This window comes from Melopsittacus undulatus, chromosome Z (assembly GCF_012275295.1).
Source record: "Melopsittacus undulatus isolate bMelUnd1 chromosome Z, bMelUnd1.mat.Z, whole genome shotgun sequence".
In the NCBI taxonomy this organism is placed as follows: domain Eukaryota; kingdom Metazoa; phylum Chordata; class Aves; order Psittaciformes; family Psittaculidae; genus Melopsittacus; species Melopsittacus undulatus.
Window position 1 is genome coordinate 28,745,514 of NC_047557.1, and position 72,089 is coordinate 28,817,602.

Consider the following 72,089-nt stretch of genomic DNA (forward strand, 5'->3'; position numbering starts at 1 on the left):
TGATTATGAAGTCTCCTCTCACCTTAGGTCAAGGAAGTCCAGAATCTGGTCTGAGAAACTAGCAGTGAAGAGTCTGGAAAGGCATGATGACCCCATTGTATTATCGCTTACTACACTCACAGGCTGTATCTTATATCACCTAATGTATAAATCACATTTTCCTACAGTTCTAAAAGTGATGTGTGGTGTTAGCATAAGTGCTTTACAGGCTTACGCGTGACTCTTGCTTGTCAAAGAGTCGCCAGTGCCAGTCCAGCTACCTCTCCTATATAATGCTACAAAAGTAGCATTTGATTTTTGTTCTGCTACGATTGGCAACCCTAATAAGCAGTTCTCACAAAAAAAAACAAACAAACAAAAAAAAAAAAAAAAAACAAATTAAAAATTCAACATATCAATTTGAGACAAGCACAGACTGCAGGGCACTGCATTTGACATCTGTCTCAGGATCCTTAAGAAAATAGCCAGAAATGCACATGTACATGGTGTCTAGTTACAATTGTTGTTCATGATGGTGGCAGTAATAGTCATGTAAACAATGGTTGCTGTGAGATAGGCAAATTCTTTCTGAAAGTTTGGCCCTGGAAAAAAGGTTGTGAAGTCAACTTATGTCCTTTCTTAGCTGAGACTGTAGCCAAGTATTAGCTAATATTAGTTATTATTTAACTCAATATGAATATTTTGAGACCATGGATTAAAAAAACATTTTTAAAATCTTGACTTCAGCTTTCCTTTGTGACATTAGAGGCTATTGAAATACATCTCAATCACTTCCCAAATTTTATAATCTGTCATGAACATGTTTCTGGAATTGTATAAGACAGTATACCCACAGCAGTGGGAGGATGAAAAGTGTGTTCACCAGTGTACTTTGTTTTGGACAAGAGCTCTTCCACAAAAAAACCTGCAGAAAACTCTTTCAAGAAGTATGTATATAGTTGGCTAATTAGACTAGTTTGGTTATCCCAAAACATGCTGTCCTCTAAGGGTTATTGATAAGGGAAATGAGGACGCAAACTGGTTGAGATCAGAATACGATTCTGAGGATCCTAAGGAAAAAGAAGAAGAGGGGCAACCTGTAATTTGGAGGCAACATATTTTGGACTCCTTCATTGCAAACAAAACCATTTTATAACATCTAATACTGAATTTAGTAACTTTGGTCAAAAGTCATCTTTAAAGCATATCTCACACAGAAGATTGGGTCTGTAAAAATCTCTCTTAGTGAAGGGAATTCAAACTGCAATCACTCACATCACAGCCACATCAGGTGTGTTCCTAGCCTGCAAAAGATTCCTCCGGGTGTGAAGCACAACCTTTTCATCAGCAGAGCAGTTAGAAGTCTATTCCCTTATCCGTGCCTCCAGGATCTCCAGATAACTCAGCATAAAAGGAAGATCCTGTGGTATTGCTTGATTCAGTCCTTGTGCCTGAGAACTCATCTTTTCCTGCTCTGCTGTTCCCTGAAGCTTCTCCTTAGCTCCTGGGCTGGCTACAGCTGACTTCACTGAGCAGAGATTCTGACTCAAACACAGTCTTCAAATGTACAGGGGAAAGGAGTACTCCTAGCCATGAAACATTTGCATGAAACATTTGCCCTTGCAGAAAGGAGCAATAGATTATCGTGAAAGAGTAGCTTGAGCCAAAGAATGCCAAAATCACTAACCATCTAGGATGAAGAGCTCTGCAGCAGTATGTTTAAAAACTGCCACGTGTATACGTTTAGCATTTTGCATGTAGTGAACCATTTGGTGTGCATTAGTGAAAGAGGTATCTGATATCTCAGTCCATGGGTATTTGATCTAGAGTATACCCTGCTTAGCATGACCTGGACATATCTTTCTGTTAAAAAGACCAAAAAAAATTATTGCAAGCATTTCATAATTTATCCAAAACAGGACAGAGGCCTGTTGAGCTTATGTAAAAACAGAACAAAACAAGCTTATTTTGAGAGACATCATGTTTTCTAGATCTTAAACTTCTTTATATAAGAAAGAGGAGCATAATAAAAATTACCCCAATATTAAACACATATACCAAGGTACCTGGAAACAATATTCAGAATCTTATTGCTACAACTAATTACAGTGAAAGATGTAAACTTTCTTATTTCTTTTCATTATCACCATGCAGCCTAGTCATCCATCTGCAGAACCTAATATGTCAAAGGTTTGGAAGTTTGGTATTGTGCAGTACCAGAAACTATATCAATGACAAAAGGAAATAGTGGAATTCCTTCATCCCTGAAAAGGATGTTGTGTAATCCTATTTTATACAGTAGAATCAGCTAGAAATGGAAGCTACAGATACAGCAGGAATTTAAGGAGCTTATTATTAAGAAAAAGAAAGAAGGAATAGCCATTAAATAGAGAATGGACTCGGAAAAGAAGAGACACCAGAGAAGTGCTAGCAGGAAACTCATATCACTGCCAATTCAATCAAGAGAGAAGGTGCTGGAAAAGGAAAAGGAGAGCAACAGCACACCCTGATAACTTAGGAAGTTCATGTATGTTTTTGACTGATTTACTTTTGTCTGGTCTCATTTGCCTATGCAGAGCAGAGAATAAAGGATGTTGTAAATATAGGCTTATGATACTGATAAAGACTTATTTTTCTCACCCTCCCAAATAATGGTGGGCTTCACAATCAGTATAAGCCAAAGCAATGTAGAGTGCTCACTAATGTTGCAGAACAAACATCCCATAAAAAAAGAGAAAACTTCATTTTCACAACGCGGCCATGTAACTGCTAATGTCAGCACAAAAGAGGTGGAAGGAATGTGTGGTTTGGGAGTTAAGACTATTGTGAACTTGCATACTGCTTACAGAGAGAGCCGTTGTACTGTCCCTCCAGGAATACTGTGTAAACAGAGAAATACATGACTAGCTTTTGAGAAGCTGCAATTTATTGTTTGCCAAATGCCACTTTGTTCTAATGTAATCTTCTTCCTTGATTCCCCTAGAATACATGAAAGTGGTGTAAATCATAAGAAAAGGAGATGGAGTATATTTATGTATAAATCATTATTGGTTACATAAATACCCTTATTAGTAGGACAGGACTTGGAGGAAATTTGTGCTACAGCATTTGAGCATTTTGTCAGTAAGGTGCTCTGCTCTGTTCTTTTCACCTGTATGAGTAAGAAGGTATAAGCATTTGAACAACACATCAGAAGGAGAGAATTTACCTATAAAAGTATTTTATTTAGTGAATAATCTACCTAAAAGCTGATTTTGATGCTCCTGCTGTGGCAATGTTAGAGTTTATTAAATTGATCATATAATCAGTACAGAGGCGTGCAAAATCTAAGTTTAAATGTTCAAATGCTGTGGCAAAGGTGATGGATTGGTTAGATGCAAAAATTTGCTATTTCAGATACTGCTTAAACTATTTTTACTAGGAAGTTGCGAAAGTATCAGAAAGCTTCAACAAACAAGACTTAGGATGGAGAAGTTATAAAACTGACTTCAGCATTTTGGTTAACTGCAGATTTTTTACATAGAAATCAGAAGCAGAACCTGCAGTGGAAGTTCTTATAGCTTAGTTAAAATACATAGATGTGTATATATTTTTACATATGTATAAATATATATGAAAATACATATGTACTAACTGCTCATATCATGTAATATAACTGATATATAAGGTGGTGTGTTTCCCCAAGTTTTGTCACATCTAGGTGACAAAACATCCTGGGATCACCATAGCTGGAGCAACACCACAACTTAATAATTTTGGAGATATGTCTCAGAATTCCTAAAGGAGGATAAGCTGCTTCTTGGCCAGCTCTGCTGTCTGAAAGTCACATATGAAGGTGACTTGGCTATACATATGTACTGCTTAACCTTAGACATAGTTATGAATAGCTCCATTTGTGGTTAAAGCTCTTAAATTGGACATCTTTGCTTAGTGTGCAATCTCTGCAGGTCTGGCTTGAGATGCAGACTGTGTGCCACCCTTAAAAATTTGGAAAACTTACCTTACTGAATCTCAGCATATCAAGGCAGTGTGATGATACTTACACCTGGATTTGAAGATGGTTACATACTGTGGCAGAAAGCATCTGTTTGGCCATGCTCTTTGGCAAATCTTTCTGTCCTTTTGCTTTTACAGCCTCAGGGGAAACAACCGCTAGCAACTGTTCTCGGTACAGTGTGAACTTCCAAAGCAAATAAAAATTGTAGAAAAAAAAACTTCTGAAACTGCATCTTATAATTCAGTTTTCTATGAAATATATATATATAGATTTAAAAAAAAATCATGCAACTTCAAAATATTTTAAACATATCTAGAAGCTGACATTTTTTTTTTTCTCAGTCTTTGTGAAGAAATATCTCATGATTAAAAAACTGAAACAGTACCTTCATGCTTCATACAAAGTAGCTTTGGTAGTTTAATTTGGATAATTGTTTTGGATTTTTTTAAATAATTTAAAGCTTCTATGTTATTTACATTCCAGCTACTAAGTCATTGTGAAAGATAGCTCACAAGAGCAAGTCTTGCTAGGTAGAAACAAACCAGCTGTTTTCTTCTTTTCTTGTCTACAAAGGATTTTCAAAAATTATTTTTGGCAACAGGAATAATGTTATCACTGAAAGGAAAATTAATCTTGTAATAAAAACAACTCCTCACTCATTCTACCTATAAAATCTTTTATTCTTACAATGAAGTCTTCTCAAGGAGCTAATTAGAAAGTTCTTTAATTGATGAGCATATGACCATGAGGGCATTTTCAATTTTTCACAGCATCCCAGATGACACAGTTACAGAAAGGCATAACTGAAAAGAGAGAGAGTCTAATTGAAACAATTAATTGAAACAACATCCAGTTAATTTCAATTATAAGACTCCTAACTGCTCCCTCATCCCTTGTTGTGTGGCCTGCTGCACTGGGGTGATATTCCTACAGACTTCTCAGCAAAAGCTACATGACGATCCCATCTGCTACTGATTATTCCTGTATTTACTATTTATATTATCATAATGCACATCAGCTTTACTCCTGCATTATTCCAGTAAGATGCTCTATAAAAGCAGAACAAGAAGATTCATAACTGTAGACACGTGCATGGCTTTGTATGCTTAAATTACCCATTCAGACAGGAAAAAGTTAAGTCACTCACTTGAATGCTTTGGGATTTAAATGTCTCTAGCACAGATCTCCTCAAGAAATATCAAAGAACACTTCTATGCAAAAAGTCTGTTTACAGCTAAATACCCAGCTCTGATACTCACCAGACTCTGGGAAAAAGCTGCAAAATATGCTTTTTGCAGGCAAAGTTCTAGTGCTCCAAATTGGAAACTAACAAATGTTGAGATACAAAACCTTACCACCTGCTCATCATATAGCAGAAGGTTGTTTGCTGTCATTTTTGCAAGAAGCAACTGCACATCACTGTTTGTGACACTCTTCAAATGTTGGTTGTCTGTGTACTCACACCCCATAGGCAATCTCAAAGTGATTGCACTCCTTTGCTCCACCAGCTTCTGCTAGCCATAGTGATGATTAAAGTTATGATCTTGTCAGATGCATGGCAAAGCATTTCTGAGGTTAGGATTTCATGCTGCATCTTTTGGTCAATGCAGTAGCTTTCGTACACAGTGTACTGATGCCATATTCACCTGCAGAAATAATCCAAGTTCTAGCTTGAAAGAGCATATGACTCTTGCATCTACATACAGCTGGTTTTGGTCTCGAAAATTTAACTGTGGTATAGTTTCTTATGGGAGGAAATGTTTGAATTTTTTATATTAGCATTCATTTCCTATGCTGTGGCTCCTAAGTCTGCTACAGGGATCTTAAGTAAACAGCCTATTCAGCAAGCCTGTGCTGAGTTTGGGACATGACTAATTATAATTTTACATGGCTGAGTGAACCAGGACAGGACTGTTCAAGAAAAGGCTGTCTGGAGAGTTGCATTCATTCATATCATCTTCCAATACTTTACCTTGCTTTCTCATGCATTTTCCTTCCTGGAACAAATCAGAGAAACTGTTCTCACCCCACATTTATTTTTCCTTCTGTGTGGTTCCTAATAGCCTTCTCATGTGGACTTTAACAATTCTCTACTTCTAATCCTTTGCAGGAAATACAGTCTGAAGCTGATTTTCATATTGACGTAATCTCATCTTCTAGTAGTGGAATGATCAGCTCTCCTGATTCTTGACTGTGTTGACAGCTCCTAGGCCTTCAAGTCACTGTGAAGACATGATCTGAGGAAGAGAAAAACGAAAAGTCTAAATAATGATACTAACTTAAATGTATGTCAAATCCTTAATATTTTCTTCTGCAAACCATAGATCACCGTATCTTGGAAAAGTAGTGTTTCTTTGTAAATGCATTCTACATATATAGGCTCCACACTGAGATAATTTTCATCCTGTACTGATTATCTGGATGAACAAAAGCTACACTAATGTCCAAGGACCAACATGAGAGGGATGAGCTGAACTTCGTATAACTATGTTAAATATACGCATTGAGATTGTTCAGGTTGGTCCCATCTTAAAATACAGTCTTGTAGGACAGTTATGGTGAGTTGACCTGGCCAAATCCCACCCAGTTGCTCTCTCACTCGCCCTCCTCAACAGAAGAGAGGGTGAAAGTAGATGGAAAAGACCCTGGGTTGGAATAAAGGCCGTTTAATAAGAAAAGCAATACCTGTGCAGGTAAGCAGAGAAAGAAGAGGAATCTACTCTCTATTTCCTGTCAGTAGGCAAATGTCCAGTCACTTCCTGGGAAGCAGGACCTGAGGACCCAGAATGATTTTTGGTAAGACAGATGTCATAATGAGGAATGTCCCTGCATCCTCCTCTTTTCCCTCAGCTTTTATTGCTAATCATGATGTTATATGGTATGGTACATCTCTCTGGTCACTCTGGGTCAGCTGTCCTGGCTGGGTCCCCTCCCAACCTCTTGCCCACCCCCAGCCTACAGGTCTTAGGGGCGGAGGGGTCATTTTCAGAGAAAGTCTGGACACTGCAAGACTGCTCAGCAATAGCCAAAACACTGGACTGATACCACTGATGTGTTATCAGGCTTGCCTAGCCACAAATGCAAAGCACAGCCCTGCACTGGCTGCTAGGAACTCCATCCCAGCCAGACCTAGTACAATGGTACACCAAGTTATAGGCTACTGAAGTGACAACACACACGGATAATGGTGCTAGATCAACAGAAATTATATGACTGCTATATTCTAGATCCTACAGTACAACAGAGAAGGCCCTCACTTGATGACAAATGGGATCCTCGGAAGCTTCTTTGTGGCTTTTGATGGGAACCTGGACCAGGAAGGTAAACACTTTTCCTCCTTCTGAAACACATAGGATATTGGAGATAAATTGTCATCACTTTGCATATAGCAGAGGAGTCAGCCCAGCCCTGGACTCTGTGAGAGCAGGTGGTTCTTCACTGACACAGTGCACAGCATGACAACAAAAAACTCTGCAGGCAAAAGGACTAGGGCTACATTGCAGTAAACTGCAAAATTCCAGAGATGTGAAATACGGGATACAGGAGATGGAAGCATTTCAGACTTTAATTATTCTAAACCATCATATAACCGGCCACACGCTGCCAAGCAGGTAGTACATTGCATCTTTAAATGCAAAGGAAAGTTTCCAATCCATTGTTTTCAGTATTACTTTTTCACGTTTTTCCTAGACAACCGTATTTCTGTGGTTAGGAAAATCAACTGGAATATCCCAAACAACTGGCCTATAGATGAACTTTGCTAAATACCCACAGCTTCTGAGCCATTAAAAATCACTGATAAATTGACTGCAGCAAAGGAAACACAAGAGAATTGCAAACTTCAACACTAAATGAGAAAATATCTTATATTCTCATGTTTATAAGTGGTTACAAGGGCTAGGGAAAGTGTAGCTGCTCCTTTAGCCTATTGGTTCCTCTGTTGAATACAGCCTAATCCAGGAGCTGGGTGAAAGATTTCACACACTGATAAGAAATCTTCAAGTGACATTAGGTATAACTGAAATAGACCCCCCTTACTTGTCAGGAGGTGTTTCTCTTCATATCTAGGTATGAACAACAGCACTCAAGAGAGGCTTATTTACAGCTGACTTATTTTTCTCCTACCAATGTGTTTAAGTCAGTCATGTCTCTGCAATTCAGAAAAGATAAAAGAAAATTTAAAACTTCAAATTGTTCTCACAAGCAGCAAGATAAGGATAATAAAATCTCATTTATTAGTATAAATGGATCAATCACTCATTGAAGGAATTTGCTCTGTGATGTACTCCTGTTGCACAACTGGGTAGATGCAGACAACAAGCAGCAATCTTTCAAAATTAAAATATTGATGATAACTGCTAATGATGACTGGGATCAGTAATCTGATCTGGAATGCCAAGCCATATGGCCTTATACTTCCAAGGCAAGATAACCTTTTAGGCCTTATTCTTCCAAGGCAAGATAACCTTTTAGCACCACTCACATCTTTATGTTTAAAATATTATATCCTAGGTACTACTTCAGTTGTAATGATTTTGCTGTGAGGCCTTTCTGCAATCTAAAATTTACTTTAGTAATACAGAGTCCTCTTCTACTAAGCTGCCACAGCAGTCATGTCTGTATGTGATCAGCAGAACTGTGTAGATCTTTCATGTCAAATAATCTTATCCATAGTTCAATATTCATAGTTAGTGGAGAATATGTAATTGTTTCAGCACTTAATCCATTTTATTTTGTTTGTAACCTGTATGCACAGGAAACAGGACCTGTGCTTCTAATTGCAACACAAAATATTTATTGATGATTCATTGATCCAGATGCAATAACACAAAGTCAGACAAGTAAGCAGCAGAATTGGACTCTGTGAAGAACTGGTCATTGAATTTTGCTTTATAGAAGATGCCTCTGACACAGTGTGGCACATGGAAAATGCTGGAAGGCTGGCTCAGTGCCTGGTAGACGATGCCTGGATTTAATGGGTGTCAGCCTAACATCTGCCTCTTCATTTATTCAATATCTTAGTTACCATGGTCAGCCACCAGTCTTGTTCCTTCTCTACTTATGCAGGCATAGGCATCTTTCCATGGCCCTCCCACACTGAGCTGCCAACGTAAAGGACCTTGATAACGTAAAAGCTGTAAACATTACTTGACAGGATTTTAATGCATCTTTTGCCACTTTTACTATGCTGCAGTGATAGAAGGTAACCTTGTCAGTGAGGGTTGGTTACTATGCAACTTCTATGCTTGTGGATAAGACATAAATAATAAAAGCCAAAAAAAGTTGCCCACAGAGACAAGCCAATATCCAGAACACAAGGCTAATCATGCCTTTTTATTGAAACGTATTACAAATATGAACACTATTAGATCAAGAATCACTGCAGGAACTCAAATCTATGTGGAAAAAGAACAGTACGAAAGCTGATGGAGAATCTGGGGCATTGAGCTGGCACTGCCATCCATTAAATTTCATTATTTTTTCCAGTTTCTATGCAGACCTATGACCCACTTCTGTTCCCACTGAAATCCAAGACAGATTTAATAGGTGCTCTATTTTTTTTTTCATTTTAATAGGCACTCTATTTATAGAAAAATGTGTAACTTAAAACTATGCGAATTCTAGTCTTGCTTCACCTTCTGCTCCTCAAGGGATACATACTGAAGAACTAAATGCTATTCCACAGTAGTGGAATACTACTGTTGCTGTAAAAATAACCATAAATTGTGCCTAAAATGCTTGTCATAACATATTTAGCTGGTTATACTACACTGGAGAACAGACTTTTTTCCTAGCTACTAGGACATCATAATCACAGTTCATTATTAAGGCTCTGCCTTGTTTTAGCAGATCATCCCTCAAAACAAAACCAAATTATTTGATACTTCCTCATCTTAGACTTCTGTCAATCAGTATACATCAAAGTTTAAGGCTATCAGAATAGACACTGATGAGGCATGAAAGCTGGAACCTCTGGAGCTGCTTCCCTTAAATCAGTCTTCCATCCTCTTCTGTAATGTCGTATCTTAGAAGCTGATTCTCTGATACATTCAAGTTTGGGTTTTTTTAAGGAGATTTGAGAAAAAAACTTTCCTGCCAATACATCTGGGTCATTTCCATACAAAAGATTTAACTCTGTGATACCATGTTACTGGAGGTTTGGTTTCTATGATGGACATAATACAGCTTTCTGTATTTCAGCACAGGAAAAACATGGGGGAAAAAAAAACCCAACACATCTGCTTCATAAAATTAAATACATATAGATACATGTGTTACATAGATATTTTAAATAACACACACACATATATATAAATACAGATATTGTCAAGATAAATTGTGGTGGTACGTAAGCTAAGATTTCAATTACTCCTACTTGTGGCAAATTGATGCCTGGATCCACTGTTAGCCACACTGGGACTCAGAAGCACTGCCCACAACACCTGAGCTACAACATGCCTCAGGAGGGGCTTAATAACTTGGTATTGAGCCATACCGGCATACTCAAAGGATGATGAATGTGTGGATGATAGTAGAGCCAGCATAGTGAAAATCAGTGCTGCACTGGAAGGAGTTGTCTCGCTCCCTTCTCCCTGCATGCAGCCACATGCCCTTCCATGGTGGTACCTACTCATGTGGCCATGCAGCAGGCTGGATCCAGGCAGCTGCTCAGCTAGCAATAGTGACAACTGGGTTTTAGCCAAGTTGATCCACCAGTCCATGTGGCTATGAAAACTCATACTTGCAATGGGAAGCCATGGGCATGAGTAGCCAAGCACAGTGGCAGGCACAGTGCCATCCCTTTGGAACAGTCTGCACTGCAGCTGATTAAGCAGACAGAGAGCTGCAAGTGAGTAAAACTGTGCTGCAGGTCAGGAGTGCTCTCAAGCCCTACATCGGGACAAAGCTGACATAGCAGTACCTTAACTATGCATTAACATGCTTTTAGTAAAGCCTTCAATGCTCCCTTGCAAGGCCTTAAAAACTATTTCAACTACCCAGCTCACAAGTAAATTTACAAGCTTGCTTAACAGATGCTATTTTGTTTAAAAGAACTCCAGAGCATGCTATTGCCTTTTCTTAACCTCAGTGTTACAACGGATGCTTATCCAGTCCTGGGACTCTGGTAAGCTCTTATGGGATGCACATAAATGAGCTACGACAAGCAGATATGAACTCCCTTTGCCTGCAGACCAACATAATGGGCCTCCAGCCAGCTCCAAACTGAAAACCCTTGTGACCTTGTTAGGGTGACACAGTGCCCGAGCTAATAAGCTGTGCTCAGAGGCAGAGCGATCTGGGCTCGGCTTCACAAATATGCTTTTGAACTGGAGCTGGCTCGTGTCCAGGCAGCTGAACACAGAGGCACAGGGAATTTGTGCATGACTGCAATCAACCATGTAGTCATATTCACAGTATCATCAGACTGAAGGCTATAGCTTCTCTCCAGAAGGTCTGAATGCCTGCAAAGCTTCTATTCTAGGTTTCAAAGTGCATGCACTGTATTTCACTTAATCTTCCCTTCTGAGACAATGGAAACCTTTTGCATTATGCAAACTATCCAGTCATCTTCTGGTGTTGTCTCTAATAAATCCTAGGATCAATTTGACTTTCCATTGCTGTCAGGAACCACACATTTCCACACAGTTTGAGGAATACTCCTGTAATTACTTGGGTTTTGAAAGGCATACAAGACACCACTATGTGTCTTCCAGCTTTGTAACTGGCACGTCTTACAAAGCTAAATTTGGCCATTTTTTTTGTTCAAGACACCTATGTATTACAGAAATCCTCTTTGGTTAAGCTTGTCTTTCATCCTGGGTTCAGGTGTAACAGTTGTTTTTATCCTTCCCATGACACTTCTTAAGATGTCAATAAACCTATAAATATTTTGACCACGTAACAAATTTAATGGATGGTTTATTTCACATCACTTCATTCATAGTTCATCACAAATAAGGGTTAATGTGTTTTTTAATCTGGCCATTATTGGGTTTGCCCAGTTCTTACTGTGTACATCAGCCAGATTGTTTGCCACACCACCAATGACTCCACTCTTTCACTCTTTTCTCCTCTCTCTCTCCCCCCTCTAAGTCTATCTACAAAGCTGGATGCCCTAACACTCTGTGTCTCTGAAAATACATAAGGTTATGCTAACAGAAAGCAAAAGAAGTGTAGAAAAAGCAAACTGAAAAGCAAGATCATAGTCTACACATAGAAATTATAGACTATACAAAGTGCAGAGCAGAAAATGAGATCTGTTGTTAGATGTTAGAGAGTACTTGCAGTAATAAAGAAAAATCTAAAAATCAGCACAGTACAGGAAGGAAGAATCAGGCCCACTATTTTGTAAGTTGGGTAGAAATCAAAATGTGGTGTTTAAAGTGGGGTATAGGCACACCATGTACATTAGGCAACTATTCTGACAACTTAGGTGTGTCTGGCAAATACTGCACCTAGATAAATGTTGAATTTTCCTTTAAGAAGTGAGCATGTACAACTAACACATGTATTATCTCAAAAAGAAATTCAAAGACTTGTCTAAGTAATGAAATAAATCTGGGCCTTACTATGTGACATCTGCCTAATGTTAAAAGAAGCCAGCTTTAATACATGATGCTAGGACCTGTTGAATGTCATACATACTTGGTCACAAGCAGTTGTTTCTTTCTTTTTGAAATTGCCTATATTATTTATTATTTCATATCTTGCAGACTTCTCAATAATCATAATAGTTTATTTTAAATGGAATTAGGAAGCATGATTCATTAACTGGAATTTGTAAAAGCAAAACTCTATTAAAAGGTACCAGCATTGATGTGTCTTTAAAAAGCCAGACAAAAACCTACTGGCACAGAAAAAAAATGCGTTTAAGTATATCAAGTAGTAAAATGAAATTAGAAACTTTCAAATTATTCAGTTAAACATCTGAAGTTAATGGCTGAATGCAGTTTGCCTGCAGTAAATGAAACAGCTCAGTTACAGAAAATCCAATAGCAAAAAGAATCAATATTTTTCCCCTCTGGCAATGGAAGCAACTACCAGCTGCCACACTATATGTGTAACTGAGATTAGTATCAAGGACCAGTATTCAGATTTTCATCAGAATGAGCAAGGTGTGTTTTTTAAACTGCTTGTGTGACTCAGGAATTTAAGTGCCTGTAGTGAGAGTTAAACAAGCAACCTAAACTTGATCCTTTAAACTACCCCTGGGTACCTTTACCCTAATTCACTTAAATATGCTTGTGGGAGATGTCTTCCACAGAAACAGAGTGAAATCTGAGAACACCAAAGAGCCCAATATATAAATGAAGGAATTCCCACAACCTCCAAAGAGGGGAAGAGCTGGGCCTAAATGTACACATAAACCAGCTTTATTGTTCTTGCAAGATTTGCAGTTTCGCTGCATCTGATGGTAAGAAATTTATACGAATATAACTTTGGTTATACCAATGTGGCACACTGTATTACCAAAAAACAGCTTGTGGCCATGATTTAATATACATTACAGCTAATCTGGTTCATATGTGAATGTTCTCCAGCTCTTTATAGAGTTGTAGCTGTATCACTCAAAGAGAAAGAGTCTTAACTGATGATGTCTAAACTCCTTGTTCTGTGGCAGGTTTAATCTCTTGTGCCTTGAGATCCCTCCACCTATAAAGCTGAGGTAACAGAATATCCCATCTCCCATCCCTGCTGTGGTGGGAAATCCATTACAGATTGTGAGCTGTTTAACTTGTGATATAGCTGTTACACCACTATTCATAACCTAGGCCATTAGGAGTCAATTAAGGCTCTTTTGTGTCTTCAGTGTTTCAAGAAACAAGAGTGGGGAACTATTTGTTAATTAACAAGCTATTTCCAACATCATACATTTTAAAACTTTTAAACATTTAAATAACAATCTAAAAAACACTGAAACAAAAATTCCTTAAAAATAGTATCTCAGATCACTATTTCTGCACTATAAAAAACACACTCAGTGAACCTACTGTGCTGGATGTTACTATGTAGGTATTTTTTAAAATTCAAATCAAATTAAAATGTCAGGTCACAGTGGAGCTACTGTTCTCCTACCATGTACATTCCTGTGCAGTTCTGTTGATGATAACAATTCGAATCAAGGAATTTAGGTGGAAAGAAAATGCTATACCTTTATGTCAAGTCATCTAATGAACATGAGTGTAAAGAAATGATACTCTTAAAAGAGCAAGAGCTCAGAAAAATATTTCATTCATACATGAACATGGAAGACAACAATCTCAAGCATCTTTATGGTGAGGCAAACTCTGTAAAAACCCAGTCTGGCTTTCCAAATTGGAGGTGTGAGGCTTACCAATGGAAAAGACAACAGGGAAAACTTTTATGCAGAAGTGAATTTGGCCATGAATGCAGTATTACCACTTTGCCCCTGCACACACAGTTTGGAATGCTCATGTTTCAGTGACGGAAATCTTGCCTTCCAACATGAACTTGCCAGAGCTACTACCTGGAAAAGGTGGGACTAAGAAGGAAGAGAGATGTTCATATACTGTGCCAGCTGTGACCCAGTGTAGTGGGCAATTATAGTGCAAAACTCTATCTGCAATCACATGGATCAGCCACTATGAAATAATAATATAGAGCTTGCAGAGGTCCCAAGTGCTGGGGCAGCTGTCATTTGACTTTTATTACTCTGTAATCTACAAGTGCAGAAGTATCATTTCCTGAAAAACTGCCTTGGAGACAGGGCACAAGCCTAAGAGGGATCTGGCTCATTCCCCAGCAGCAGGGTCAGAGGCTGGAATGGGGCAACCATGGAGACAGGGCACACGGGGAAAGGGAGCAAGCTGCTGGCTGCTGTCCCACTCTCTGCCTTCTGCCCTCTGCTTAGCAGAGGATTGGTTTCATCACCCATCTGCACCTTGCCTTTTAAGTGCAAGGAGTCCAGCCAGCAGTGAGTACACTGATCATTTTATCCATAGGACCCACATTCTTTGACTTCTAGTGTGATGTTTTTGTCTAGTGACATTTGGATCAATTCAAAAGCTGAATTTGTGCATAATCTTAGGGCTGCTTCTGCCTCACAGAACAGCTGAAGTTTTCACCTCTACTAAGTGTCCTTGAAATTTCTTCATACATCAGATAAACAAGCTCTAAGTGTCTGGCTTGTTTAACCAAGAGTAAAACTATGTAATTTAAATTTGGAAATATACACTCACTGCCTCTTGTTCTTGTCCAAATCATAATACAAATGTGGCATCCTTGGCATACTGTTAACTTTCTCCCAGTAAAACCTAATGCATTTTAAATACCAGAATGAAAATTGTAGATAACAAACTGAAAAGTCAACAATGTCTTGCTGTTGCAGAAAAAGGCCTGGAGTCTTCATTGTTGGGTGGCTTTAAAAATACATTAGACAAATATCTGTCAAGAGCTACTACATAGGAATATCTGAGCCTTTCCTAGTGCCTCTGGAGGGGCCTTTCTTGCCCAGTATTTCTGCAGGTCTGCCTTAAACTACTTGACCTCCAGCTGCGCATTGCCAATGCCAGCCTACAAAGGCAAATGCTAATGTCAGTCCTCGCTCACCCCTAAGTCCGCTAAGAGTCTCACTGGAACCTATTAAAAAAAAATAGGTGAAGACTTTCTGATTTTATTTACTACTATCATCAGTATTAATAATAATATTTAACAGTGATGAAAACAGCTAGAGAATAGTAACAATAAGAGTTAACTGTCACAGTGGAAAGAGACTCTGCACATTGACAGCACCATACTTTAGGTTTCTAAGGAGCAGCTACACTGCACCTTTACAAATATTTCTTTTCTGAAGCTTTCTTTTTGCTTGGAATGATCCATCTCCAGATTATACAACACACACAGAATGTTATATACTTCCCCTACAGAAGAAGATACATACTTACCCACATATGTCTGCAACACAGACAGAATGTTTCAATTAATGGAAGTTATAAATGCTTTTCGATAAAGTAATGGACTGAAATATTAATAAACTCAAATTAAGAGTGAAACTAATTAGCAAAGTGGCCATATAAGTACTTCCACAGCTGCTAACACAAAGCTAAATAACAAAATACCCTTGACCAAAATTAAAGCCTGGGAAGAAAGTCTGTTGCTTCATTTATATCCATACTAAAAGCAGAACCACAGCAGTTAGCTTTATCCAGGCAGCTGCCAGGTGTGTCTTTGGCAAGATACTACTCTGAGAATTGTTACTGCTCAGTTACACAGGAGTGGAAAGCAAAAGCCAAGCGTATTTACTGAACCAGAGGCCTGCAGTTAGGCATATAACACTCTATAACTTTCAGACCCAGCAGCAAGATGCTTCTACTTTAGGCCAAAATACAGATTCTGTACCCTGATGTTAAGCATAGATATATAAAACATTGTTTTTACTGAAGAATTCAGATTAAAATTGAACTAATGGGAAATGCACATTAGAAACTACACAAAAGACACTCATATAGATATTTCCTTAGAAAGGCTGAAGCTCAGATTCAGGCAAAGATTAGGTATGAACTCAGTTAGAAAGTGCCATTGCAGCTAGATAAATTCCAGAAAAAATTCACTACTCTTCTCTTGACTGTCCAGGATGAGGGGTTGGTCTCTCAAACACAAAGATGCTCCAGTTTGAGCATCTGGGAGGTGTCTGGTAAGATTTGGGTGCTTACAGTTTTTCAGCCCCAAGGCTTTCTCCCCCCAAATGCACAGCTTCTGGGGATCACTCATCCAAAAACAGCCTCTTGAGACAACAACTGCATTCAGAATTGGAAACAAATAAAGCAGTGCTGGGGACTCCTTGGCGCAGTGAGGCATCAAGTGGGTAAACAACCAGGACAGCTTAAGATGGCAATTGCCTTCCTGCTGAACCAGTCCTGTAGCCATCCCTCAGGCTCATCTGCATGAGTTCTTTCACAGAACTGTCTCAAAGCTTGAATTATTGATACTCCTGGAGCACAGCACATCAGTACGTACCAGAGAACTCTCTCCCTGCAAAATACACAAGAAACACAGCAGATCCCACTGCCACTAACTGTCTGATGACAAAGGACTGAACGTTGCTCTGACCTTAACTCTACAGATGGGCTTTCCAGCTCCAGCTGTAGGGCAGCATGCAGCACTAAAACCAGTCACATTCTCATTTTATAGCTTTTCCCTGGGGCTGCTTTTTGTACCCTTACCATACGCTTGCTAACTCTCAGGTTAAAAGCAAGAAGTCTCCTTGCTTGTTACTCATTCAGAGCACTGCAACAACCATGACAAACAAGAGTAATATCAAGTCTTCTGGTGGCACTCATGGACAGCATGTAGACAAGCGCATGCCCTGTGAGACTCTGGGAACTCACGTGCTGAAGCATGTATTTCCTGGTTTTGTTCCCATCACAGAAATGACTGTCTAGCAAAAACACCAAAGATAAAATAGGGGTGGTTGTTCTTGGTTATTTGCATTAAGAGAATTTAGAAACCTCCTAATATGAGAGAACAAAGAATACCGTCATTTTTCCACTTTGTGTGTGTGCTTTTCCCTGGAATTTTGTAACACCACAAGGGCTTCTGCCATATCCAAACCAAATACAAGTAGGCTATGACCCTCTTTTTTAATTTTTTTTTTCTGAATAACCCAAATAAAACCCAGATAAACCTCATAGCTGTATACACTTGCTGCAATTAGTCAGAAAATCATGGTGTCACCAACATAGCAACAGAGTGAAACACAGAGGAAGCAGAAACAGAATAGGGGCATACTGAACCTTTTTTACATGCTGGCTTCAACCACTGCCTATAGCTGAAGTATCAGAACAAAACACATCTTTTACTTCATCTCTTTCTTATCTGAAGGGGTTCTTTGGCAACCTGCTACCAGCATTGATGATGTTTACACAAACATAAACAGTGTACTTGAACAGGGCGATAGAGATAATAATGAGAATCTAGTAGCAAAGGGCTGAGTAAACAGCAGTCAAGAGAGAGACGGGCTATGCTTGGAAGACTGGAGCAGAAAATATACATAATTCCAATGGAAAATGCAAGAAGATTGACTCATTTCACTGAAGCCACTGGAACTCACAATCCTAGCTGCAAAGACAAATTTCAGTATGATACCCCATTGGAACAATGTGACTGTCAGACACAGAAGGATGTGGGTTTTTAGAAAGATGATGTAGAGAAACAGACTGACTGCTGTAAACTCTTGAAATGAGTAGCAGCTGGAGAAGCTCATCTACGTCACTTAATCTGTCCAGCTTCACTTCGCAGGAATGCCCACAGCCTTGATTGCCCATCTGTGTTGATGTAGCTCTACCCTCTCACTCACCATCCAATTATTCTCACTGTAAGAAACACCTTCTTAATGACCTGAGATTTTCCTGTTTCAGCTTCAGGCCACTGCATCATGTCTTTCCTTCTTCTGAGAATGTGGACAATTCCCTTCTTTCGTTTATACTATTATCACTGTAATTATTTATAGTCTGCAACTGTAAATCTCTTGAGTCCTCCATTTAATACAGTTCTTTCAGTGTCTTTTTCTGCAGTATGTCTTACTTTTTCACCATCCACTACTGGCTTTGTATTTTCTCTAATTTTAAAATAATTCTTGTATTATGGGGATTTAATAGCATTCATAATTCAAAATGTATTGGTACTAGATGATCTAAAGGTCCTTTCCAACCTAAATCATTCCATGATTCTTTGATTCTGTTTTCACAGTATTTGCCACTAAATTACTTGAGCACTTGCCAGTCACTAATAAGTATATGCCCTGGATCTGACACAGAAAAAGAGACAATGAGGCACAGAAAAACTAAGATCCATACAAACATTTGAAAACAAACCCAATCCATAAGTTGAATGTAAATCACCTGAGCTGCTGTTCAATATCTTCACAACAATAATCTTGACAAAAAACAGACAAGGTAGCTGCAGTTGAAAAGCTTAAGGAATCACTCCTTATATGCAAATAAGATTAATTTTCTTGTATCAAGAGATGCTGTGCTCTATGGGCACTGAAATGATTAATGCTAACTACAGAGATTGTGATAAAATGGATCTCCAAGGAATAACACAGACATGATAGAATAGCAATCGTGACAAAAACACAGCTTTGAAAGGGTACTTGTCTATACTTTAAACCATTCAGATAAAATAAAATAATGGTTATAACATTGTAGTAGTTTTGCATATTAATGGTGTGATAGACTTAAAGAAAAAAGAGATCAAAATCAGTCTGGAAATGGAGGGCTCTAATAAGATAGAAATGGAATTGTCCACTCAATCCCAATTTCTCTGTGGGCCACCAAATACAGTGACAGACAGGCACAGCTCTACAGTGTTACAAGGGAGAAAGATAGTGTTGTATTAAAAACTTGAACTTCCCACACACATAATAAATCCTACTGATAGATGTTGGTTCTGGCTACATCCACACATGAGTGATGGGCATATCTTCACCAACTAGACAATGAACCCATACTGCTGCAGTTGACTTTAAAGTTTGCGGTCCATTAATTTCTCCACGTGATCTGAATGATCATGGGCCAACTCACTTTAAATCAAATGAAATGATACACAGAACTAAGTTCTCTGATGCAAAAGGTCATTAAAAAAATAAAATCAGAGAACTACAGTTTAAGAGTTTGGAATGCCTTAAAATGTTCATTCAATATATTAATAAAGAAAAAAGAAAGTGCATTGCATATGACACAAAGATTAAAGATCTCCTAAGTATAACTGTGTAACTAAATTAACCCTTGATTTACTTTTCAACAGAAACAATGACTATACAGTCATGGTATAGTCATATATATATGACTATATAGTCATGGTAGGTTAAAGGAAAAATGAATACAGAGCAAGAACTATCAAAATTAAATAGAAGCAAAACCCCAAAGGTGTTGCAATGAAGTAGACAGTCTTTATGCTAGAACACATGTTAAAGTAGAACAGTAGAACACATGTTAAAGTAGAACAGATCAACATTGTCTTGTATTTGAGCAGAAAAGAAGTTTCTCAAACTGCCCAGCCAGTCAGACCTATAGTTCAACTTCAGTAATGTACAAAATTTTAGGACAAACATGGGCAAGAAGACACTATGAACTTCAATATGCTTGGAAAATGGGAGAAAACACAATTTGGATTTACTAGAATTAGACTGTGCCCAGCTAACTTGAGTCTCTCTTTCCATAAGCCACGTGAGTTTTTCACAAACTATTCTGATTAAGTCTACATGGGACTTAGTGAAGTATCTGAATCCAGCACAGGAAACTACTATAAGAAGTAAACAGTGGCAATTTGCACAAAAGTTGTCAGATGAGTAACAGATACCTTAAAGGAAACATGAGAGTAATGCCAAAAAGAAAGTATTCAGACAAAGGAGGTTACTAAAACTCCATCTGTGAACAGCCATGGGACCAATCTTAGATAATATCATCAGCAACGATCTAGCCACAGAAATTAGGAAGGTATTAACAAAACTAAGGACATGAATTTGAACAGGACACTTAATAGACAACTGACATTGAACTAAATAATAGAAATTGCCTAAATGTCTGTGAATGGCTATGCAGAAATGTCCATCTCTCCCCTTTGATTACACAGGTAATCTTGCACCTCAGGTTAAATACTTAGGGTAGGTGGTACTTACAACAGAGACTATGGCACCATCCAATGTAGCTAGAAAAAGGGCACAGAGTGTGACAGTCAAGGTATTTCTAGCAAGGAAATTATTAGTATCAGTTTAATATCAGCATAGGAGGCTGGTATGAAACGTCTTTGCACCTTGGAGTACCACTTACTTTTCTGTTGAGTCAAGCCCAGGAAAGCTGGATTCAGACTGGGAGAGGAGCTGATGATCCCAAGCACCATGGTCAGAGGGATGGTCTGTCACGAGTGAAGTGCCCAAAAGAGTTTGGCTAGCTTAGCTTGTAAAAAAGGGTTCTGAGAGAGAAAAAGGAATAATGTCAGGCACAGCTGCTGGAATTGAAAGTCAGTCTCAGAAGAAACAGAAACAAAATTAATAGAAATACATCCTGTGTGGAATTTAGAAGACAACTAGGTATCCCAGGAGCAAGACATCAGGGTACTCTTGATAAGGTTTACAGTAGATGTCATTAAAGAGAAAGAAAAAAATAATCAAGAAACTCTTCACATACAACCCTCTAAAGGGTTGCAACATGATGTATGATCAGTCTATGGTTTACTTTTGACTTAATTTTCTACAACATGAGACTAGACTAGATTGAGCCTTCCCTTCCAGTCTTCTGTTCATTATTGTAAAAAGACACTTTTTGTTTTGAAAACACTTGTTTCAAGGAAATAATTTACCTTATGAGAATAAAACATATCTGTACCTATCCTACCCAGGTATGTTCTAAGATAGCCCAAGCCTAAGAAAGCTGATTTTCAATCAGCAGAATGAAAGTTAGTCTGTATATTGCTATAGACAAACATATTTATGTTATATGCTTGAAACAGATACAGAAACTATATTTCATGGCATCAATTCATTTAATTTCACAGAAGCAATTTCCTTGCAAGCAAAATCTAACAATGTTTCAGCATGCAAAACAATATTATATGGCTTCTAAATGCAGACATCAGTACTGATCAATTTCAATGTAATTTAAAATTTAAAGGAAGTGTTGTTATACTGCATTTCTTCAGTCTACATGTCTACCACTTCTTGCTAAACACCACCTGCACTAGAGAAGAGCTTGACCATTTGCCTGTCAAATATTCTACCTCCTCCCAAATGACAGTATCAAAAAAAAAAAAAAAAGACTGTGAAACTCAAACATATGGGGAAGAGGAAGGGCTAGTTAATGAAAGTGACAAGAGTTTACAACACCCTTATGGAAGATAAATGAAATCTGCATTTTAAATACGTCTAGGCAATGCAGAGTGTGACAACAGATCATTTTTGCAGCAACTATGGAGCACAAAAAATACAACCTGCTTTTACTCCAACTAATCAATGAGCCGAGGGTGGTTCTATCACCATGTCCTTAGTTCATTCTTTTTTTTTGACCATCAAGCACCACAGCCTCTGTGGTAAGAACAGGAAGAACTCCCTCAGCATGGCTGTCTGTTACTTATCCCTCTACAGAGGTACACTGTTCTGCCACGTTTTTCACCTTTTTTTGCAAATCAAAAACATATTCAGAAATGACTGTATTCAAGCTAATATACTGTATTCTGTTTCCCTATTATCCTCCAAAACTGAACATTCCCAAAACGTTTCAGATCATCATTCCATTCACCATCTAAATGGAAAGTAATATTTATTTTCACACATCTGCAGTGACACCCTCATTATTTCAGTATCTGATTAAAAATTTCTCTGCTAGCATGCAGAAACATGGCCCACTCTGGGCTTTCAATTTTTTTCGTTTCCTACCCTCTTACCTGTGCTCTGCAGGCACAACACCATAATCCCTGCTTAATTAATCATATTTCTTATTTTTAACACACACACGTGCACACACACACACACACACACTCCTTTGCAAAGAAGAAAACAAATATCCTCCTCCATCACCTGATATACAGAGGCTTTGGAACACAAATTTCAGATTTCCCAATATGCATGTGTACTTCCACAAAGGTGAACATACACACTGTTAGTTATGAGTGCACATAAAAAAAAAAAAAGGTAAACAAACTTCAAATTTATATTTTTCCACTGGAAAACTTTACAGACATGTACTTTTGCAGGAACATGAATAGATGTTTTTAATAACAGATGCCAGTCTCACAAGAAAACTTCATCAGAATATATGCCAGCCTATGTAAACTGAAAATAAATCCTGCAGTATCAGTAAGATCAATTTGTATTTGGTTTATTACTAAGCATATAGAATTGATGTCACATAGGGTATGATATTCTAAAGAGTATCACATTTCTAAAGATAAATATAAAAAAGTGGTAGTCACACAGCTGCAAAATGGGCAAGGCTGTATTTTGAAGCCACATACTGTCCCACATCTGACAGAAAGAAATGAAACCTCTTTTGCCACCACAACTGAAGTTTTATCATGTATAGGCTGAGGGAGTTGGGGCTGTTCAGCCTGGAGAAGAGAAGGCTGAGTGGAGACCTCATAGCAGCCTTCCAGTATCTGAAGGGGGCCTACAGGGATGCTGGGGATGGATTATTCTTTAGGGACTGTAGTGATAGGACAAGGGGTAATGGGTTAAAACTTAAACAGGGAAAGTTTAGATTGGATATAAGGAAGAAATTCTTTACTGTTAGGGTGGTGAGGCACTGGAATGGGTTTCCCAAGGAAGTCGTGAATGCTCCATCCCTGGCAATGCTCAAGGCCAGGCTGGACAGAGCCTTGGGTGACATGGTTTACTGTGAGGCATTCCTGCCCATTGCGGGGGCGTTGGAACTTGATGATCTTAAGGTCCTTTCCAACCCTAACTGTTCTATGGTTCTATTACTTGGAAAAACAAACAAACAAACAAACAAACAAACAAACAAACAAAAATGCCAGCATAGTGCAAATTTGGGCTCTAATGCATAACTTACAACTCTGAAATTTGCAAATTTATGCAGTGAATACACAGTGCAAGACCACTAATGAAACATGGATTTGGGTTTTGAAAACAAATACTTCTGTGTTCTGATCCTAACATGCTTTTAACTCTTGTGATGTCTTCAAATACTGCGACACTAACTGAAATGCATTCATGATCGTATCACACATGCTAGATCCTCACAAACACAGTGATTATATAATGTCATTATAGACACTATAGTAAGTGACTATACAAAATAAAATTACTAATTTGTACTACAGAGGAAATCCTGTCATCACAGAAACCAGGAACAAATTCCAATTGGTGCTGGCAGGTGAAGAATTATATCCAGTGATTTTTCCATTGTGAAGAATAAGTATTTTCTACCCTCCTTTGGAGATGAACTAGCCATGTTTCTTGTACAACTAACAGTAAAAAAATATAGTAAAAATTAGGTTTAAAACCACCAGCAAGGTATCAGTTCTCTCTGCCTCATTTTTACAACTGAGATGATAATGATGCTTGGAAGGGTAAGGGGGATATTTCTGTGAGTCTTAATTTACTGTTTGTTGGGTATCCTGAGAACAACATAGGAAAGGGACTTTATTAGAGCAAATTTGTTTGTTTCTCTGTTTTCCCCTAATGCTGCAAACAAAACACGAAACTCATAAGCAAGTAGCACTTTTAGCAACAGTATAAACCTTCATATAGTTTGCAGAGAAGCTTTGCAAAAAAAAGAAGATAGATTTGTCCCTCAGACATAGCCATAAAAACATATGGATCAGAAGGATTTATGCACATACCAATTTTAAATTATCCCAAAGGATGCATTCTGTCTCTCTCATGCTCTGTACAACTCCTCTGAAGTCAGAAATACAAATCCTGCCTCTGTACTTACAAAATACAGCCACAAATACACCTCCTTTGATTACTGCCAATTCAGGCATGCAATGACTTTATGAGCAGCTAATGTCTTTGTTGGGAGCACATACTGAAAAAAATATTTTTGCAAGTAATCCTAAGTCAGGATGTTATATCATGATATGTAGCTGCTGCTTTTTCTACCCATGAAGGTTTCCTTTTCTTTATTAGATAACGTTGTACATTGTAGGTGTATCCTCACTTCATGTCCCTCACTAGAGAGAGGGACATTTGCTGGAGGCAAAAGTCCCATTAATTTAAGACCTGAAGGTGAATTAGTAATCCCAGTGCTTCAGAAACTCATTTAGAAATGAGGCTACAGGGTCTTCCAGGTGAAAAGAGAAACAAACACAAATCACACTGAACCATATTATGAGTACTTCAGAAAGTCCTTTATATTCTTTATTGTCTCTTGTATGTTGACCTTACACTCTATAACCAATAACATAAATTAATAATCTCACACGATGCAAACCCGTAAGTCCAAATCAGGTGAACTGATGTTAGAAAGTCTCAGGGGCCCAAATATCCACAATTCCCCAAAGGAAAGGTAATAATAATGCCATTTCTTATTACTTTGGTCATTTAAGTCAAAGGCAATGCTTAACTGGTTCACTTAGCTTTTTGGCAATTTTTTCCATCTTTTTTTGAGGGAACACCAATAGACATTCAAGAATATTCATCAGTTATGAGTCAGAAAATAGGAAGGAGACCTGAAGACTTCTCCAAGAACAATTACCAGTAACAAAACTATTATGCATAATGTTTACTATATATACCACTTGACATTTTACATTTCTTTGCTCACAGAGAGGTTGTTTGATAGAATATCCCCACAAAAATGGCATGTCCTCTTATCACAAATGAGAAATCTACCACAAAACTTCAAATCCAGTGAAACTCTACTGAACCCAAGTGCCCAGTACAATACAAGAAGCCACTGTTGTAAGTATGGTTTAGGAATGTTTTTCTCTGTTGCTTCCCTCAGACAGCCTGGTTAGAAATTACTCCTGCATAATGCCTAAGTGGTTTTGGAAACATTAGCCCTGTACTCTGCATGTCATAAAGTACACATTTAATAACATTAATGCAAATAATAACAGAAGATGGACACTGGTTGAGAGCAGTAGAGGAACAGAGCACCCTTCGAGATTTTCTTTAATGCAGGAACTTGTTTAACTGAGATGGCAATGCCATCTTTCTCTTTACATTCCCTCTCTGTGCTCCCTGAGGTTGGCCACTTGTTCATCCATCTTTTGTCTGCAGCCTCCTGATTTCCTGACAGCTGAAGAAGTTCCACTCAGAACAAACATGTCAAAAGCCAAAGGAGACAGAGTGTCACACATGGAAACAAATCAAATGTTAATGCATTTCCCAGACTGATGACAAAAGGACTTACAAAGGTCAGTTCACATTCCCTACAAAATTCAACACTGTTCCTAAACCTTAGACTTTCCCAAGCTTTATCCCAGCAGCTTTATCCCAGGTGCTTTTGCTCCTACTTCATCACTAGCATAGCAGGACAGCTATTCCCCTAAGCATGCATGTTGACAACAGAAACCTACAATTTTATTCCAGTTCTCTTGCATAGATCTATTCTGCCTTGTATCCTTGCATTTATGAACAAAGTGATGCTACAATTTATTACACAAGCTGCAGATCCCCATAGACACCTTTCCATTCCCACAGGAAACAAGCCTTTGGAAGACTGTGGCTGCCGTATGGACACAAAACATGAGTGCAGATGGTGCTCAGCTCCCCTAGATCCCACAGACCTCCTTGAGAGGCTGGCAGGGTACTTGCACTTTTCTTGAACAGAGCTCCTTTTCTGTCTGAGTTCCTTTACTGGAGATTCCAATAGTCTGTGGATGATCAGACTCATGCACTTACTTACTCATGCCTTTTAACTTGGCTGAAAAGACAAAAATTATTTTACAGCAAGTTCTGCTTTGGAATCCAAATCCTTAGGTGTTCAAAGAACTAGGTATATCCAAGATAGAAAGTTTATTCCCCATCGCAAAGCCAGGTGCATATGCTCATGGAGCAGCAATAATGTGGGGGGGAAAAAGACTGCTTCTCCTTCCTCCAGTAAATCTGTATCTTCCACAGACAAAACAGGAAGACCATCAACTACCAGCATACACTAAGTTATGATCAGCCTTATATCTCTGCATGACTGGAGCCTTCCTGTATATTGTTACACTCAGTGTATGGCTTATAAAATATTTCTGTAATGAGAACAGGACATTTGTGAAAATGCTGTTCATCCCAAAGCACAGCAGACCATGCAACAGTGAGCACCAGACTGAAGGCAACATGTTGTGCTGAAGATCTTCAAGAATAAGCCATCTTCCTGAGGACACCTGTAAAGCCCTTTGTACACAATAGATCTTTCTTGCTTGAAGCAGCATGTGCTTGAAGGAACCTAATGCCACATACTAGGCAGGCTGGGAAAGCAGTCTTTTTCCTGCTGCCTCGAGGCCCTAAGGTAGATGTACCATACCAGAAATATCATTCCCAGATGTATTTCAGTTACCTGAAATAAAATTTTTACTATTTCAACAACTCTGATACTTTTTCATTTCATTCAATTGTCCATTTGAATGACCTGAACATTCATTCAATATGTGAACTGCAAGAGATAATCCACTCCAAAGTTATTCATGCAGTGGTATGACTTGTCTTCTGTGGAGTCATGACACAGCTGGATGTGATTCAAAAAACAGCTTCAATCTGCAAATAATGCATAAAGAAACATGTTATAGCATTTAGGAAACACAGTCTCAAACATACTTGCTTCATTGCAGGAATTACTGAAAACAAAATATTAGGCTAGTAATTCAAGGCTTCATTTCCAATAAAAAGAAACAGCAACGAGCTTTTTCAACATTTTTGGATGGAGCAGCTTGCTAGGGTTTACATCTCTTTTATGATACTAACAGCACAGCACATACAATTACCATAAAATAGCAAGTCTATGAAAACAAATAAAAAAAAAAAGAAAAAAAAGCAGATCACTAAACCTTAATTGTAAATGCTAAACGTGCTACGAACAAAACCAAATTTGCATTTGATCAGCCCTTTTTTTCTTTCTTTATTTCAACAAGGCATAATTGGATGTTCAAAATGCTACAAAAGTGGAACAAAACTACCAATTCTCTTCCTTAGAATAAAAGGTTAAGCTTGCAATTACACAGCTTCAGCGTATCATTTTGTACAATTACTAATTAGCTACCATCGCTGATCGGAGAATACAGAAGTCGTGAATTTCTTCCTGAAGAGCTGCGCCTACTTCATTTTAAGTGAAGTTCTGATACGGAGGGAAGAAAAGCCCCACGGGCACGCCGGCATCTGAGCGTGGGGCGGCGGGCGGGGAGGCACCAAATGGAAAAAACGCTTCTTTGGACAAAACCATCCCGCAACGCGGATGTCGGCACGTCTTGCTGTGCCGCCCAGCACAGGGGTCCGCAACGCCTCCTCCCCGCGGCGGGGCGCGGACGGACACGTTTTGAGGAAGCAGGCGAAACAAAGCGGCTGCACCCCCCACCCCGCACCCCCTGCGCCGCCGCCAAAGTTCCCTCCCGCTGGGGCTGCCGTACACCACCGCGCCGGGTGCCAGGGCTGTCAGCGGGGTCGCACCGCCCTCCGCCCCGCGGAAGAAAGGCTGGGAGCCGGGAACACGGCACCGCACGGCACCGCACCGCCCCCACCGCCCCGCATCTCCCCTCACCGCACCGCCTCAGCGCCACTCACCGCGCCGAGCCGAACCGTGCCAAGCCGGTGTGCGGACGCGCCGCGGCGGCCGCAGGTGCCGTGCAGGAAGAAGCGGGGGCGGGCTGCGCTGGCGAGCCAACCGGGGCCCGGCGCGGCGCCGTGAGTCACCAGCAGCCGCGTAGGGCGGCTGGGCAGTTGGTATAAGAGCGCCGCGGGGACACCCTCCCGCCGTACATGTTTCCAGCTCCCTCCTCTCCTCGCCTCTCCGACCGCGGCGCTTGCCCGCCCGCCCTCCCCGCCTCTCCGCCCTTTCTCCGTCCCGGCGCGGCGATGCGGTTAGACCGGCAGCACGGCGACCTGAGCGAGGGAGCAGGCAGCCCCGGTCGCTGCGCGAGACGGCGGCCGGTCTCGTGCTGCTGGTCGCTGTACCTGCTGCTTGCCCTCAGCTGCCTGCGCGCCACCGCCGACGGTGAGTGCGGGGCCGGGGGGGGTGGTGGTGTTGGTGCTGGGGGCCCACCGCTGAGGCTGCTGCTGCCGACACCCACAGAAGCAATGTCTTCTCCTCTTCTCCCACCGCCCTTTCCTTTATTTATGTATAATCCTTTTTCCTCTGTCTCTCTGGCCGCTCGCCCGCTGTCCGGGGGGGGGTGGGGGGGGGGGGGATGTGGTCTGGACGGAGAGGCCTTCGGGGGTCTTTGCTGCCTGTGTTTGCCCCACACCCCTCTTGTCGGGTCTGGCGGCGCATGGGGCCGATGAGGGTGGGCCCGAGCCCCGGTGAACACCTCTCCTGGGAGCCAGCCGGGTGCCGCGGGAGGGTTTGATTTCCTTCGTGATGCCTGGTGCTGACGGGAGGGTCTGCGTGCCTGCGGCTCACTGCGGGGCGGGGAGTGGAGGGTTGGGGCTTTGTCATGGAGGGAGGAAGCGGCGCCCTTGAAAAGCCTGAAGCGTTAAAGGTGCTGTCAAACTACTGTGCAACTTTGGCTTTGTGGCATATAGCAGCATTGGCATGGCTCTGGTTCGGGGCCAACGGTAACCACCGCAGGGGATCTCCACCTGGTGGCAAGGTTGGGTCTTGTCAGCGTTGGGTCCCTTGCGTGCCGGGCTCTCTCGCTGGGCGCTAGCAGCGCTGCTCGTGGCGAGCTTCAGGGTTGCCTCCTAGTGCAAGAGCAGCTACCCTAATGGCACATTAAGCCAATTGAATAGTTAATTAAAAATACGTTTCTCTTGAGTGGAAGCAATAGTTGACTGACTTCTTTCATCCTTCAGGAACTGAGGTCCAGACTACTCTTGAGGTGGGAGGTGGGCAATTAATGTGTCTGTTGTAAGACTTTTAGTCTCCTGACTAATGCACTAAAGTAGGCCTTGGTATCAGATCTTTACTATGTTGGTGAAGTATGCTTAAAGGTGGTTGGACCTTGTAGTCCTAATTGTGCACAGGAGTCTGACACAGGGTCTGTCAGGTAGAGCCCAGCCAGGGCACTGTTGTGTCCAATTCCTCAGACAAGGAGGAGAGGAAATATCTGCCTAGTCACTCCTCAGTTCCCAGTCCTGTAGATTGCTGCTATATTCGCTCTACAACAGACATGATTAAACAGCTACAGTATGAAGGACCAAGCTGGCAATCACTGAAACCGCTTGTGCACTGTAGTACGGAATTGTAGCAAGAGATACACAGCGGAGGGCAGCTTTAGGCCACCAAGACAGAGATTCTTCCCCTATTTGAGTTAGTTGCCCCACCAACGCTCTCCTGCTTGTAGTTGCAGTGACTCTCCCAGGGTCTGGGGGAGTCTAAGCTAGTTCCTCTCAAGGTTTCCCAATCGCTGTTGCAAGTTTTTCTGGGACTTGGTGTCAGATGACAGCACACAAGTGTCACATGTTTGCGACTGCCCAGACAAGTAATCTGACAATTTGCTTAAGGGGCCAAGACAGTGAGAGGAGAGGTATGGAGAAAGCTAGTTTAACTTGGGTAGTCATTGCAACTCTGTTCCTTCACCCTATGCACATTGCTGCTTATGAGCCTACTTCTAGCAAGTACCTACCTGGGGAACAGTAAAAAATGTGTGTTAGCAATCAGAGGCTGTGAAGTTACTGGTTCTCTAAATCTTTTGCCTAAGCCTTATCCCAAGAAGGAGAAAGGTGTGAAGGTGCTTCTTGTGTATGTGTAGCAAGTGAAGAGAAGCCTTGAATTAGTGGCTAATTGATGCTGATCTAAAAACCATTAAGTGTCTGGTGACTGAAGCCACAGTTGAGCTCTGTTGCCACAAACAGCAGCAGATTGGGCTTGTAGTGTCATGACTAAGCGGTTACCTGGTTTTGCAGGACTGTGCTTGGTGTAAGACATGGCACCACAGTCACTGGCTGGAGCTAATCCTCAAATGGAGCTCACTCCAAGCGGCCCTTAGAGTTTGACAGGCATCTTCAGGAGTAGCAACTGATGCTGACTTTTAGTTTGTGCACCTGTGTGAGTGTTATGTGCTGTCAGTTCCTGTAGTTTGTGAGCTTACAAAAATGGTTGCTCTGACATTTTTGCTTGGTACCAGCTGCAAAAGCAATGTAACCTTTTTGGAATGGATTGTTCTAAGCTTGTAATTTTGAAGTTAAAGCTGTTACTCCAAGCTGAATTACTGTTTCATTTAGCAACATGTGTAGCTTAGCTGCCCTGTAGCATTTGGTCAAAGTGGTGTTATGCTTGGAAGTCACAAAGTACTAAGCAGTCTTAGCAAACCTTTTCGGGTTATTCTAGTTTGAAATAGTGTAACTAAGGACTGTGGAGTTATTTTGGGATCTTCTGGGTGGCAGGCTTAGTCTAGTATCTCTAGTATGCTATTTTGGGAAAGGTTGACTGTTCTCATTCTGAAAGCCTGGACTGGGAATGTCTCAAAACTAGTAGGAGTCAGTTGTTGTATATTTTAGGTGGTAGTAGAGTAATAACTGGAATAATGTGTGATCAGATCTTGCAAGCAGAAGGCTTCTTCTGTTAGAGGTTACTGAACAGAAAGGTGGTGTGAGGTTATGTTAGGTTTAGAGCAAGATGATAGCTGTGGCTTCTGCACCCTCTCTAAGCTGTCTGGGGTGTGCCTTTTAGAGTAAGACAACCTTCTTGTTTGACAGCTCTTCACTAAATAATAGTAGCTTTACAAAACATGCTATTAGAAGGTGCATGCAGGTGTGACTTCCATCCTGAGAAGGAAATGAAGGATGGAAATGCAGCATATAAGAGCTCATGTTCAGGTTTTTTGGCACTCTTTGAACACTGTTCCCGTGAAACAAGTTATTATGGCTTTACTCTGACGAGTTAGAACTTACTCAACCAGTAAGACTGCTAAAACATTATCAGAGCTCAGTAAGGTGCTGTTTCAAATCCTTTATTTCTAGCATGAGTTTACATGAGATACTCAGCAGGTAAAATTGTCCATGTTGTCCTTGTTTATAGTCTGTCCACAGTTTGCAATTGCCCAGTGCCCAATGGCTGGTCTGTGTAATGTGAAATGGTTGAATGCTGCCTGCCACTTGGTAGCTCTCTTGTATTTTGTCTGCCATACACAAAAGATATAAAATAACAAGTAATGTTCTGAAAAATTGATGCCCTTTGTAAGCCCTGGAATGTCAAGACAAAGCACCTCCACTAAATGATGCAATAAACCAAGGAGGAGCAGGAGTCTTGCATCATGCTGTACACATGTGCAGCCAGTACTCGTGCATGTGCTTACAGACTTGCTTGAATGCATTACATGGAACAGCTCTGGCTTAGCTGATGGAGAAGCAGACTGTTGTTAGTGACAGTTATAACAGAGCTTCAATATGAAGTAGGCTACTTTGAGGGATGGGGTCATAGAGTTTTAGAGCTGAAGGTAGCCTGGAAAATGCACTCTAAGCATCATGCAGAAAGCAGTACCTTACTCAAGCGTACTAAGAAATAAAAACTGTTACCAGTTATGAATCAACAGATTTGATTACAGAAGGAAGCTGTAAATTATCTGGCTCTCTTAGCATTCCCTTTTTGTGTATACAAAGGAATGTCTGTGGGTGCCCTTGTTTGAGGAGTAACTTGAATCATGAAAACTTATTTAACTACAGAGCAAATATCTAAGCTATATTTACAGACATTTTGGGGATTCTGCTGTAATGCAATAACAGCAGAGTACCAAAATGCTAATCTAGTTTGACATTAGTGAAGTTTAAACCCAGTTTGGTTACAACTTGAAAAGTTCTGAGAATGCAGTGCTAAGCACTAGACAGCATAAGTAGTGTACACATATCTCTTTCCCTTGCAACCTCCCTTAACCCTGCCTTGAAAAGGCAAACTCAGTAAGAAGAACAGTGAGACTTCTTTACTGTTGTTTGGCAGGTGGACACAGTGCTTAAGCTCTTCACTTGCACTGTGAAGGAAAGCTACTGGCTTTACTTTCATGACTGATTAAGGTGACTACAAAGATCTGGAACTCTGATCTGGTTTCATGTTGATATTCTGAAGCTTATTAAGCTGGGTGGCTTCCCAGTCAGCAGTGGGGGAAAGTAAGAAAGTATTTCTAAACAGGGTTGGGTCTTACCTTTCTTTTTTTCATTGAAGGTGCAAGAGCAAAATGTGAGGAATCCCAATTTCCATGTAGTAATGGACGCTGTATTCCTTTACTCTGGAAATGTGATGGTGATGAAGACTGTTTAGATGGCAGTGATGAAAGTGCCTGTGGTAAGTAATCAAAATAATACCTCTGTAGTAGTACTTGCTAGTTAGTGAGGGCTACAGCAAATAGCTGAAGAGATGCTTATCCTGTCCAGCATTTCTTGCAGTCAGAATGCGGAGTAGAGGCCAGATTCCCTAGCAGAAGTGGGGGACTATCTTGATGCCTTGTATCCATATGAGGCAGTTGAATTTTCCTGAGTGTTATGAAAGTCTCCTGAAATTGGTGACTAAGACAAAACCTCATGACCAGAAGTTCATTTCCAAAGATGGTCAAGAACAGGATGCAAGCCTGTTCTCAGTTCTTCCTTGAAGACATATTAGAAAATATTTGCCATTAGCCCATAGCTCTTGGCTGTTCCATGGTTAAATGCGCTGATCATAGCTCTTGGCTATTCCATAGTTAAATGCCTGGATTTATTTGTGAAACTGATTCTGCTGAGTCTCCTATAAACACGAAACCTAGCTTTGGCAGCCAGCTCTCTCTCTAAGCAGACATAGAGGCCAAGATAGATGACTAGAAGTACTTAGAGGTGAGGCAAAACAGACTCCATATGCAACACTGGTGTGTTTGAACTGCTGGTCTCCTCAAGCAGACCTAAACTGTTACTTTAGGGTTACATAGTACCAGGCTTCTGTAATGACAATCAAATGCCATGATAATAAACTCAGGGTTTGAATATCAGTATCAATAGACCTTGCATTCAGTCCAGTGTGTTTAAGGCAGCAGCTAGCAGCATAGTATCCCCCTTAACAATAGTAGTTCTTCAGTGCCTTATGGGAAGAGAAATATTTCTCTGTGAACAGCATGACTCTCTAGGAGGTGTTAAACAGTGCTGTCACTAGACAGGTGGAGGGCAACACCAGGCATCTGAGAACTAAGCATATTGCATCACTTTCCTAGGGCAAGGCAGCTTACCCCTATCTGCAACAAACAAACTAAGCTCTGGTCTTAAAATAGTTGGCTGTCTTCTCTCTTGCAGTGAAGAAGACGTGTGCTGAAACTGATTTTGTGTGCGCCAGTGGACAGTGTGTGCCTAACAGATGGCAATGTGATGGGGATCCGGACTGTGAGGATGGGTCTGATGAGAGTGCTGAACTGTGCCGTAAGTGAACCTGGCTTGTGGATGCAGGCAAGCCTGCAGGAAATAGCATTTTGACTTCATCTGCTTGCAGCCTGGCTCCTTTCCTAAAGAAAGAATGAACTTGTACTCAAGAATACCTTTCCAAGTGATAGCTTGGCTTGGCTCTTTTGAGGTCTTTACAAGGCTTTTTACTACTTAAAAAGATACAGAACTGAGTGGGGACTCTGCACTTGTACCTGGTAACAGATAGCAAGTGCAAGATTTTACTTACAGTCAGAAGCAGCAAGCACAACACGCAGGCCTGACCATTACTGTGCCATGTTTACCAAGTGATCACTGTCCTCCAAGACAACTACTCTGTAAATTAACCAGAGCTGTGTAGTAACTGAGTGACTGACCACATCTTGGGAGTGTGGGAAGCAGAAGTGCAGAGGCGTGACTGTGTAGTCTTGTAGTTAGCAATCCCAGTCTGAAGTGTGGTAACTAGTCAATGAATATAGATCTGTTAAGCTTCACTTCTCTGTATCAGTAGTATCCTTGCTGAAGAATACTTCAGGCCCAAGTCTTACTGCATTTTGGTGTTACTCCTGTCTACTACTATGTATCATAGCTCAAGTTTCTATAGTGTAACTGGTGTGCAGTCAGAAAACAATCATTACAAAGATACCCTTAAAATACCAATCTATTAGGAACTGGAAGAATCTCTTTTACTGAACGCTACAAACTGACATAATCTCTCCCATGGTGGAGCCATCAACTTAGGCAGATGTTGGTATCTAATTAACTGCAACTTTGTCCAGGGCTGAAGCCTTTCAGGACAACTGCGGAAACCCAAGATCAGTAGCTCTTAAATTGAACTTAAATTTTTTTTGATAGATATGAGAACATGCCGGGTAAATGAAATCAGCTGTGGTCCTCAGTCAACCCAGTGTATCCCAGTGTCCTGGAAATGTGATGGTGAAAAAGACTGTGACAGTGGTGAAGATGAAGAGAATTGTGGTAAGGGAAGAAACAGTGGCTGCATAACTCTATTTGAAATTGACTTGTCTAGAAAGAAGCTAGCTGGGCAGTATACCTGGGAAGATAAATTTCTCATGGTATCAATATTTCCTAAAACCTACATTGGCTTTGTATTCCAGCCTGTATAGCAAAATGGACTTTTCTAACACTCCTCTATCCTGTGAAATTGAGAACTACAGCAGTATAAGCTGTTCAACATCTATCTTTGGTTTCTAGCTGTTTTGGTTTTGTTTGTTTTTCATAGGAATAGGCTAAATCATATGTCAGCCAAACTATCAGAACTTTTTCTATGCAGAATTTCTCAACAGGTAACTCTAGTTGCTGCTTACATTAACAGATGGTCTCCTAAGAGTGTAGCAAAGACTTGTAGCCAAGGGCACAGTAGATCTACTTTACAGCCCTATCCTGGAGTATTCTGTGCACTTGTGTGAAAGTGCAAACTAGGGAAGCTGGGTTTCAGGTTTTTAGGGGACAGCTTCAGGCTGGTATTCAAATGAAGCTGACACTGCCAGTGTTGGAGTGCTGCATTCCCCACTTGCTTTAATGAACTTGCTGACACTGCCAGTGTTGGAGTGCTGCATTCCCCACTTGTTTTAATGAACTTGCATACATATGAGTTGTCTGAAGTGTCCTGAGACAAATCCACTGCAACCAAAGGCACAGGGCTGGCTTCCATCAGAACCACCTTACCTGGATATGCTAGAAAAACGTAGATATTCAGATTTTTGCTACGTGACTGGAGTTGCTGCCTTACTTAGCAAGCACATACATTAATCTGCCAAATCTATAGACAGCATTTCTAATGGAGCTATTAAAATTATCAGTCTAGGCATACTGAACTGCTAGCCCCACTGCCATTAAACTAGCATAATTTCTACTAGTGTTAAGTTGTGTGGGTGTGCTTAAACCACTGGATAAATTGGTTCAAGATCTTAATTTGTTATCCCCAATGGTCCAGGCAAAAGGGCCACTGCTGTCCTGGGGACCAGCACTAAACACTTCAATTTCAAACTACAGTACATGCTGACCATCTAGCTAGTTTAGTCTTAGCCTAGAGTTAGCAGTTCTCTTATCTTCTGTCTCTGTTTCACAGGGTTTGAGCCTATTTTCTGAAGGGCTCACAGTCTGAAGCAGAACAGCCTAGCTGTTTCAGAAGGGAGTTATTTTCACTCAGTAGCTCAAAAATGATGCCTTTCACTCATCCAAAGGCAACGAGGACAGTTTGTGTGGGGCCCAAGTGTCCTATGGCTAGTTGGTTAGGCTCTCTTAGAGCCTTACACAGAATGCTGAACTTCTGTGTGGTAACAGCTGATAAAGAACCTGCAAAGCAAAACACTTACAAATGTCTGCCTTCCTGTGATAATCTGCTAGTCTCTTATTTCTGTTATTGCAGGCAATGTGACTTGTAGTCCAGCAGAGTTCACATGCAGCAGTGGGCGATGTATTTCCAAGAGCTTTGTCTGCAATGGTCAAGATGACTGCAACGATGGCACTGATGAGCTGGAGTGTGCACCTCCCACCTGTGGAGTTCATGAGTTCCAGTGCAAAAGCTCCACTTGCATCCCCATCAGCTGGGTGTGTGATGATGATGCTGACTGTTCTGACCACTCAGATGAATCTCTAGAGCAATGTGGCCGCCAGCCTGCACCTCCTGTGAAGTGTTCTGACAGTGAGGTGCAATGCAGCTCAGGTGAATGTATCCACAAGAAGTGGCGCTGTGATGGAGATCCTGACTGCAAGGATGGAAGTGATGAAATCAACTGCCGTAAGTTAACTTGGCCTTTCTGTAGGGGGTGTTGCTTAGCTCCTGTTTTGCTTTCTTTCCTTCTGCAAGCCTCAGGAGTTTAAGTATGTAATGACTGTGTCCTTCAGCTTCTCGGACTTGCAGACCAGACCAGTTCAGATGTGAAGATGGTAACTGCATCCATGGGAGCAGGCAGTGCAATGGTGTGAGAGACTGTCTGGATGGCACTGATGAAGCAAGTTGTAGTAATGGTAAGTGTGGGACTAAGAAGGAATAAAATCTTTGCAGAATATCTCTTGAAGCTGGTAGTTGCCTTCACAATCTTAATAATCTTAGTTATTCAGTGCTCTGGACCTGGCAAATTCAAGTGCAGAAGTGGAGAATGCATAGATGTGAATAAAGTCTGTAACCAGCAGAGAGACTGCAAGGACTGGAGTGATGAGCCTCTCCAGGAGTGCAGTAAGTGAATGAATTCATTATGTAATGCTTATCTCTAGACCTACTTGGATACAGCTTCTGAGCTGTCAGATGTGAGTTTGGAATGCCCATCTACACTTCCTTGGTGTCAAACATGCAACCAACAGCAACCTAGTCTATAGGCTAGTAACAAACTGCTAAACTGCCTATTGAAATTATTTCTGTATGGCCAGAAGGCATTTGAAGGCATTAGGAACTCTGAAACTTCCAGGAGCCTCAGTCTTTGTCTCCTGCTGCCAACTTGTAACACACGTAGCGTGCTGGTAGCTGAGCACATATGAATTTGAGGAGGGTCTCTTACATGTGACTTCAGATATCCAGATATTCAGATATGCCACATCCATCATATGTGGCAGGCAGTGCTAGAAAATGAGTGGGTATCTGGTAAAGTACTCCATGACTAAGACTTTGAGCCTAAATATGTGTGCTGTCTCACAAGTGCCAATTCTTCTCTTGTAGACATAAATGAATGTCTTGTGAACAATGGTGGATGCTCTCATATCTGCAGAGATCTTGTTATTGGCTATGAATGTGACTGTCCTGCTGGGTTTGAGCTGATAGACAAGAGAACCTGTGGAGGCAAGTATCAATTAGATTAACATGGATCATACTATTAGTAATGGAGATGAGAATAAATTAAATGCTTGTCTTTACAGATATTGATGAATGCCAGAACCCTGGTATCTGTAGTCAAATCTGTATCAACCTGAAAGGGGGTTACAAATGTGAATGTAGTCGAGGCTATCAGATGGATCTTGCTACGGGGGTGTGCAAGGCAGTGGGTGAGTATTAGCATAAGACCTATATCCCCACTTTAAAATGAGGTAGTAAGATAGGTACTGCTTGTGCTATTGTGGTTTTGACACTAGTTGTGCTGTTATCAGTATAACTTACACAGATCTGAACACTCCTAGTACCTTAATGATGGTGTGATACAATACTTAAAGCAACCTGATGTAAACTGCTTGTTTCTGCTCCCTGCGCAGAGGACCACTACCTATTAAGAAGGGAGAAAAGATTACGGTTGTTGAGGGTAGAAAGGATGAGGTATGGTATAGCCAAGACTTCTGTCATCACCCATTAGCAAGTGTGAAATGGTAAATCCTAAATATGACTCTTTAAACTTTTCATAAAAGAACAGTATGTGACTGAATATCTAGAAATGCAGATAACACACTGTTTTTACAGGGAAGGAACCATGTCTAATTTTCACCAACCGCCGAGATATCAGGAAGATTGGCCTTGAGAGGAAAGAATACATTCAGCTAGTAGAGCAGCTAAGAAACACCATAGCCCTAGATGCTGATATTGCTGAGCAAAAGCTTTACTGGGCTGACTTTGGCCAAAAAGCAATCTTCAGGTAAATGAACTCAGCTTCTGAACTCTAATATGCTCCCCTAAACCATCCCACATTTTTCCAAAGAGATACTTCTCTAGGCTTTGGTGATGAGAACTATTTCCTGATGTCCTAAAGACAAAGTACAGTACATGCAGGCTCCCACAACTGGCAATGTGTATGCTTGTTGCATTTTAGTAAGTGCTTCTACAGTTCTGCAAAAGACACCGTGGACTGTCACAAATCATCTTCTGTATGTGTATATACATATATATATATACTATATATGTTCTATATACTGCCTGCAGTATTTGCTGAGGCATACCATGCGTGGAGGAAGGGGTTGAAAACAAGTAATTCTTGTCTTCCAGGGCTTCTATGGATACCCGTGATAAAGTTGGAACACACGTCAGGATCCTGGACAACATACACAGCCCCGCAGGAATTGCTGTTGACTGGGTTTATAAGAACATCTACTGGTCTGACTCAGCATCAAAGACCATCTCAGTGGCTAGCCTAGATGGCACAAAAAGAAAGGTTTTGTTTCTTTCTGAGCTGAGAGAGCCAGCTTCTATTGCTGTAGATCCTCTCTCTGGGTGAGTATTTGTCCTGGTTCTCTTAAGAAAATGGACCTACCAGCTACTCCATGTCCTGATAACTGACTTAGGTAGCCTTTGTTAGTTATTGGTCATAATTAAGAGTTATACTACACAGTACTATAGTGCATCATACAACATAAATTCTGCTTCACAGCTTTATGTACTGGTCAGACTGGGGTGAGCCAGCAAAAATTGAAAAAGCAGGAATGAATGGATTTGACAGACAGCAGCTTGTGACAACAGAAATCCAATGGCCTAATGGAATTGCTCTAGGTATGTTGAACTTGTCTGTGTGCCAGAGATATTTTGGAGCTTTAGCAATTTGTTCATTACAAAAGCCAAGGTCATCCTTCAGAGAACTATTTTCAGCTTCTGAGAATGAGAAGCTCCTGCATGCCTGGAGAAACTGCAACAGGCATGGATAGCACTTCTCAGATACTGAAATGGTTACTTTTCTTGCACTGCTCTATATCATAGTTAAGGCACAGACCATGTAGGCAGCACTACAGCAATATGGTAAGAAACTAGGGGAATACTGCAACTGCTCTTGAATCTGTGGGTATTGCAACTTTTGCAGGAGACTTTGGAGATGTTCTCCATGTAGATAGTAAATATGTTTGTTTTTTGCCTCCTAGACCTTGTAAAAAGCCGCTTATACTGGCTTGATTCTAAACTGCATACACTGTCAAGTGTGGACTTGAATGGTCAGGACCGTAGAATTGTGCTAAAGTCTCATATGTTCCTTCCTCATCCTCTTGCTCTAACAATATTTGAGGTAAGAATGATTTCCTGCAGTAATTGTCAGAGATCCTCTTCTTGCTAGTACATGACTACCATTTATGCTGCTGATAGCAACATGGAGGTAATGGGATGCAATGACTTTATCTTCTAGGACCGTGTGTACTGGATTGATGGAGAGAATGAGGCAGTCTATGGTGCTAACAAATTTACTGGAACTGAACTGGTTACCCTAGTGAACAACCTCAATGACGCACAGGACATCATTGTGTATCATGAACTTGTTCAGCCTTCAGGTAACACTAATGGGGTTTATAATTAAGTATACACAGCCCTGCCCTGATTGGGTGATGGCAAAAGGTATTCCTTCCCTGTATAGTTGTCTACTTCACTTAGAGTGCACGGAGCTTCTTAAAATAAGCAGCCCCACTGGTGCTGAGAGAAGGTCTAATTGTAATGCCTCTTTCTTAGGCAGAGCAGGTACAAATCTGTAACCTGCTGAGACAAGTAACTCTACTAGAGCTATTGAGCAAACAGTTATGGTATACATCTCAAATACAAAGGCTGACTCTTGTCAACTTTTGTACCAACAGGCAAGAACTGGTGTGAAGAGAACATGGCTAATGGAGGCTGTAGCTACCTGTGCCTGCCTGCTCCTCAGATAAATGAACACTCTCCAAAGTACACTTGTGCATGTCCTGTTGGATACTTCTTGCAGGAGGATGGTCTGAGATGTGGAGGTATGGTAACACGACTGAAGTATTTCCCAGGATAGATGGGGAAGAAGTAAGGGTACTGAAGCTGCTGGAGGCAAATATGGTAGCATAGGCTGTGACAGCTTTGCTTGGGTTAATCTGATATAATTAATCTTGGAGGGGTGGTCTTCTAGCATGCATTAAACTGGCCCTCAGAGTCTGCAGGTGCTGTTCAAAGTTCATGCTTGGCTTCTGTATCATCATCATTTGCAACAAGACTTATACCTCCTTGCCTTTCTGGAGACAGCAAGCACATGCACAAAGCATACTAAGCCCTTTTTTTATAAAACAAGAGGTATAAACTAATATGGTTCTACAGTGTATAAACAGTGTTGAAAAGCTGATAGTTGAATCTTGCTAGCCAGGGACCTCCTTTTGTGGTCCAAACATGCTGCTGCTGCTACCCTCAGCACTGACTATATGGCAGGCTTGTTTGTCCAGTGGAGTGGATCTAGAAACTCCAAAGTACTAATATTGCATGTTGATTCTGACTGCCACAGTTGGGGCACTGAATGTAAGGATGCTGTTCATTGTTGGCTGCTCTAAAGGGTTGCTATAGAAATTGAAGACTACCTAACCAATAAACTTGTAGAATTAAAATGCCACTTGGAAAACCTGAAGTAAGAGATGGGGTGGTTTACTGTTGTCATGACTCTAAATACCTACATTCATGCTTGATTAACTGTCTAGCCTTGTTCTTGGAATTAATTTTGATCAGAAACCTTCAGCTGAGCGTGTGCTAATGAAAAAACTAATGTCAGTGTTTCCAATAAAGCTAATAAGCTGCATGATCACTCTGCATTTGCTAAACATTCACTACCATGGCTCTCATAGCTAAGCCATTGCAGGACTTCAGGATTAACTGGGTTCTTGATCTATAATTAGTTTCAGGTACTGGAACAACTGTGGCTTACACTGATGCTAAAGATACCAGCACAACAGAAAAATCTCCAACTGTTGGACTAGTTCCTGGAGGTACTGGTCCCAATAACTCAGACTGCTAAACATTTAGAGAAAATAAATGAAAACTGACCCACTAGCCTACTTCAAGCTTTCTCCTTTGCATGCAAATAGAGAACACAGGCCAGGTGTGTGTAGTACAAGTACAGCAGCTGGAGCTGTAACAGAGCTAGTTCACTTATGACAACGTGGAACCTATAGGTTCCATGTAATTCCAGGAGTGCTCAGAAAAGGCAAGAAATACAGCTTCCTACTAATACAGGATGAAGCCTGCTAGGCTGTTTTTTGCAGTGTTACTGAGAAGCTAAAATATAGCAGCTTCTGGGCTTGGGGATTGCTTGCATTTGACAGGCTGTCAGCCTGTCAATAATCAAGCTTACTACTTCAAATTCTCATGCAGGTTTCAACATCAGTAGTACAACATCTGAAGTAAATGCAGCTGGAGGAACATCAGCAGTTTGGACTGTTCTTCCTGTTGGTGAGTACAGAATTCACTAGCTTTTGGGACTCATTGTGGTGGGACAAGCCATTCTGTCAGGACCTTGATTTGACTGTACTCCATATTTGCTATCTGTTTCTCTCTCTAAAGTATTGCTGGTAATGGCTGCAGTGGCTGCTTACTTTATGTGGCGTCACTGGCAGCACAAGAACATGAAAAGCATGAATTTTGATAATCCTGTCTACCTGAAAACTACAGAAGAGGACCTTACAATTGATGTTGGAAGACACAGCGCTTCAGTAGGACACACCTACCCTGCAGTAAGTAGACCTATTGACATATCTGAGGCTCCAGGTTAATCCTCAGACTAGACAAAAAGACTGCAAAATGATACCTGACTTGAGTTTAGAAGTCTCTGCTCTTGAAGGCTGCTTGCTGCAGTGGAGAACTAGTAGGGTTCCAGCAAGAAAGCTGGAGAGGAACTTTTTGAAAGATCATGTAGTGATAGGACAAGAGGTAATGGCTTTAAACTGAAAGAGGGTAGATTGGATACATGGAAAAAAATCTTTACTGTGATGCAGTGGGTGAGGCACTGGCACAGGTTGTCCAGAGAAGCTATAGCTGCCCAATCTCTGGAAGTGTTCAAGGCCAGGTTGGATGGCACTTCGAGCAACTTGCTCTAGTGGAAGATGCCGTTGCCCATGGCAGGGGCTTTTATTGGAAGATCTTTAAGATTCTTTCCAACCCAAACCATTCTATGATCTGAACTTGTCCTTTTAATCAGGTTTAAAGTTGCAGTAGGCAACTACTGTCTTATACCTGAGATGCAGTAATTAGTGCTGAATGTGGTCACTAGCCTGCAGAACTGGCCCATTTCAAACTGCAGTGTAGTAGTGATATGCATTATTTTGTATCTGTTATTAGTAGCTAACTTGTACTTATTTTATACAGATATCTGTTGTAAGCACAGATGATGACATGGCATGAGCACTGGATCAGCAATTACTTCTGGTTTACTTGTGTTTTACACTCTTTGGGGATAGTAACCAGGTTTGTGGCTGAAAGACTTCCTCCATTCTTGGAAGAAAGAAGATACTTTATGGAACACTTATGTAAATAACTTTTATACAGCTTGACCACGAACTCTGTAAATACCTGTCCACAACAATTCAGCTTTTGGTGGTTACTGTTTAATCAGTAACCCTTGGATTGGTCAGTCAGTAACACCACTGACCAAATATAGAGCACTTTCCATAGAAAGCCATATTCCAGCCACAACTTGTAACACCTGTACATATGTGTATAGGCCACTTGTAAATACTATTCTTGGAAAATCACTATCAAGCACTTTGAAGTATTTCAAATGTAAATTATTGTACACTGTGTTTTCCAATAATTTGGGCAATGGCAATAGGAAAAAACGGGTTATTATGATTGCCAAAAATTTGTAAACATAAGTAATTTTGTATGTATGTTTGGAACAATCTTGTCTCTTACCTCTTAGAGAGATACAAGTATTAATGCTCTTTAAGAAACCACCATAATTTTACATGTGGAGAAGGGGAAAAAAATAAAAAAAGAAAGCAGTTAAAGTATTGGTCTCCGTTATTACATTAGCACATGAAGTTAAATAGAGTATCTCTTGAGTTGGAAGCTTTAGTGTGCTACACCACTACTTCCAGCCAGCACATGAAGTGTCTTGTAATTCATTTCAGCAGTACTCCAGACTGTTCAGACAGTACTGACCTGCCAGGTAATACATTTGTGAGACTAATACTCTGCAGGGTACTGGATCAGTGGGTCTCCTTTCACAGGAGTACAGCTGGACCTCCTAAGTAAGGACTGTGGCTAAAAATACTCAAGCACTATTGCAAGCTCTTAAGAAGTACCATTGACAGATGCTACATGGAGACAGGCCAAAGCATTGTCTGCCATGTAAGTATAGGGTCCTTGGAAAGGATGTTGTGCACAAGCTCATGGTGATATCAAGCTGTTAGTAGCTATTTCTCATTATAGTGCCAGTGTAAGTTAGATCTTAGTAGCTGCTACACCTATACAAAGGAAGAGCAGAGCTGTGACTTGGCAGCCTGCTCCTGGGTTTTCTTGGCTGAAAAACCACTATTGCTACCTGTGTAATGACAGAAGTCCCCTGCAATAAGCATGAATGGGCTAATGTCCCCTTCCCTGGGGGAACTTAATTCATTGTAATGGCTCTAGGAATACTGTGCCTGGAGTCTTTCTCTTGGGTGTCTGTAAGAGTGAAAAATAAATTGTACAACTCTTCTGGATCCAGGAAGGTGATGTTAATCTTCATGGTAACTACTTAGTACTATACTACTTGAATGTTAATTTTAGTAGCATCAAGTATGTTTCTTATCCTCTACACAAGCATAGTTCATTCATTAGGATTGAATTAACTTACAGGTTCTGATGTCTTCAGGTATTTTGCTGTGTGATCAAGTTTGGAGTAAAAAAAAGAGAAAGCTTTTGATTTTTATGGTGTAAATACTTTGCAGTCTCCAACTGAGTACAGTGTAGTTTCCCTAACTCTTAAGAGTCTCTTTAATGACAAATTTTTCTGGGATAAAGTTGCAGTTTCTTCCCCTGACAATGGGATCTTGGCCTTGAATTGCCACCCTGTAACTACTGTAGAAGGAGGTACTACTTCACTGTTGCTGATCCTTTCCCCTTCAAGGTGAAGAAGAAAGGATGCAGGTTCAAAGCTACATAGTTTGGAAGAAGTGAAAATTTCCTGCCTATGCTTTAGTGACTATTTGTTAAGTCACTCTTAATCATGTCTCTAAAATAGTAACAATAAAAATCATGTCGGAACTTTAGTCAGTTCTTAGGCTTGATTCTAGTGCAAGTTATCCTTGCAATTACAATTGAGGTCTGCTCTCTTAATAGTCTTTTGTGTACTGTGGACTTCTTGACAGATGAGGACAGCTGCCAGCTTCTGAAGGCTTAAATAAATTGTTTCTAAAAGCTTGCTACTCTCTGGGGAGTTAAAGTTTCTAGCCAGCTATCCCTAGCAACTCTTGTCTGGATGTAAACATTTTCAGTATCTGGAATGCATGTGGACTAAAATGTCTTATGAAGATTAGAATGTAGGAAGAACTCTAAAGTTCTGGCCAAGAGTACTATATTTATTAGTTATGGGATAGAATTAGATTTTTTTCAGTTATATGTCTAACTTGGGATGCTACAAGATATTTGTGTGGAAATGTGAGAAACATAATTGTAGTTCAGCTTGTTGGTTTTAAATTTGCGTGTCAGCTACATACAGGCAAAATGCTCTGCTTTTTCAGTCTCTGTACAGAAGACAAATGATTCTATTTTTTTTTTTTTTTTTTGCTGAAGTTCATTGCTGTCACTGGTATCATACCACAGGGCATGTGGAGTAGACCAATACTGACACTTCTTCCCAAGGTTAGAATTCAGTTTAATTAGCAACTTAAATCTATTTTGTGAACCTGGGTTAGTTCTTGGGGAAACTGGGGTCGCTAGGAACTTGTTTTCTGACTTCAGTCTAATGTGCTGAACATAATTGTTAGAATAGCACCTTGACACACAAAAGTAGTTTCTGTAGTCTATAGCAGACTTAACACTTCACCAGATAAAACTTCTATGCCTTCAAATTGTGGGAAGGAGGAGGTGTGGGAGGTATCGGGCAGTAGTAGGAGGTGATACAAGATGTACTGTACCTAGCTGAAGATATTGTTTGGTTCTTAATCTCACTAGGTTTATTCTGCCCTCCCCTCCATTCTTGTATTATGAAATTGTTGTTTACTTCCACAGCAGGCTTGGAAAGTTGTCTGGGATTCCTTCTGTAGAAACAAGTCCAATTTACATAGACAAATGCCTTACTGTTTGAACTTTTTTTTTCCCTTGTCATCTGCAACTGTTTAACTCTGTTTTATTGATCTGTCATGTTGTCTGTCTTGGCATCTAATGAAGGTGGTATAGCTGTACTGAACATTACTGTAGCAGCAGCCTGTGACTGTACTGTAGCCACTAAGTGAAGTCTTGGAGATCATGAGATCATCCTTGTCTCATCTGCTCTGCTGCAGTCTCATGGGCTCCCAGAGCAATGGGACATTAACATCTAGTTTGATCAGGTTTCATTGTTCAGCTGTGTGTGTTTTCTTCTTGAAGAACTTGCTACTGATAGACACATAAATATGGCTTTAGCTGGTTATTGAAGTAGTATTCAAGGTAATGGCATAACTTTTGTTTCCAAGCTGCATGAAGAGCCCTCTGCTTCTAAATACTGCCTATTTCTGTTCAGCATCTGCTAGCCAATGTGAGCGCACAACTAGTTTTGCAACTAGCTTTTTCTCTCCTTTACAAATATTCAAATTTCTCTTAATGCTGTCCCTTTGCTTCCACATTTTTTATGCATCCTATTTGATCTGCCTTTGAGCAATAATTTGAGATATATACAGTGCCAGCAAAAACAGAGGAAAATGAACATGAGGGAATTGAAATTTCTCATGTGATTCACTTCTTCCCCTTGTGTCCCTCATTCTGCTACAGATAGCTGCAGTGTGCCAGCTTGTATTTGCTTACATTTTTAATGGACATACCTTTTCTTTTTTCTTGCTATCAGATCTCTGCTGAAACAATGAAGATCTGTTTATCTGTTTTTCATGTAAGTGCTGAATCTTGCTAGTTTAGGAAAAGGGACAGAGACAAGAACTCAAGCTGAAAGAAATGGGAGGGGAGACCTCAGATAAAGGAAAAAGCTTGCAGATGCACTCTTCATTCCATAATATTAGATGCAAGTGAAAGCCTGCCACTACGTTCTGTAGATATGCCACATCGTAGCTGTGAAGAAACATGCTCCCATTCCTCCTTTGAGCTGGCTCACAGCAGGGGTTAGTATTGTCACTTACTGGAAAAAGGTGCTTGAAGAAGTCTGTTCTGTTGAAGTGCAGAAGTCAATATATTCCTGGCTTAGCGTTTTCTACTTATTTTTCTCTAAAAAAGCTTCACAATTTGCCCATACTAAATGAAAAAGGTCTTTAAAGCAGGAAAGGGACAGAGAGGCTGTGAAATCACAGTTGCTGAATATGTAGGTTGCTGAACATCGAAAATAAAGACTGTGGAAAGCATCTTGGTCTTAACATGGCCTGGCACAGCCCCAGTCAGGATACTTACATGCCTCTGTCAAGCCATGAAAAATGCTTCATATCATATTTGGAAAAAAAAAAACAAGCACCACACTCTGGACAGCCTGCTGAAGGCAAACTAAGACACTCTCTGGTCTATAATGAATTGTTTGAACATAGGAAACACCATGCACTAAATCAAGACAAGTGACGGGTAAAACCGAACATGTTTTTTTGCTGTGGAGATATGCTCTGTATTAAAGCTAAGGAGGTTTTGTTTTTTCCTCACCTTCTCTAGATATGCTTTCTTGGAGTCAAAATTCAAATACATGGAAATATTTTACTGTACTGACAGTGCATAGATTTAAAACACAAACAGTTGGACAGTAACTTGAAAATTTGAACTTAACATTTAGAACAGTTTTTTGCTCTAGTGGAAAGTATTTATTCTTGAAAGAGCTCTTGGAAAGGCTGAGCATTGAATACAGCAAACACCATAACAGTCTAGAAGCAGTGCTGCAGGCTGTAAGGTCCTTTTTTTGGATGCTTGCGAGTGAGCAACAGTGGTTCTGTTTGAGCAGCATACTCATTTGGGGGGGCTTAAATATATAAAAACTTACTGATCCATTTAAATTAAGACTTAGACTTTCTAGTTCAAGAAAGTTAGCCTGTGATTTGCTAATTGTATAATGCATTGTGGTTACAGTTTTTAGCTCATGAGCTCAATAGTAGAGTATGTGCTTTAAGAGATTGTTCATTCCTCTCAGGCCTGGATTGCAAATGTGCTTAGAAGGCTGTGTCTCATGGAGACTTAGAAATATAAGAAATTTGTTTAGTGAGGGGTGGTTAAGGAAAAGTCTTTGTGTTCTTAATTTGGGCTTTCCCCTCATGCCAGGGTACTGTTATCACTGTAGTAAAACTTAATGGATGCAAGTCCACACACACTGCATAGAGGTATTAAGGCAAGATCTATCCTTATATTTGCCTTTAGACTTTCAACACTTTCTCAATATTCTTCTGTCCAAATTGGGATGTTACAGCCTGCATTGGAGGACACTAATATGGGTAAAAACTTGAGGACTCAGGGTTGTGCTCAAGGGGCTGGGTTCCACCTGGACGTGGGTAACAAATGAGGTACCATGCGGTCTATCCTGGAGTCAGTGCAGTCCAACATCTTTATCAGGAATTCTGAGAGCACATGGAGGACAAATAGGTGTTAGGGGCAGAATCACTGAATACACTCAAGGGCAGAGCTGCTGTCCTAGTGGCACTTGCTCAGGTAGGAGGAAGGGGCTGACAGAGATGCCATGAAATCTGGCATGGGCAAAGACCAAGCTCTGTGCTGGAAGGCAGAGCCCTGCAGGGATGGAGGCTGGGGCCAGGCAGCAGCAAGGATCAGTAGTGACAATGGTGGTGATGTGAGCTGGCCAGGGAAGAGCAGGGATTGTCCACTCTTCTTAGTGCTGTCCACTTATGCTGGGCCTCCAACAGGGAAAGGTTATTGATAAACATTGCCAGTTAAGCCAGTAGGATGATCCTGGACTGGAGCCATTGGGTTGGGAAGAGAGTCTGTGGGAGCAGGACTGGTTTAGCTTGGAGAAAAGACATCTGTGGTGGCACCTAGCAGCATCCCTGGCAGCAAGAGGAAGAGATGGAGGAGACTCAGCTGGACATTTCACAGCAGTGTGTGGTGGGGTGGTGAGAGGCAGCAGCACAAGCTAAAGCCTGACAGGCTAAGTCCAGAGCTAAGGAAAAGGCTTTGTCCCCAGACAGCCCCACGATGGGGAGAGGGAAAAGGAAGTTTGGGCCTTCTGCAGCCTGTAGAGTTTCAAGTCCCAGCTGGGTAAAGCTCTGAGCTATCCTGAGCCCATGGCAGAGCCTGCTCACTGCAGGGGAGTGACTGGATGCCTCCCCAGGTCCCCAACAGTTTGAACAGGATATTGTGATTCTGTGATATGTGTGAATATTGAAGAAACAAAAGAATTGATCAACCTTGCAAAATACTGCTCTTTTGATAATACACTTTTTATTTTTTTTTTTTTTAATCCTGAAAATGGAGGTGAAGATTATTCCTGTAGATGAGAATTCCTGTGGTGGATGGAATGAAAGGCAGGCAGTAGCAAAGATTCATGCCGTCTTTGCAGAGAATGGTCTACGCCCAGTCATTTGAGCACTCCAGTAGTTGGCAGCAAAGTTTAAGTTCGTGTCTATCACATGATACAGTTTTCCATCTCTTCATTATCTGTGTTGGTTGGCACTAGTTCATTTGTTTCAGTGGGGTTTCCCTTGTGATCTTTCAATCATATTTTTGCAACTTTAACCAAGATAGAAGCATTCTCAATGCTTCTCAATGGATAAAAAACTTTGTGCTTCGAGAACTTGATTTGTCCCCCTAGCAATGATGGTGCATGGTGTAATGTCACTGGACAATGTAATCTCCACAAAGGATTAGAAGAATCAGATAAATTACAAAACATTTTTCTCCGGTTCCAGCATCATCTGAAATACATAGCTCAAGAAATCTATACTTCAGTATGTGTATCCCCTTTAGGATCCTGCATCCTCCAAGTTAAGTGAGGCTTGAAACTTGCTTACTTCCTGGTGAAAGCATTCCCACTGTGAAAGTGACAAAGTACTGTGACTTTCTAACTTTCAGCTGTCCCTCTTGTGGTGAAAGAAGTTGACCCCAAGAACCTTTTTTAAAAAATGATGCTTAATAAAGCTTCAGTGCAAAAATTCCGATTATGTGTGTGATTACTGATGCAGGAGCAACTTGGTCATTCTGGTTTTCCTAGAAGAAACATTGGTTATTCTTTGATTAAACAACATCAAACACGCTCCACTGCAGCTTTTCTTGGTTGAAGAGCAGGACAAAGTAACTGGAGGGTGTGATGGTGTCCATAGAATTTTATGTGTAAATTGTTGGTTGTGATCCCTACACATTACAAAGTTCCTGCTACCAGGTAAAGTCTGGCAATTACATAACATACCAATCTATTATCTTGCCTCAGAAACAGAGTTTGAACGATTGCTTGAATCAAGTGAATGGCTGCTAGATTATAAAACAGCCTACACATAGAGAAATAGCTAGCTCTTCCTAGCCCCTTCTTTGAAAGCTTCCACTGCTGGTATAATTTATATATGTGAGCAAAGAGAAAGAAAAGCTGTAAATCTGCTTATTTACAGAGAGCATAATTCAAATGCTGTAATGAGAACTGCATTTCAGTATTTGATACAATGCACCCACTTGAGAGGAAAACCATTCAAAACCACAATTTTTTCACAATCTTGGGGGCCAGATACAAATAGCCATCAACTGCTGAAGACTAATACTTTGTTAGCATGTCTTTGTAATTCAAAGGTCACATGCAAGCAACAGGCATTCCCAGTTAGTTAATGCTATCTGAAGTTCCCTTGTTGACCAGCAAGAATCTCTAGCAGGAGACTGCTTAGGGCTCAATGTACATACATCGTTTACTCTAATGTGACTTTCACTAGGAGCTATGCCAACTCTCATCCAGCATTCAGCACTTAAAAGGATCCACTTCAGAGTATGGCTCCTACAAGCAGATGTTAAATAAATCAGCAATAATAATTAGATCTGACATTTATTTTGTTCTTCTCCTCATTGTCTGATATTTCAGCAGCAGTTAGTTAATTTAGCAAACAGTATGTGGCACTTTTTTACATGGTACTGTAGGGACAACTGATAAAATGAATCTTCCTTTAAATTGTTTCAGAATGGTAAAAAGTCAAGCAGCCAGCCCAGTCATTTACAGCTTAACAGTCATACTAATGAACCAGTGAGGAACTGAAATAACTACAGCTTGTGTAATTCTGTTTATTCTTTTCAGTGAGCCTGTTCTGTTCTTCCCATAGGGAGGAAGTGAAGCTTCTTACTCTGTCTCAGGAGATGGGGCTGAGCCAGGGGTCTGATATGTGGAAGCTAATATTCCAGTGCCTCTGGTGCACGTAGACATATGGTGTCTTCCCCTTTGCTTGCACTTCCTTTTTAGTTCTTTTTGAAGACTCAATACTGTGAAACAAGGTCTGTATTACAGAGGAGTATGAGTTGGGTAACCAAAGGATGAGCAAGCCTGAGTTACCCAGTGCCAAAGAACCTGGGCAGTAACCACAGATTAGTGAGCACACTGTGTGGTGGTCTGGGTTATCTCTCAGTATTGTTTTTGTCATCCAATGCCCTTAAATAAACTTTCAATCTCTTTTGTGTTGACCATAGATCTCAGAAAATAACCTACCCAAATCCATAGTCATCAGAAGTAATTGCATGGGTAAATCCAAGAACACAAGCAAGACATGCGCAAACTCTACTGCTCATGTTGCAAAAGGTAGGGCAACTAAAAAAAAAAAAACTGCAGAAAGTCTGGGAGGCTTCCAGAAGGCCTGCAGCAACATCCTGAAGTGATTTTTGAAGGATGAGTCCCTGTCAGAGAGTCTGGTGCTTAAGGAAACACTCCAGCCTCCTTCTGAGGGCAGTGTGCAATGCCTCACCCATATCTGTTGAAAGAGAGGAACAAGGAATAATAAGCAGGCAGAAAGGCATCCTATATTACTGAAGATTTTCAGAAATTAATATTAAAAATAAAGCAGTACATTGCAAACTAGAGCATAAAACCAGTTTAAGTCAAAGGTGAAGATACCACATTAACTTGTCTTTCATGGGAGCCTTCTCATTACAGGTTGTTACTTTGTGAGCTGCATTAAGTACATAGAATAGAGGAAAGAAGGATTGCTATTTTCTATTTTGACTATGAATGAAAGTCCAGAAGACCAGCTAAGCACAGCTCAGCTACTAAAATGATGAGGATTAAGAAGGCCATAACCAGTCACTAGCCAGGAATATCCATTAACAACTCTTTAATTCATGTTGATGCTTTTTATTTAGCACAAATAGGAACGAAACAAAATCAGTGTCTATTTTCAGCTTGACAAATTTATAACTTGACTTGCTTGGAACTTACAATTTTGCTTCTAAAATAAGTACACAGACAAGTGTAGCAAGAAAGAGTCCAATTTACTTTTTACAATGTTCTTGAGAAAGGAAACAAATGTGCAAAAGCCACAGAAAGCCTCAGCCTGGCACAGAAGAAAATGCCTCGCTGAGCAGTTTGTCTTCTTAAGCACAGAAGCTGACACAGTTAGCTATAAAGAGGTATTGTCTCAGGATCCCCTGTCACTACAGAGAATGTGCTCCAGTCCATCATGTTCAATTATTTAAGCTTCATGGACCTTAGAGGTATGACTGGACAATACAGTCCTGTGGTTCATAAGGCGTCGCATCTGCATTCACATTAGGTATGTATGAAAGGCTATTAGATAGCTGTTATGGTAAGTTAATGTAAAGTGTATTCCACTCATTCTGCTATTTGTTTTCTGGTTTATTTAGGAAAAATCATTTTTCTATGCCTCAGTTTTTCCACTTTTAAGAAATCACAGGGCCATTGTGAATATTAACTACAGCTTGTAAAGTTCAAGCTGGATATGGGTGCATGCACATCTGTGCATTCATACACAGAAACACACATGTAGATTTCACTTAGGGATGCTCAGTGCCATCATTTAACCAAATTTTAGCAGATTTGAGGTGAGTTCTAGGGTTCTGTGACTGTGTTCCTCTCAGTAGACAATGTAGGAAAAGTGCACCATAAGGACATTTACTTCACTGTTAGTCATAAGATCCTGCATTAAGCATATAAAGATCAATCCAACCACATAAATTGTGTATATGTACATTTTGCAAAATGTACTACACTAGTCTGAGATGCAAGCAACAATTCTGAAAGTAACAAGAATATTAAATAGAAAAGATTGTGTCATTAACTGGATTTCAAATAGAGAACCACAGAACCATCATCTCATACAGCCTCCTGCCCGCAGAAGGTCTAATTTCAAAGCTATATCGGGTTGCTCAAGGCCTTTTCAGAAGATGCAGGTGGTGGAGTTGCCATGACCTTGGGGCAGTCTGCTGGGTTGCATTACTCACACCCTCAGGCATTTTGAAGATTTTTTCTGTGTCTGTGTGTCTCACAGTTTGCAACTTAGACCAGACTTTACTACTCAGTTCTTGATCAACCTATCCCTAAGATGTTAGTTTCTTACAGTGGTGAGTCAGTAAGGCTTTCTGGCACAGTGTCACAAAGCAGGCATTGTTCTTTGAAAACAGTAATGGACCGAAATGCGTATGTCAGCCTCCTAATTGAGTGTTATTCTGTGGAACAGCTGACATAATGCTTTCAGGACCTAGCTCAGTGAGGCTTTTTACATGCTTGAGACTTAAGTTTTCTGTTAACTCACCGTCCCAGTTAGTAGCTCTGAAGTTCATCTGAACTTCATGGGAAGTTCAGGAATAACCTTGATTTGCTTTATGCTGTTTGGAAGTCTTATATACAAGATTATATACTGTATTTGTCATGCTTTAACATACTCAGCATAAGTACATTTTCAAAAGCAGTAACCTAATAGTATGAGCAAATGCCTTAAGGACGTAATGTTGCTGAATATTTCAGATGCTTCTATTAATTTTATAAGACCATGTTACTAAGAGTATGTCTGAAAACCAAGATTCCTCTTAAATTTAATAAATAAATTGCTGTGATTGTGGCCTTTACATTACTACAGTGTTAAACCATTCCTGTCCTAAAGGTGTGGAGATTTTATCAGAAGTGTAAGTTGAAGGAGAAAAATATGAAGTGTCTTGGACTTTTTGTCAAAAAGAAAAATCTTCTTTGACAAAAAGAAAAACCAGGTTAATCAACTTTTATCACTATACCATTTTGTCTTAAGGATGAAGGGCACCAGCCTCCATGTCTGTTGCTGCATAAGAAGCGGACAAGTGAATAAAATCAGCTATTAGAAAACTGTCTGATGATCTTAAAAAAAGAAAATCAGTGATTTGCTAGCTCTTTGCTAAAGCTATCCTAATGAACATGTGAATGGCTCCTTGACTTGGAAGATAATTATTTTCATTCTGCCTATCTTAATTCATGTGCTGCACAGACTACTCCTTGAAAGTAGGCACATTTCCACCACAACTGGTCATTTTTAAAACAGTCACAGTAAAGTGTTCACTCCTCTGTGTTAATATTGCCTGTGCAATGTTTTCATTTGTAATTTCCCTAGTGCTATTCTGCCTTCTTAACAAGCTTCTTAGGTCATTAGCAAACATGAGCAGTCTGGTATAATCAGTGGTGTAGGAAGCAAGAGACCACCTTTGCTGGAGGTTAGGTCACCCCTGTATTGTTGAGGATAGCAAAGCAGTCAAAGGGACATTTTTCCACTTTGAAACACAGTACTGAGCATTCAAGTTGTGATAATGAAGTAATACTCACTGAATAGCTGAGAATCCACTCCTCACCTAACCTCTATCCCTTTGCCCTGCTGCAGTAACGCAAAACGACCACAGATCTGCCTACAGGAGAACTGAACAGATGTGGGGGTTGGTGTGACAGGAGATGGCACTTAACCAGAGCTCTGCTGCAGCCTGGCAAACCCTGTGCTGAGTGGCTCTGCTGTGGGACTGATCCAGTTCGTGCTCAGGTATTAAGCCAGCCCTGAGGAAGTGGAGGAGCACAAATGTTGTGCAGCTGCTCAGTTTCTTCCCGCACAGCTGGGACCTGTGACAAGCACAGGTGAGACCTGATGATACGTGCTGTCTCCTGCGCTCCTCCCTGCAGCAGCTGTGCGCTCCAGCACCCAAATAAATCCCAGTCACTCCATGGTGGCTCTTGTGTTCCACTGTTTTTAAACTTGGAGACCCATTTGTGCAGCCAAGTTAACACAAGGCTCAGGGCTCGAATCTGCATTGTTGTCTGCTTTGTGCAGTAATTGAATGGGCATGCCAAATGGCAGTCAAACAGCACTAAACCCAGACCAACTTTTTCTATCTTTTGTGTAAAGACAAGTGATTGTACAAGCAGCAGAACAGAATAGCTTGCTTGATGTAAAACAAGCTGCAGATTTTGACATACTGTTGTCATTTCCATCCTAGCTACAACTAATTAAAATTCACTTCGTGCAACTAAAAAAAGGAGAGGCACATATTAAGATAGATGCATGACTGCATTCAGACATAACTATCAACATTATGTGTAGCATTGTGAACACTTTAGGTGGAAAAACTTTCATTTTTTCCTGAATATTCATGAAAGTTTGCCCTGTTTTCAACAAAATCAAAGCAAAGTTATTTGTTGTGGACAAAGGTGAAAACGGAATGTCAAAGATTAAATTAAAAATCCAAACAAAACAAACCTGTGTATTGGGAATATGTGTTGTTTTTTTTGATCCTGCTTCAGAGTTAGATGTAATTTCCATTATACTGACATAACAGCATAAGAATATACTTTTCTGTGTCTGAGACCCTACATGTGTGGTATGTTTGCCCTGTGTCTGGAGCACAGTTGTTCCTCAAATATCCACACAAAACCTGGAATCCTGGGGCTGGAACTTGGCTTCCTCAAAGTAGCAACTGTGCAACACAGTAATAACCTAGAAGTAAGAGCAAAGTTCAGTGGGGCACATTTTACAGAAAAGAGGTCTCCAGGATCAGAATACCTTAACTGGTAATAGTAATGAAGAGATTATTAAGATGAATTAGCTGAATTTTATAGCAAACATTTTCCATCTTACTTAATTGCCAGGTAGCTTATGACTACTCACTGCAGGATACAACACAGTGTCTGCTCAAATGGGAGATGTCTGTGATGCTCTAAAGGTCAGGAGTGTATATTTATTGCATAACATTTAACCTTCCTGACGTTATGTGCTTTGCCACAATTATATCACCTTAAGAAACCAGTGAAGTTTTAAGGTCACACCTTGCATTTAGAATATCCCGCAGCCTTGAGGGAAGGTTTGATATGCTTTTAAGAAATGAAAAACCGTTTTCCTCTGTTTTTCAGGCTTAGAAATGGATTGTTAGCACATGATGCCAAACACTGGAAGGGATTCTCTTACTTGAAATTATACAAAGAAAACACATATGACATATTTCTAAAATATTCAATCTGACTTGAGTGAAAGAGGATATCTTCATAGTTTTAAATTTTGGGTAGAATTATCCCACAAACAAATCCCCAGGCAAACCAAAAAACCCAAACAAACAAACAAAAACCAACCCCAAAACATAAATAAGAGTCATTGGAAGCAAGATTTAATTTTCCAGTATATTCAGACACACAGTTTTCCATCCAGCATTTTTTGTGAGACATGACATGATTTTGAGGGTATTTCAGCTAAATAAGCAGAAAGAACCATGTTAGCTCAGAGCTTCCAAAGAAACCTTATACCTGAATATCAAGATCCATGAAAGAGAAGAGCATAAGGTTGGTTTAAGGAAAAAATATGATTTAATTTTTGTTATTTAGCAGAGCATAAACATTTAATGGAAGAAAAATAATAAATGTAAGAACATAAGCCACCAGCAGGAGCAAGGAAATTTGCACAAAGAGCTGGTTTACAGCTTTTATTTTCTGCTCTACCTCCACCAAAGGAAAAAACTATGACATCATGGATACTTTGCTTATGACATGTTGTTGTGTCCACCACAGAGGGCAACATAATAAAGCTCAGTCAGGCACTCTGTCATCCAGCTGGCAGACAGTGAAATATAATACTGTCAAAGGATGAGCCAATAGAGAAATAACGACAGAGAGACAATGTTTTTCTGGCCTATGACCACCATTTTAGTTATGTTAATCCAACAGATTGAATGCAAAAAAAACCTACTTGAAAGGCAATGTTATGTGCCAGCTGCCAAAAAAATTAAAAAATTGCAGTCTCATGCTGCTTCCAAAATGTTAACTATGTGCCCCCTGCATGTGCACATGAACACAAAGACGAGATGCAGAATGGTTATGTTATGCTCAGAAGTAATGCTGAGTTCTCCATTTAAGGGGAGCCAAGTATACAAGGGAGTGACTTAATCTTGTTAGACCATCTGGAACCATTTTTTTCTCAGTCTGGCCCTTTTTAATTTGTTCTTTTATACTGCATTAATGTCATCTTTTCCTCCATAAGAAAGAGGTGAAAGAAAATTAGGAGATAAGAGGCTCACAGTTTAGCATTTCCATTGTCTTTTATGTTAATGACTTTTCCCAAGCTCCTGGCTGCACCTTGTGCTATGGGACAGCCTATAACAATTCTTTAACACTTGAGCATTAAGCTGCAGGCTTAATTCTGAATCAGAAGGTAGATCCTTAAGAGACTATTTTCAACTCTTTAAACACATAGACTATGTGTTCAAAAATATTTAATTTATATAGAAATTAATTCATAGGGTTTCTTTCCCATAACTGAAATAAACATTTGTTTCTATGGCACAGAAATCTGCAACAGCCTATTTCAATAAGTTTGCAATCTTATTTCTACTATTTTAATTATAGATTGTGTTTTAAAGGCATTAAAAGATTGTTTTACCTAAGTAGAATAGAACCATAGTTTCTATACTTGTAGATTTTATTCAAGTGCTTGCTCTGAACTAGCACAATTCTTTTGTGATTATGTCTTTCTTAGACAAGCTGAAAGGGGGTCAAGTCATTAAACTGAGATTTTACTTTTTTTAAGAAAACTCTTGGGCCCTGGTGATGGCTGAGGCCAAGCACTATGCTATAAAGTTGAATAAGAAACAGCCTTTCCAGGCAGTTTCCTGCTCAAATAATTCAAAGATGACAAATAAGACATTGAAGCAGAAAATCTATGAGCTGTTTTATTACTGTAAGTCTGAATCCCTCAAGTAAGCTGTGGTTGTGCTCTTATCCTCACAAAGCAGCATGGATATCCTCTGACAGGTGGGGAGGTGTGTATGATGGGTTTCCACATACAAAACCGTGTCAGTTCAAGATCCAAAAATATCTGTGCTTCCTTGTGTTGTTTTTTTATTTTAGTTGTGTTTAAACCTGCCAAGAACTGGCCTGATTTAAGCCTGATTTAAAACTGAAATACATGTGTCCAGACTGATATATCCCACGTAATTACACTACAGACCGAAAGAACCAAACAAACCCACCACAAAGGAAAAGTTCAAGAGAACATGTAGATCTTTGGCTCATCACAATATAGCTACATACATCCTCAACTTTGTGGCTTTAGCTGCACTTAGCCCTTCAACAACAGCCTGGAAATGTCTGAACCAGTGATTGCAACTGTTATTGACCTCATGAACCATAAATCCTCCATATTTTTTATACTATAATTATTAAGATACCTGGTGAAAAAGGCCTATTCCTGAACAACCAGCCAAGCATGCCATTAAAGACACAAATATGGTGGTAGCATTGGCTGTGATCCATTCCATGATCCTATGATTCTATGTGGTGTCTAATAGGTTATGAAACACAGATCCATGTGACTTGCATGACAAGTGTAATTTCAGGTGACTTCTTTAGGTCCTTCTAAACCAACTCTGGAAAGTTGCAGAGATGCAAAGAAAGGGTTTGGAGTCTGGCACATCACTAGGCAGATGTAGAAGATGCCACCACCTGGGTGACCGATTCTACTGGATGTGCAACTCTCATGCTTAGAGGTCTCCATGCTGCTTCCACTTTCAGGCAGGGGACATGAGAGAGGCACTTCTGTTTCCCATGGCTGCTATGTGAAAACCAGTGAGCGGGACCCATGGGTTACCTGAAAAAGCCCAGTGCAAGGAGCGAGATTTAAAACCTCTGACGTGGGCCTTTCATCTAGACCCAAAGAACATTACACTTAGTAGGCACAGAAGTAATAAACCTGCTGAAGTGACTCTTTGGTCTTCTGTATTTCTATCTGACAAGTAGTCAATGGGGGAAAATCAGACCAAGTCTAACTTGCATGTACATCCAGGACAGCTTTTGAAGTGTTTGTGCATTAACGAACTGAGCTTTCTCAGGTTACTAAGAATCATAGAATCATAGTATCATAGAATGGTTAGGGTTGGAAAGGGCCTTAAGATAATCGAGTTCCAAACCCCTCCCAAGGACAGGGACGCCTCTCACTAGATCATGTCTCCCAAGGCTCTGTTCATCTGTGTCCAGCCTTGAACACTGCCAGCAAAGGAGAATGATAATCCTCTGACTTTTTTGGCCTATTGCTAAACCATGGCTTGTCCGTGTAAGTCCAAGCCTTTCAGAAACCTTTACTACCATTATTTACTTCTACTTCCCCCAGCTTTTCAGCCATACTTTCTGTATTCTTATTTCCAGACTGACAGACATAAAGGTGCTTTCAGGGAATGTAGCCTTTAATTAATCAACTTACTAGGAGATGCTTTCTGCAGGCTATAATTTTTTTTCTAAAAAGATATTTTCCTTCAAGGAGAATTTAGGGCTGATAGAAAAGATCAAATTATAACCATAAAAACTAGCCAATGTGGCAAATTTCGTCTAATTGATCCAGAAATGTGATTTGGCAGCCAGATCTTTCGGGTCCCTGCTGTGAGTGACCACATTGATGAATGCCCACCCTCTGATGAGTGTTGAGGTACTGAAGCAAATTCACAAACTAAAGAAATGAGACCACTAAGGAGTTTTTCAGAGTGATGAACCACAATAATAGCAATAATGTTTTTTACTCCGTTATTGACCATAGTAAAAACTGGAGCTAAAAAAGGAACAAGGATTTCCAAAGCTTGTAACTGATACCCTAAACTGTTCTTCCTCCTCTGTAATTCACAGTTTTACAGCTATTTACATACAGAATTGAAATGTGTTGAGATATACCTGGTTAACGTTTTGTCAATGTTAAGAAAGCACAGTGAGCCCGTATTCCTTAGTTGAGTTTCTTCTGGGTGTTACGACAGTATAAAAGCTGATGAACGGTAAGTCTTCTGATCTTGAAACAGTTTTACGGATGTATCACCTGCAAGACCACCTAGGGGTCCAATGAAGGTTTTGACTAAAATATGCTGACTCCTAGTAAAATGTCACAGCCTGTGGCTGCCAAAGAAAGCAAAGAAATACTATACAACATTTGTATTGTTGGGCAGTTTTGTTCAACATATATTTATACGGTTACTATGCCTACCTTTCTTACCAAAATCAATCAGCCTATCCAACTTACCTGTATATCTATCAGACTTTTTCTGTAAGTTCAGATTTTTGCTGCTGTGTAAAAACAATAATAAATAATGATTGGAAACCTTTGCCATATGGCATGTGTAGCCACACTGGTGGATGTCTGGAGGAGCACTGGAGCTGGGATTGAACTGCTGTGGTTCCAGTAGTTGCACGAAATCTTAGATGGCAATGTTGTAAGACCAGCCTAGGTCTGCTTTAGTGAGACCACCTGAAACAGAACTTGTGATCTGTAAAATCTGTCTGTCTGGGGTACTGGCTAATTGCTAAGCAACTGGTAGTTATTTCCATTCCCACTAACAGCTACCAGAGAACTAGAAAACACAGGATATACTTTTTCCTCACTTTCATTTCCCTGTCTTACCCATCTTTTTACATTTTTATTAAATTCAATAATGTATTTAAACAGCCCCTATCTGGGAGATCTCAAATGAGAATGTCACATTTGAGAAAGGGATACAGAAGGCAAGCCAGAAGGGAACTCTTATCCCAGCAGCCAGGGTCAGAATTCAACTTTTACACCCATAACAAGCAGATGAAATTACAGTCCAGGCTGAGAAATCACATTGGAGTTCCTGTTAATAGAAAATTAAGTTATAACTCTGGGCACTTCATAGCTGGATACAGATGCTTTTCCTATCCAACTCAGCTTTAATCACTATAATCTCCTTCAATAAAAATGATTGGTATTCAATTGACTATCATCACATCCTATCACTTTAATGTTGCCATGTGGCCTGTGTGACTACTGCATGATTTTATTTGGGGGCATGTCTGAAGGCTGTAAATTTAAATTTCTCCAAGGCAGAAAACAACAATTAGGTAGTTAGGACAGGTTGATAACATAGTACCTGTTGCACATTAGCAGGGAAAGTGAATACAAGAGTGTCATCTTGATTTTGATGTTACTGATATTTTAGCATAATCCAAAGCTGCCATAAAAGTAAAGGCTGCATTGTACTAAATAATGGATAGGAACAGGAAAAATGATTCTACCGTAAAGTATTTCCAGTATATTAGGAACAGAGTGTCATGTAATAAATAACATCCAAGAAAAATATGTACAATACACAACACTATGGAAGACAATGTTTGGTATATTATCATAAGAGCCATGCTTTCTATACCCAGGACTAAATCTTTAACTGGATTGCATATCACAATCTTTAGAGCCACCTTCAGACATCATACCAAAATCCAGAGCCCTGAGCAGTACTAAAAGACTTCATTCCAAAACAGGGAGAGATAGGAAGAGCTGGGTATCTGTGTTAGGATTTCCCTAGTCTGCCTTCCCCCAACAAAAACCTGCTTACTGTAGTGCCCCCAGAGTTTTGCAGGTAAGGCATAAGTTAACATGTGTTTGGTCAAAACCTAACAGGGAAGTTAGTATCCAGAGCAGCCACTGTATAGAAGAAAGAATCAGAAACAAAATTAAAAAATCAGAAAAGCACTATTTATCTCCAGGCCAAGGAAATCTAAAGCACAATCAAATAAAAGATTTGCATATTTGGATTGATACAGCTGTATTTTAATTAGCAGAACTGGTAATAAGCAAATGGCTTAATACTTGTTTGAGAATGTGTCCCACAGTCATCTGCTGCTCAGGCCGAGACTCCTACGTACTAGTGCAGCAAGATCCTCTCATTTCTGTGATGGAATTGCTGGAGCTTAGCATATATTTGCCCCTTGAGTGCTAGCCGCAGGTGTTATTAGGCTTAAGAACATAAGATTTGTTAAGCTTTCTGGGGATATGCCAAGGTCACAGATGCTGTGTGCCACATAGTACTTTGTTAATGGGTTATCTTTATGGCATTATTCCTTACTCATTTTCTGTGTCCCCTTCTACTATTGTCTGTAAAGTTCTTTCAGACATTCCTTTGACAAGCTTGATTTCACAGATACCAGCAGCTTCACCACTTCATTCTTTGACCCAAGAACTGCCTAGTAGGAAACTCTACAGATGGATATGTGTTATGCTCTTTCTCAGGATTCACCTTCTTCTGCTTGAAAATCTCAGCCTTTAAAACTCCAAAATTATACATCTTCTTTTTTTTCTGAAAACTGAGGGAAAGAAAGAAAAGTTTTTTCCTCCTTATAGCTCTAACCCCTTCTCATTCATTTAATTAACCTCCTACTGGTTAATCCATATGTATTCTATGAAACCAATATGAAGAGACTCATCTTGTTCATTACTGCCTACTTAGGGTGTCTACAATCCACATAGTATCTTACTGTTACTACAGATGTGCCAAGCAGTGGGTACCAGCTGTCCTGGAAAAGTGACATTGGGTAGGGAAATGTAGACAGCTCTATTAAGATCTGGTTTCTGGAACTTAATCAGAGTGGGAAAAAATGGCAAACTTCTGGTTGGCCAATGTTCTTATAAATACATTTTCACAGATATTTGGGTGGTATACACAAAGGTTTCTAAATTTCATTAAGGCATTCTCCTTCAGGGTAGTGCTGCTGAACTTTAAAACAGAAGTGACACTATAGGGCTAGAAGTAGAAATATTTATTGTCTAAAGTAGAAATACCCTCATTCAGTAGAAAATATTAATAATTATATCAATTTTGTTTTGATCCTTTTTTCTCTACTGAGTATTACTAAATAACAGACACCAACTAAGAAAACCATGTGAAAGCTCCAAGAGAACAAAAAACCCCATGAGAAATGTGTACCTCTTTTGGCTGGAGTTTCAACATTATCTTTTATTTCAGGTTTATATGTGGCAGAAAGTAATTCATTTAAAAATCTCTAATATTCTATGCTCAATTTCTGTCAGATTTCAAAAAGTGGACTAACACAGGACCTATGATGTCCTGTGATTATACATTAACTTGTAATTAATGGTTAGATACACCATTGCATTATAGAATCATAGAATAGTTAGGGGTGGAAAGGACCTTCAGATCATCTGGTTCCAACCCCCCTGCCATGGGGTGGGACACATCACAGATCCTACAGAGAATTTAAACTGTTTTCCCCCATCCCCAAGAACAGTCGCTGAATCACAAGTACCCTGGCCAGACTCCATATGATGTTCAGAAAACATACATGCACCCTACAGTCCCACAAGGACCTTATGTTCTTAGTCATTTCCTGCTTTGTTTTATTGTGCAATGTTAAGGAGCTGAATAGGTGCTCTCTGCCAGCTGGAGACAGCTGTGATTCTGTGATGAATGCAGCAATCCATACACTGTGGGAGTCTGAGTTTGCTGGATGATGTCCTCAGTTAGTGTAAATTAGCTTGAGCCCAACAAAATTAACCAAGTACTGCTGATTTACTGCCTGCAAAAATGGAGATGTTAGTTACTGTGGAGTGTGGCCCTCAGCAGCTCATTAATGAGGTCAAATGGCATCATATTTTTATACTTTACAGAAACAGATTTGAATGGCTCACAGTTATTTAGCTGTTATTTAGCCATGAGAGAAAAAGGGCTACAAAGTGTGCTCTAATTCCTGTAGTAACCTCTTTATGGAACTGTTGATTCAAACTTGGATGTCACACATAAAGAAAGCCTGGCAATTTCAAATTCTGCTTATCCATCCAGTTCTCAAAGGAGCTAAAATATGTACACACATTCAAAGACTTCATGATACTATTTGCAGCCAAAAAATTCCTTTCTCAGAGGACAGGAGACTTAAGGAAAAAATGTTAGCTGAGCTCCTTCTGCAGATGCATCAACATTCACCAGAATCCTTAATCTCTTCAACCAGTTTATCATTCATTTTTCATGATTTGTAGAAAGATTGTTCAGCGCTATACCAGCCATAAGAATTCTTGAGGTTATCTTACGCCTTGTCAGTATTTACTCTCCTGATTCTAAATTATAGTGAGGAATTCCACATTTAGGCCCAAATGGATATGCATTATGATTCAGAAACATTTTACCTCAAGAATTACTGCATTTGCAATCCTATGCCAAGCAGGTAATTGTAGATATATTGTGAATAGACTGCTATGATGAGTATTGTATTGCTCTCTTTGTTGAATCCTCCATGAATGCAAAACCATTCAGAATCAAACATATTTCCGCCATCACGGTTTGAGTCCCTGAACAGATTGTTAACCTCAGAAGTGAAATCAAATACAGTAAACTGAAAACATTTCTGGTTCCCTTTTACCCTGAGGCACACAAATGACAAGTGTGTACCTGCAATGGCAGGCACTGATCATTGTACTTTTTTCAGGTTTGCTTTTTAAAAAATCTTCAGCCTTTTCCCCATATTTCATCAGTCAAAAAATCTGAATCTTATCTTGCTCTTTAAGCCACAATTTGAATACAGTTAGGTGGATAAAGATGACTTTACTTCAGGAGTGCAGGCTGGTAGACTGTCTTTTTGCTCAAGAGCAAATTTTGTTCCTGGACAATGGCCACTTTTTTTTCAGGTGTAAAGAGCATATTCTCCTGTGGATTACTTATTTCATACCATCAGGTGTGCTGAAATAAAACACTTTTTTTTTAATAACTTGAAATTCAGAGGGGAACATTATGCAAAAGTCCCCAAACTGTCTTTTGTTTCTCCAGCAGTTAATTTCATTGTGTCATTCTAGTAACAGATTTTCAGTGTGATGGTGAATGAGTTGTTACGTATTTAGGTTATGTGCTGGAAGAAGGAGGAAGGGCCATCTGGAGTCTCATGATAGCCAGCTCCTATGAGAGTACTTCGTCTTGGCTGTTGCATTGGTGGTACTCATAGTAACTGATAAGGTGGCACGCTAGGATAATACAAGACATTGTGTTTCATTTTTCTGGACTGCTAAATGGCTTAGGTTTTACACACATGCAGATGTTTTACCTGATCACATGTTTTAACACCATTTGGGAGAACTGAGTTCTCAGTGCAACAAGTGAAAAATGCCATAAGAAGGACAAATTGCATTCTCACAATTACATTCTCTAGTTCTTACCCCAGATGTGCCAGTGAAACATCCCCTCTGACCCAGGGAGCAACCTCTGGCATAAATCAGCTTTACAAAAACAAAGGCAAAGGTAAAGGCAAAGGTAAAGGCCTTCCCATTTCTCAACCAGAAGCAGCTGCAGGATATCTGTCTTAGGAAAATTTTAAATTGTGCAGACTATAAAATATTTCCTTAGCAAAGGAATATGCTCTGCTTTCTGTTTAAACTATGTTTTCTGTTTATAACTCTCCACAACACTGTTTCTGCATATGGGATCACAGCATACTATATATTCAAAAGTTATTAGAATAGAAATGGAATTGGCACCACTGTGTGAGTACCAACTACAGAAGTACATGTGTGCTGCAATGCTTAGCTATTTACAATTTTTCTCAACATTTTTATGTGTATTTTTACATACCTCAGAGCCCTGAACATTTACTCAAATTCCTTAATTTTGTAAATACGAACAGCAAGACTGTTTCTGCCTTCATTACTTCCTGTCTATGGTCAGATTACAGGCAACAGATATAGCAGCTAAACAAGGTCATCACATGAGAAAAAAATAATCAGTAGTACCAGGGCACATAAGAAATACATCTACCCCACTCTCTGGTCCCTAACAGTGGCCATCTGTGAGTGCCTAAGGAGAATTTAAAGCCAACATATAGCAATACTTTGCCAGAATACTCTGCCAATCTTTATATGTTGCTAGGTCAAGGACTTTCTCACTTAAATTCAGTGTCTCCCCTTATACTGGATCTTCATGTTTTATTTCAACTCATGCAATCCAGTTAGTGAGCCATAAAAACTTAAGCATCTGAAGTGTCTCAGCTGACAGGCTTCATAACTGTGCTGGTTTTGGCTGGGACAGCATTAATTTTCTTGGTTGTAGCTAGTATGTGGCTACATTTTTGATCTGTGCTGAAAACCATGTTGATAATAGAGGATGTTTCCATTACTGCTGAGCAGTGCTAACGCAGTGTCAAGGCCTTTTCTTCCTCCCACCCCATGCCACTCACAAGTAGATTGGGGGTGCATGAGAACTTAGAGGATACAAAGCTGGGAGAGTGGGCCCAGCTAACATGAGGGATATTCCAGACCATGTGGTATCATACTCGGCATATAAAGCTGGGGGAAGGTTGGCACAGGGGCCACTGCTTTGAGACTCACTGGGCATTGTTTGATTGGTGTTGAGCAATTGTTTTCATTTACATCACTTGTCTTCTTAGGGTTTATTTTCCTTTCTTTGTTATTTTCCTTTCAATTACATTATTATTCTTAATATTATTATTATTAAAATGTTACTTCATCCCACAAGTTTTCTCACTCTTACACTTTCAATTCTCTTCCCCCTATCCAACTGGGGGGGGGGTGTGTGCAGTGCTTATCTGGCCCCTAGGGTTAAACCACAACAGTCTTACTGTTCTGAAAAGGAGACCCTCTGCAGTTTCATTTGGTGCCCATAACTCCAGAAAATCTCTGAGCATCATTGCAGCTTGCACAATCTTGTCATTAGCCCCCACCTCAGCCATCTCCTTTCCAGGCTTAGATCCATTGCCAATTTAGCCACACCTAAGGAGCAATGAATGCAGAATTCTTTCACATGGACAATAGGGTCTACATGAGAGCACATCAACTGTTTTGGCCCAAATTTAGACAGCCTGAGGAATGTTAGACTGATTTTCTTCAGGGCTGGGCGAACCATCTGCCAGGATATGCATGAACCCTCAGCTCTGTCGGACCCCATCCATCACAAACACACACACACACTCATGCATGTGCACATGCAGTTGCACGTGCAGCAGGAAGGAACTGTTCCATGAAGAAAGCAGCAGGTTGGACCTTACACTCAGAGCAGATTATCCCCCAGGGAAAACACATAGGGTGGGTGATGGCAGCTGTGTGAAGGCACAAGACTGTCCCCATCAAACTCATCAATGATGACTGGCAGCACAACCCAGGCGTGCATCAGTACCAGAGGGACAGCAAAGATTTTGGGTCAGATGTGAGCAAGGCTTCTGGTGGAGTCCAGCACTGAAGTGAATTTCTCCACTGAAGCTGAGAGAAGGGGATTAGCAGCAAAGCAATAGGAATTTCTCATCTCAGTGTGCTAGGACACCTTCAGACTCTCACCTGGTGATGTGACTAAGCTTTTGCTCATCCACATTGCCAAGAGATCTACACCACAACTCAACCACGCCAAGTCACATCCAAAGCTGGCTTTTTCCTACCCATCCACATTTACACTCATGTTTTTACATACAGCTGGCAGATGGGGAAACTGCAAGGTCTTGCTTTTTAACCATCTCGCTGAATTCACTAAGGCAGGGAAGAAGGCTCTGTCTGGTCTCATCAACATATTAAATATTACGGTTATCACACAAAGAGCAGTAACAACTCCAGGGCTATTAATTACCAAAGGCACTCCAACTCTCAGAAACACAGTAAACAATTAATATAATTTAACTTTACAGCTACACAACGAATTAAAGTACAGAAACAAATCCACTTTTTTCTTTTCATTAGACAGGACATAAACTCTCTTGTGAACAGGCTTGATAAAAGGAATTTCCCTTTAGGGCATTACTGATGAAAAATGACAAGTGTAATATCTCTATGTAGCACTTTCCTGAGGATCTGTCAGCAAATCCCCAAGCCTTGCAGTTCCAACTACTCTGAGTGAAATTTTCTCTTTCAAGGCTTTTATTAGGAACTACTTTCTTCCTAAAAGATATTGGGGTTCTGGCATTATGAGATTGTTCCTGAATATGCTCTAAAAAACCATGAGGTATTGCTCCTCCTCAGGAGACCAAGTCTGCTTCATTAAAAGTGAAATTTTGTTCTTATGGATAGATAAATGTGCTGTGAGAGGATTCAGCTGAAGTGCAGAGCATTCTTCAGCTGAACTGACTTTTTTTTTCTTGGAAGAGCCAATGCTTCTATCCAAAACATCTGCCTATTTATACCTCCAATCACCATGGCATCCAGTCACAACATCATGTTAAAAACAAACACAAACCCACCCCTTGGTTTGTCAGTCATCATTATCAGCATGTATGAGCCATCAGATCCTGTTTGCATTGCTCATACAAGTAACATCTACAGCTCCCAGGATGCTGCATCTGCAGTCTGAATGAATAGCACTCACTTCAAAGTACAGACAACAAGCAATACTGAATCCTTAAACCCTTCCTCCAATACGTTTTTTTCTATCACTGATTTTTAAGGTGGAACTCCATTGGCAGCTTGTGTAGGCAAAAGGCTAAAAAGAGATTTGCCTTTCAGTCACCTATTAACATCTACTGCTATATATCTTAGTGTCTAAGTATCAAGGCATCAGTTAATCTTAAGTGAACTAAAAATCCATCACCTCATTATTCTCCATCAGTATAAATCATTAGAGCTGCAGATAAAGTTTCATTCCATTCTAGTATGCATGATATCTTATTGATTTACATTGATTTATTTGGAAGACTTGCTTCTGCTACTGCAGCTGGTGGAGGGAGGGGTGAGGGGTGTGTGCAGGGACAGCTTTAGCTTGACTAAATCAAATCAAGGATGGACTGTGCTTAAAATTCATTTGAGGCTCAGGGAGCAGTCTAACCCACTTGCTTTCCATTGCTACAAAACATAGCACATAAATTAGCTCATTTGTCACATGCTAACCTTCTCATTCTGCTGGTTCTCCCCATGTACCCTGGGTTAGGGACTGAGTTAGCACTGCCCATCCTAAGGGGTACTTGAGGACACAGGGACAGCCACTAAAATTTGGTATCAGCCTCTCAGAGAGAGCTGAGAGCTGTGGTCTGGGCAAGATGTGGGTCGGGCTGCAAAGGTGCTACTCCCTGGGGAGCAGAAGGCTGCCAGCCCCATGCTGTTGCTGCTGGAAGGATACGGTGATGGTCATGGTGCAGCTGAGGGGGCAGGTCCTCCTTTGCTCACCCCACAGACTCTAGCACTCTAAACTCCCTCCCTAGTGCCTTGTAACTTGGAAGCTTAAATGAGGTGGGCTGAATTGTACCATCTTTTGTTACATGTATTATGTATGTGTGTGTTTCTTTAATTTATAAATTAGGCTGCAGTCAATTAAATTGTATTTCTCACAAGCTGTTTCACTTACCAAATAGGCTATGTCTTTTCTGTGATCATTACAGTATGGTCCTTCTGGATTTAGCCATCCTAGGATGGGTATTCAATTACTCATATCTGAGGAAAGGAAAAAAAAAACAAAACCAAACCCAACCAAACAACAAAGCAGAAAAAAAAGGAAGTGCAAGGAATCTCTGAGCTAAAGATGTATTGCTGGGTTAATTTACAATCAAGATTTAGTTTAAAGCATAATTCATAGCAAAACGAAACAAACTGCAGGTCATAACTCTGAGCACAACTTAAATGGAAAGACAGGACACTGAAATGTGTGCCCAGGTCCCCTCCTGTTCTCCAGGGCAGCTGAAGTGTAATGTATGCTCCTTCCAGAGCTATGCAGGCAGGTCACTGTAGCAGAATATCATAGGAGAGATGCTGTGGCCACCAGGGACAGACACTAGCAAGAAGATGAACATGTGGCAAAGTACTGGGAATATCTGAACTGCCAGAACCTCAACAAACAGTGCCAAACAGTGATCTAATTCTAAGAAAAATATTTTATTTGAAGTTGAGCATGTCCAGTGTGTGCATGGCAAGTTTAGAACTGCCCTTTGATGATTTATGATTAACATGCATTGTCCTGTCTCCAGCAGGCTCTGTGTGAACACGTTGCTTCAGCTCTGTGGGAGGTATGGAGGACAGAGAATAACAACTCTGGAAGCCACCTTTGTGATGCTTCAGAAAAACAAAACAAAACACTAAGAGAACAGTTCAGATAGCAACTTTTTAAGCACCTCCCATCCTTTTAAAATCAAGCTTTCTTCCCAAAGCCTACAAAACCCACCACAGTCCCAGCAAATATGAGGTGACTGATGTACTTGTTATAGGCATCACAACTTTCACTCCAACTGTAAGCACCGTCCCATATGCTCGTTATTTGCCTCACCTTCTGCTGTAAACTCCAATCAGTTAATTTTGGATTAAACCCATTGCTTTTGTATTTCCTCGGGTTCTTCAGTGAGGATGCTTTTTGCCTGTTCTTTGGTGTTCAGTCCATCAGTATCCCTTGGCTGCAACCTATCATTCCTGTGCTAGCCTCTGCCTTCCAGCACTGTGTCCCTGGTGCATAAAGTCTGAAGAGCTTCTTGTCACCAAGTCCAGGCTTCCTTACTGCTTCCAACCAGGAAATGAAAAAATCCAAGACAATTTCTTTCCTGGTTTTGTTCTCTACTTCAAAGATGTTAGAGCTGCCACTAGTGGTGGTATGTTTGTAATACTGGTGGTATGCTTGTCTATAATGTCAGCAGAAGTACCTGTAATTTTATATGCAACTTATCTTTATACCATAGAATCATAGAATAATAGAATAGTTAGGACGGGAAAGGATCTTAAGATCATCTAGTTCCAAAGCCCCTGCCACTGGCAGGGATGCTTCACACTAAAACATGCCACCCGAGGTTCTGTTCACCTGGCCTTGAACACTGCATTCACAGCTTCCCTAGGCAACCCATTCCAGTACCTCACCACCCTAACAGGAAAGAATTTCTTCCATATACCCAATCTAAACTTCCCCTATTTAAGTTTTAACTTGTTACCCCTTGTCCTATCACTACAGTCCTTAATGAATAGTCCATCCCCAGCATCCCTATAGGCCCCCTTCAGATACTGCAAGGCTGCTATGAGGTCTCCACGCAGCCTTCTCTTCTCCAGCCTGAACAGCCCCAACTTTCTCAGCCTGTCTTCATATGGGAGGTGCTCCAGCCCCTGATCATCCTCATGGCCCTCCTCTGGACTTGTTCCAACAGTTCCATGTCCTTTTCATGTTGAGGACACCAGAACTGCACACAATACTCCAAGTGAGGTCTGACGAGAGCAGAGCAGAGGGGCAGGATCACCTCCTTTGACCTCCTGATCACGCTCCTTTTGATGCAGCCCAGGATATGGTTGGCTTTCTGGGCTGTGAGTGCACACTGCAGCCAGCTCATGTTCATTTTCTCATTGACCAACACCTCCAAGTCCTTCTCTGCAGGGCTGCTCTGAATCTCTTCTCTGCCCAACCTGGAGCTCTGCTTGGGATTGCTCCCACCCAGCTGTAGGACCTTGCACTTGTCATGGTTAAACTTCATGAGGTTGGCATCAGCCCACCTCACAAGCGTGTCAAGGTCCCTCTGGATGGCATTCCTTCCCTCCAGTGTATCAACTGAACCGCACAGCTTGGTGTCATCTGCAAACTTGCTGAGGGCACACTCAATCCCACTGTCCCTGTCACTGACAAAGATGTTAAGCAAGACTGTTCCCAACACTGATCCCTGAGGGACACCACTCGTTACTGGTCTCCAGCTGCACATGGAGCCATTGACCACAACTCTGTGTGTGGCCATCCAGCCAGTTCTTTATCTACCGAGTGGTCCACCTATCAAATTGATGTCTCTCCAATTTAGAGACAAGGATGTCATGTGGGACAGTGTCGAACGCTTTGCACAAGCCCAGGTAGATGACACCAACTGCTCTACGCCTGTCCATCAGTTCCATAGCACCATCATAGAAGGACACCAAGTTGTTCAGACAGGATTTCCCCTTAGTAAAGCCATGCTGGCTGTCACCAAGCACCTTGTTGTTTTTCATGTGCCTTAGCATGCCTTCCAGGAGAATCTGCTCCCAGATTTTGCCAGGCACAGAGGTGAGACTGACTGGTCTGTAGTTCCCTGGGTCATCCATTTTCCCCTTTTTGAAAATGGGGGTTATATTTTCCTTTTTCCAGTCATTGGGAACTTCACTTGACTGCCATGATTTTTCAGATATGATGGCCAGTGGCTTAGCAACTTCATTTGCCAGCTCCTTCAGGACCCACGGATGGATTTCATCAGGTCCCATGGACTTGTGCACATTCAGGTTCTTAAGATGGTCTTCAACCAGATCCTCGTACAGTGGGCCTAAGGTCTTCATTCTCACAGTCCC

General features: G+C 40.5%; 1 protein-coding gene across 2 annotated transcripts; it reads left to right on the forward strand.

Moving 5' to 3' along the window:
• Positions 1-28,361: 28,361 nt before the first annotated feature.
• On the forward strand, positions 28,362-43,553 carry VLDLR (very low density lipoprotein receptor). Of its 2 annotated transcripts, XM_005155112.2 has the most exons (19): positions 28,362-28,596; positions 32,698-32,817; positions 33,792-33,914; positions 34,770-34,892; positions 36,307-36,678; positions 36,786-36,908; positions 36,994-37,116; positions 37,594-37,713; positions 37,791-37,916; positions 38,323-38,494; positions 38,842-39,066; positions 39,224-39,342; positions 39,705-39,844; positions 39,962-40,103; positions 40,401-40,547; positions 41,448-41,537; positions 41,923-42,000; positions 42,112-42,281; positions 42,913-43,553. In XM_005155112.2, the coding sequence occupies exons 1-19, from the start codon at positions 28,362-28,364 to the stop codon at positions 42,946-42,948; spliced, it is 2,784 nt and encodes a 927-aa protein (XP_005155169.2). In that variant the 3' UTR covers positions 42,949-43,553. The 2 variants fall into 2 exon arrangements, with proteins under 2 accessions (XP_005155169.2, XP_030910127.1); XM_031054267.1 differs by lacking the exon at positions 41,448-41,537 and having other exon boundaries at positions 28,429-28,596.
• The last annotated feature ends 28,536 nt before the right edge of the window (positions 43,554-72,089 follow it).

Excerpts from the sequence above, each read along its gene's own strand:
- VLDLR (XM_005155112.2), top strand. The coding sequence starts at position 28,362 with ATGTTTCCAGCTCCCTCCTCTCCTCGCCTCTCCGACCGCGGCGCTTGC. Across the intron at positions 39,067-39,223 it reads GCTGTAGATCCTCTCTCTGG|CTTTATGTACTGGTCAGACT; the intron begins GTGAGTATTTGT and ends TCTGCTTCACAG. Across the intron at positions 40,104-40,400 it reads TGAACTTGTTCAGCCTTCAG|GCAAGAACTGGTGTGAAGAG; the intron begins GTAACACTAATG and ends TTGTACCAACAG.